The sequence below is a fragment of the Macrobrachium nipponense genome, chromosome 20, assembly GCF_015104395.2.
Source record: "Macrobrachium nipponense isolate FS-2020 chromosome 20, ASM1510439v2, whole genome shotgun sequence".
In the NCBI taxonomy this organism is placed as follows: Eukaryota; Metazoa; Arthropoda; class Malacostraca; order Decapoda; family Palaemonidae; genus Macrobrachium; species Macrobrachium nipponense.
In genome coordinates, this window is record NC_061089.1 from 14160991 (window position 1) to 14233079 (window position 72089).

The 72089-nt window shown below is 37.5% G+C and overlaps 3 protein-coding genes and 1 long non-coding RNA gene across 5 annotated transcripts in view; 2 read left to right on the forward strand and 2 right to left on the reverse strand.

Moving 5' to 3' along the window:
* The window catches only part of LOC135222009 (zinc finger protein 91-like), a 12630-nt gene extending 11123 nt beyond the window's left edge, over positions 1-1507 (reverse strand). Inside the window, exon 1 of one of the 2 annotated variants that reach the window (XM_064260146.1) lies at positions 1323-1507. The gene's annotated coding sequence lies outside the window, so the exon portion shown is untranslated. Of the gene's footprint in view, positions 1-1294 lie in introns of both variants that reach the window. The other variant, XM_064260139.1, reaches the window with a different exon arrangement.
* Positions 1508-7012: 5505 nt separating this feature from the next.
* Positions 7013-14656, reverse strand: LOC135222028 (protein starmaker-like). Its single transcript, XM_064260156.1, has 4 exons — positions 14500-14656; positions 8424-9045; positions 8260-8317; positions 7013-7877 (listed from the first exon to the last, which is right to left on the reverse strand). Exons 1-4 carry the CDS (start codon positions 14523-14525, stop codon positions 7777-7779), a joined length of 807 nt encoding a protein of 268 aa, XP_064116226.1. The 5' UTR covers positions 14526-14656; the 3' UTR covers positions 7013-7776.
* A 12800-nt stretch (positions 14657-27456) lies between these two features.
* Positions 27457-55969, forward strand: LOC135220734 (uncharacterized). The gene is made up of 5 exons (XR_010315779.1): positions 27457-27685; positions 27853-28114; positions 32188-32328; positions 33004-33202; positions 54921-55969. It is a non-coding gene; the product is annotated as an uncharacterized LOC135220734 (long non-coding RNA).
* Positions 55970-66241: 10272 nt separating this feature from the next.
* The window catches only part of LOC135222042 (uncharacterized), a 7613-nt gene continuing 1765 nt past the window's right edge, over positions 66242-72089 (forward strand). The window contains exons 1-4 of the mRNA XM_064260180.1: positions 66242-66266; positions 67160-67249; positions 67762-67810; positions 71995-72089. The exon at positions 71995-72089 is cut by the window's right edge and continues 21 nt beyond it. Coding sequence (XP_064116250.1) covers positions 67169-67249; positions 67762-67810; positions 71995-72089 — 225 coding nt within the window. The 5' untranslated portion in view covers positions 66242-66266; positions 67160-67168. The remainder of the gene's footprint in view (positions 66267-67159; positions 67250-67761; positions 67811-71994) is intronic.

The following is a 72089-nucleotide window of genomic DNA, read 5'->3' on the forward strand; positions in this document are numbered from 1 at the left end:
CTACGTAGTACGTATATACTTCAGTACACAGTCTTTGGATATGTGAGGCGGTAAACAAGGGTTCGCGCATGCACAATTCACTGCCGTACCAATATCTACCGCGATCGGGGTACGGCTGCCGTACCAATATCCAGTTCGTATATTTTAACTTTATCAGATTACATCAAAGATAATTACATCCTTTGTAATGAATTAAAACTCTCTTTCCCAAGTAGAATTAAGGTAAAGTATAGCTAGTCCACTTCCTATTTTGGTGAAAGACATGACAAAATTAAAACTCTAATGCAATGAAAGATACTAGGCTAAAAGGCAGAAAGACATTAGGGTAAAAAACCGCATGGTACAGGGGTGGACCATGTACGACCAATGTGTACAACCCCAAGAAAAGTACATTACCTATAACGCGTCTTGACACAGGAGTAGAGGTCTTTAGCTCCGTTTCTCACCAACAACAAGTCGCGACTGATGCCCGTCTCCAATGTCAGGATGCGTTATAGGTAATGTACTTTTTTTTGGGTTGTACACATTGATCGTACACGGTCCACCCCTGTACCATGCGGTTTTTTACCCTATTGCCTAAAGAAGTTGATCTAGGGTAAAAAACCGCATGGTACAGGGGTGGACCATGTACGATCAATGTGTACAACCCCAAGAAAAGTACATTATAACGTGTCTTGACACCGGAGTAGAGGTCTTTAGCTCCGTTTCTCACCAACAACAAGTCGCGTCTGATGCCAATCTCCAATGTCAGGACACATTATAATGTACTTTTTTTGGGGTTGTACATATTGATCGTACATGGTCCACCCCTGTACCATGCGGTTTTTTACCCTATATACCTACGTAGTCTATGAGGGCAAGTGTACTTAGTACCAACCTTAGTGGCAAAACTGAAAACTACTACCGCGTCCCTCTACATCAGTAAAGCACTACCTAATTACTACTTGGAGGTACTACCTAGCTACCTACCTCCTACTACTACTTTACGTGCAAAATGGGGGTACTAGGTAGCTACTACTAGGTACCTAGTATCATAGTTTACACCCGGTCTGAAATCCCAACAATGAAACCCACATAGGCTAGGTAGGTCGGTATCTACCAAAATAAGAAATAAAAATGTCCTGTTGTGAAAGTGAAACTTCCTCTAGAGATGGATAGGACATCGATACTACCTAGGTACCTAGATAGTAGGTAGTACATAGTACTAAGTACTACCTACTAGCTTGAGTAGCTACTAGGGCTACTAGGTAGATTGCCTTTCGTAATTTGTAAGTCTCTTGGCTCGGCTACTCACATAGTAAAATAATTCATTTGTATCTCACATTCTTTTTCTCCCCTGTCTATGTTGTTGTGTGTATAAAGGTCCTGGTACATGGTTGAACGTTCATGGTTCATCAGCGTACACGGTCTTGGTAAACATTGCTTCTGGTTCCTATGTTTTGATAAAATTACTTATCGCGCCGCCGTTCGCTCGTTTTGTAGCCGCGCCATTCCTTGTTTGAAATTTGACAGTGGTACTGTTTACAGTTAATTGATTCTATAAAAAGAACAAATATATTGAGTTTTCGTTACAAATTTAAATCCAAAGGACCAGTCTAGCCATATTTTCCAAATTCCATTTTGATTAACATCATCTTAGACTTCAGCACATATCTCGTGCTTACTTCTGAAGATGGCATCAACTAGTAGTGTTTCGCTGAGATTACTAAAATTAAGAAATAATAAGGCTAACTTCAGGGGCAAATTTAAGGACGAGGTCTGTGAAATATGTAGAGTGGAGGAGGATACCACCGAACATTTATTCACGTGTAAATTGCTACAAAAAGCAGATAAGGATATAAATTTAGGGACACTGTTATCCCCTAACAGAAAACTGGGAGAATATATAAGGATAGCCCTCAAAATTAAGAATGTTCTTAACCTGGAAAGCGATGATGTCAAAGCTAAGTAACACTGCTCTGCCTCACTTATAAGGAAGAAGAAATGAAGGGGAGGTTGGGTAAGAGTAAATAAAGTTTTGCACCTCATAGTGTAGTGTGCCCGCAACTGTGTTTGTGGAGTGAGCGCCTAGGAACCAGGAACCAGGTACAACAAAATTAAAAATGACAATTAAAAATTGCCAAAGAACGTCATTGTATGGGAAAGCGGATTACAGAAAAGGAGCTGGACTAGTCAAAGCGTAGAATATTGTTTTCTATAAACTTACAGAATGCTTTCTTCCCGAACATAGAATACTGGTCTTTGGCACTGAAACAGGATAAATTTTCTCTGACATAGGTAAATAATATATGAAATGGTAGACGTCCCTGCATTTCTTTTCAATCTTGGGACATACCTATAATGGAGAGGATTTACAAGAGTTGGAAGGTGCAAGATATTTAAGAAGCTCCCAGCGGGAACAGATATATGGTCAGTCTTAGAATTCGGTATACAGTGTGCATGATAATGAAAGCCAGGCTGAATATGATGGACCAGAGCTCTGGTTGGACTTGAAGGCTAACTTCCCGGGTAAATAGAAGAACGAGGTTTGTAATATCTACAGAGTGGAGGAAGACATCACTGAACATCTATTTGTTTGTAAAAACCCTACAGAAAATAAAAGACCAAAGCATTATTTTAAAGATCCTGAAATCCTCTAACAGAAAATTGGGGGGATTCATACGACTAGAAGCGCTGGCTTTGCAGTGACAGGAATAGTGAAATTGAATTAGTATTTGGTAAAAATTAGTTTAGTAGCATCTCAAAGTTTTTGGAGTTGTTGCAGAAAAGGTAATGGTCAAGGAATAAACAGTCTGATGAACTATAAAATTAAGCCGAGATAATTCTAATACATATTACCTGTACATGAATAACTAGAACCTTGTATGCTGAATCTACAGATAAAACTGAGCACCTGTATATATTACATATATAAACCACAGCTCCCTTTCATTGCCAGGTGGAATATAATATGCAAATTCGATTTTCTGCGGTGTGATGTGGTCCCCGAGCAAGCAAATAAAGTATGCATTTCCATCCATCCATATATATATATATATATATATATATATATATATATATATATATATATATATATATATATATAATATACTTGCTTGCCTTCCCACAAATGCTTACAGCTTCATCGCTGTCCCTAGTTGATTCACTGTCTCCCTATAACTTATCTGGACCGTGAATATCAACCTTTCAACTAGAAAGCCCTCAGTTGCCATAAGAATGGGCCCAAAGTGTGAGTTATAATAAAACGATTCCTAATAGCGAGAAAATAATCCTATGATAAAAAAAAAATTGTCCAGATTGCAAAGCTGTTTGGCGACAATCAGTCCTTGATTCGTGAAGTACATACTAAGATTTAAGAAAAATTTTACCTGCCTTTGCTGTTGCACCACGAGTTACTATTATATCAACCGTGCCTAATAAAAACTTAATGGAGGAAAAAGAACTTATCAATTGGGTATAAAATATGAATAACAGAAGAATACCCACTGACAGCACAGTGATATGGCAAAAAGCTGTAATTATTTATGTAGATGGGAAACCAAGCTATAGGTACACAGCAAACGAGGCATGATGTATGAGCATAAGGTTACGTTGGCAAAATCTGATGAAGCTGTGCCACATTCCGGCATCAGAACAGTGACCTGGAAATGATACAAAATTCTAAGGTTAAAGTTCCCTCCTTCATATTTGCCTGTAATCATAATACGCTTTTGTAATAACTGGTAATACTTTACCTGTACGACCAAGATTTGAAAGATCAATTTGTTGTCAGAGCTTCTAACCTCGAATCACTGGCAATAATTGTGGTAAAATAGATTAACGTATTATGTAAATACTAATTAGTACTATCATTTTTTTCTAACTTTGGAAAGCCTATGCAATCTGCTACTAATACCCATTTACCAGACATGTCAAGTTACTTTCCACGTATCTTCTGTTACTTTTACTGAAGAACTATGCTCTAACTCTCCTGTTACGAATTCCGCCTATATAAAGACACTTTTACGGTAATCTTGTATGCCAACCACGGCCCCATTAGGTTTTACTATGAAAATATCCCCTTCTCACTGATGGGTTAAATGTTCCTAATTCTTGATTAAGCTGGTTAAAATAACCTTTTGTTCGTGTCTAGCTGAAATGGCAAAGCTGTTTAATTTATTAGCTTGTCAAGTCGCATTTTGAATGAGTATGACATAAATAGTGTCATTAATTCGACAGTATACATGTCAGGCTTACCTGTAAATGCTGTATCAACAAGGACGACAGCACAACCACCACCACCATCTGACTGATCCAGCTGTATAGATCGTTGTATATAATAAACTTGGGTAACGTCAGGCTCTAAAAATTTTCCCCCGAATCTCCCTCCGTTTTTATTAAAAGATTTCTTACATGCAAATAGTTGGAATAAGCCATTCAGAACTTCCACGACGTCCCACTTCAAGACTTTCTGGTATTTAAAATTATCATTAACATAATTGACATTCAATCGGATGGCTTAGCTCTTGTACCAGAAAAAAATTAGTTTCCTTTAAAACTTTAAAGGAGCTATTTTCCATTTCGTTGTCACAGAATTCAACGTTAACCTTAAGAACTTTTAAAACCTTCGTTTAATTTGGAAAATAGGGTGTATTTCCAACTATTTTTTCCTCTTAATCTCTTAGGCAATCACTTTTAATTCAGATATTACCGTTAACTTACAGTGACCTCCAAGTATGGTGGCGCTTGCCTTGAGAATCAGTTTGCCTTTAATTTGTATCGCAAAATGTTTAGAGTAATTACAGAATAGTTGCCAACATCGGGATTTTGTCTTGTGGTTACATTGAGGAAAAATTTTCAAGGCAACTGCAAAAAACACATTCACAAGGTATAACACTATATTTATTAAACCAATACTATTATTGGACACTGCTGGCAGTAACTTCGTTTGGAGACCATCTACTTCCAAATAGTAACACGGCCTCACGTGTAGGTTATCAAGAGTTGGAAGTTGAGCTATGGTAATTTTCGACAGTAATTAAGACTGAAAAGGGATATATGTTGAGAACTTCTACGGCAAGATAAATTGAAGTTCTGTATTAAAAAAAAAAAAAATACATAGCTTCGTGCTACATTTGAGGGTGAACGGAATACAGTTTTCATCCTGAAAAGTAACTATTTGCGCAGGAAACCCCTGAGGAAACCTAAACGGGTTAGGCCCTTAGGTGTAACAAACAAAATTTGGATGGATGTATGAGTTTTAGGGCAAAAGCCCAGGGTGCCTGGGGCCAAAGAAGCCATTCAGCTCCGTAAAGGAGTAAATAAATTACATTATAAATGAGTTAAGTGTATGAAGAAAATAATTCATATCTAAATTACCATGAGAAATGAATTAATGAAGAAATTATTGCAGAAAATGCTTAATATCTATGACGCGATAGATAAAAAATAATTTAATGTTATTAAAAATGTTTATACTTTAAAAAGGAGATGAGAGCAGAAATATCGGTTTTATCTCCCAAAATATATCACAAAGGGATTTACCCCCAAATATCTGGTTAAAATATTTGGGGCAAGCAACCGGAATGTGCTCCACTGTTAGCGCCACCACAAGCACTCTGGGAGGCTGCCCCTTCTAAAATATACTGATGGGTCAAATTAGTGTGCCCAATCCTCAAGTCTGCTTAAAACTATTTCTGTTCGCCTATCAGACTGGAAAGACGAAGGCCACGGCAATATATTAATATTTCTTTACTTTCTATTATTGGCAAGATGAAAAGTCCATCTTTCTTGCCATTTGCTTAAAATATAAGACCTAAAAGGACCGCTTAGATCTGTATGAGGCACTTTACTAAAGGCTGTTTCTGGTGAGACACTAGCAGCTTCCGCTTCCCTATACGGGCTGCTGTGTGAGCAAGAGCCCGTGCTGGCACAAGGCCAGCTTAATCTTAAACAACTATCTGCCATCTCGTATCCGCAAATCCCCACATGTGAAGGGACTCAACAGACTTATGCAAAAAATAGAAATGGAGGGATTCCTAAACTTTTTGAACAAACTGATGGAAGCTATAGAATTTTTTTGGAATGCGAGTAAATAACAAAATCAAGTGTCGCTACTTTGAACGACTATATCCAGGCCTGAGACTGGCGGTTAATTCTGCTGTGAATATGGATGCAAAGTCAGGTAGTTTAGCTGTACTACCAAGGATAACTGCACAGCCAACAACACTACTTTACTTGATCCATCCGTATATATTTTTGTCACATTAGCAGTTTCTTGCTCCAAGAATTTTCCCCTAATCTCTCCCTCAGGAGTCTTGTTATATGCTCTCTTGCACACGGATGCTTCTGGAATAAGCCATGGAGGATACACAGGGTATTTTACTTCCACGACTTTCTGGAATTTAAGATAACCCCTAACAACTTGGGTAAAACACTACCCAAGATTGAACTTGGCGTAGATGGAGTGAAGTACAGCCTCTCAATACATCCATGCCTATGCTCTTACACCCAAGCTCCTGTACTACGTTGCCAAATTTACATAGTTCTAAACGAAAGCCTTTAGTACCTAACCATTTCCATGCTAACGTTATTTCATGACCAGGAGACAGGGTTCGTGTCATTGCTGTTAAAATAAAACACTATCACCACCCAGTATAATACTTAACAGGTTACATAAAGATCAACCTAAACGACCTCTTCAGTTACCAATTTCTTTTTTTGATCTTGATAGTTTTGCTGAAACTACAGTGGTTTTACTGGGCCAAATAAAGCTCTTCACTATTGCTACCCGTTAGGAATCACTTATCAGTAAAAACCCGTTCAACAAAGATGTAACTCAACTGACTTAGTTAATAGAACTCAGTCGTAAAGTTTAAGAAATCTCCAAGGTTCATGTTCACTAAGTTGAACGTGCACATAACAGTATGTACCTGCCTAAATACAACAGAACAGAAAACTCAGTAGTTTCACAGCACAACAAACTCAAATTTCCAGTATCAATTTACATTGAAAAGGCATCATGAAGAGGCAATTTGTGAAGTCATAATTTATTTGAAAAATAATACGATTCCAGTCACACAAGCACAGGTTACACAGTAACCTATTTATGATTGATAAATTAAACGGAATGTCGACTCGCTTGAAAAAAAAAAAAAAAGTGGGAAAAGTAGATGAGCGTTACTCCTCCTGCAAAGTATACCAGTCAGAACATATCCTACAACGTGGGGACAATGTAGTCTTTACTGAAACAAATCTAACCCCATGACCTTACCCTTGAAAACCTGACACTAACAAACATAAGCAATGACTCCAATAATTATCACTAGCAAAATAAAGGCCAGTGAATACAAAATTTCTGCTGGGAATACGATACAGAATGAGCATTCGCAAAGACCTCATCAGAAATAAGATCATTAAGGTCATAACATTCATACATCTAGCAATATACACGGCACATACATCAAACCATTAACTAATGGTCCAGAAATATTGTTTTTCTTTGTTAAAAAGGTAACATTGAACGTTATTATATACATTCAAGATTACAATACAACCAGTTGTTTGAAAAGGAACATGTTACCATTTTTTTTACAGTAATAAAAACTGTTCCTTGCCTCTTAACGATTATAACCTGACAGGTACTTTAAGTATGAGGGGGAAAAAATTGCTAGCACCTACACAGTGCTTCTATCTAAGAAATGGTACAAAAGGGGAGAAAATAAAGAGCCCATAGGGTTTGATGAGCCACATACGAAAAAAAAAAAAAAAAAATCTGGGTAAACTTGGGGTAAAGGACTAGGCTGTAGCAGTAGCTTCCGCTGGATCTGCAGAAGCTTCTTCAGCAACTTTAGCCTTCTTCCTAGGAGTACCTTCAGTTTCCTCTGCTGGTCGTTTTTCTGTGCAGGGAGATGTCAACATTAGCCAAACCAAAGACAGTGCAAATACAAGGATATGCCATTTTACATTTAAACATCTGAATGGGAAAACTGCTGCATATGCAACCCACATCAAAATCCACTGCCACTAATAATAAAACTAACTGGTTCACTTAAGGTAGATTCTTGGGTGAGCCCTACGCCTGAGAGATGTTCGTTTGGCGGACGCTGATTGGCTGGGAGCTGCCTACCTCCCGATACCAGACAATCAGTGGCCTCCAAACAAACTTCTAGTAAGCATTTGGCTCATCCAAGAATCTACCTTAAGTGAACCAGCTATGGTCAGAATGACTAAGCCACCAATCCTAAGTGCCACAATAAGCTGATACAATCAACTCCTTACCTGACTCTCCATTGGTAGCAGCTTCTGCCTCTGTATGACCATTCATTTCTTCATCGGCCTGTAAAAAAAAAAGTATTTTCATTCAAAGACCAAATTCAAGTATCTCTTCTACACAACTTGAGTCACTAAAACTTTTATGTCTGTTAACAGATGCGACTACTAACCTTGCCATTAGTCTCAGGTGCTGATCCATTAACTTCCATTTCTTCTGCCTTCTCCTCCTTTGCCTCTGTCTTTTCATCTTTTTCTTTGACTTCAGTTTTTTCCTCTTTTTCCTTCTTTTCCTCCTCCTCTTTCTTGGCAGGTTCTTCAACTTTCTCTGCTTTTTCAGTGGTCTTCTTTTCTTCCTCAGTTTCAGCAGTCTTTGTTTCTGCCTCAGGCTCCTTAGTTTCTTCAGAGGTCGACTTTTCCTCAGATTTCTCCAAAGTTTCTTTGGGAGTTACTTCTTTATCTTTAGTGTCTTTATCTTTAGTATCTTTATCTTTAGTATCTTTATCTTTAGTATCTTTATCTTTAGTATCTTTATCTTTAGTATCTTTATCTTCAGTATCTTTATCTTTAGTATCTTTATCCTTAGCATCTTCATCTTTAGCATCCTCATCTTTAGCTTCTTTATCTTTTGTTACTTTATCTTTTGTTTCTGTCTCTGCCTTGTCACTCTCCTTCTCCGTCTCACCCTTAGCTTCTACACCATTTTCCTTTGGCTTTTCAGTTTCTTCAGGAACTTCCTTGGTTTCTTTGGTTTCCTTGGCATCTTTGGTCTCCTTGGTGACCTCAGGAGTTTCCCTAAAAAATTAAAATACAAATTATTCATGGAAAATCATACTTTAGCAAGAAAAAGTTTAAATGAACAGCCCTCAGATTCAAGCCACTAGTAAAATTACTTCATTACAATTAATTGAGCGACACTGCATCTGCTCACAAAGGAAATATGCATTTTTCACTTTTACAAATTTGCATTTTTCATAAATTCATAATTATCTAATTTAAGAAGCCAGGTAAAAAAATTATACAAACCCACATAAAATGTGGCTAATTACCTGCCAACATGCATAGGCAATGGAAAACTCTCCCAGCCACTCCAGGTGGAATGTTTAGAAACAAGGTATCGATCTTCAAAAATAAAAATGCATTTTCTTTCTCTCTACAAGAAAAACCATTACCTTCCATATGTAAAACATGGGGGTGGGGGGACAGTCAAGAAATTGCGACTTACCCTCCACCCAAGTAAGGCAGCATACCTATCATGTGCATCAGCAAGGGAAGGATGACAACCAATGTTATGGTTACCAAGGCCGTGTGTGTACAACTGGCATCTTTTAACCACACTTCAGGAAAACAATGAAATGTAATATAAAACTTAGGGCAGGGGCCAAGCTGGGAACTACTTAAGTCATTCAGCACTCTGGATATTGAGTACGTAAAAAGGGTTTACAGGTGTAACTAGAGGAAAACCTTTCAGTTGCCATTATGAAACAATTGAGAGGAAAGGTACTGTAACAAGAATGGAAGGGTTTGCAGCCAGGGGCTGATACACTTTAGAACTTTAACCTTTAATGGACAGATACCCTTATATGTATAGCAATAACAGGCTTTCAGTGGAGATTCACTTCTGTCAAGTATCAATGTGACGCACCATTGATTAGAAAAAATCGAGAGGGGAGGTTCCAATACTTCTATAGCCCACAAAATTACTAAAGGCAACTTTCAGACTAGTCAAGATCAAGAAAAATAGCAGCTCATGAGTAGTAGTGATTTAGGAGCATGAACTGCCTAGAATATATGTTTAAAAAAATTACTCTTAAATATACACAGGGTTGCTGTTAGTTTTAGTTCAATCTTTTATGATAGTATGTGTCAGTTATAACTGTACTTCTGCAAAGAAATATTAGAAGACTTATAACCCAAAACGTTCTTTACTCTGTAAATTTACGTTAAATTTGCAACAAATGTACTCTTGTTATTCATTTTATTAGTTTTTATATTGTGAGCAGTACTTATCATTTTAAAATAAAATTTGTATAAAAAAAAGTAACTGTAAAATAGGCCCCAGAAGGGTTTGTAAATAGTAATTTTCAACTTCCTGTAGAAAAAATAATTTTATCTTTCTAGATTTTTCCTTTAAACTTTGTGTTCGCATATCTACCTTTCCACTAATAATTTCCCTTAAATTGACAGACCTCAAAGTTTCCCCGGCAGGAAAATAGAACTTACATTACCATAGGATCAGCCAACTGCACAAATTGAAGTACCACAGGGCCCACAAAAGTGCATCTTTCACACAAGTGGTTTGGAGCAAAACACCTGCCCTCTAGTAGTCCTTGCCTAGGATATATAAGGATTCACCTGCCCTCTTGTCAAACTCGCATGCCGAATGGACATCCTCAATAAGCCAGAACAAGACAAATATGTACTTTTAACATAAAGAGATCAACACTTGGACCTATATGGTCACAAAGGGATGGTGTTGTGAACATGACTAAATACTAACAAGAACGACACTTCCTCCCAGTGCCATTATTCAGTCTTAGTGACCATGCAATTTGTCCACTGCTGATAGTAGTAGGAAGTCTGCGCATAGACAGTCCACAAATACCTTCAGAATGAAACTACAGAACTTTTACATCCCACTAAGGAAAACAGCATTCACAGCAGACAAAAACTTTCAAATCCAACAGCATGGAGACAACCATGCCCTATTTTCAGAAAAGGATGAGAGTAACCTTCAACAGGAGATAGTCTTGCCTCCTGAATAATGCTACAATTGTTCCAATAACCTACTCAGGCAACTTAAATGAGCAACACTATCATCTCTGAAACTGGATAGAAGCAAACTGCCCACTCATGAACTGTAAACTGGGAGGGAAACCACCCAATGTTTTTCAACATCTGATCCTGAAATGTATACACTGCCCAAAGTGCTGGGTCTGTAAAGATGTGCAACTCATGTACATGACCTATCTACTTTAATTCTGAAAACTGAAGCACTACCAGTGGGAACTTAATTCCACAAGGCTATTTCTAGAAGCAAAAGATCTTTCACTGTTGTTCAACAGAAATGACAGTGCTGAATGATAGACAGCAGCTCGGCAGTGCTTCAGTCATCACTAAGTACATATGGGTACAAGAATGGACTGCCAAAAAAGAAGCTGGTTGAACCTGTATGGCAAGAACTGCACTCATATCAGTCTTCAAGTGTCTCCATTACTGCCTCAATATTCAGATTCAAGAGATGAATCACAACTGACATGGTCCTAAACTCAAAACCCATTCTTAACCATATCCTATCATAAGGCCTAAAACTCCTTTCAAGGACCAAATTAGCCCACAGGCTGATGTAGAGGAAAGTGAACATCTGACACCACATTCAAAACTTACCCAACCCTGAAGATAAAAGATTCCACACTTACAATACAATGACTACAGCAACCAAAAGAAGACTTGCACATGCATAGTTCACTGCTTAAACGGAAATCATAGCTCAAGTGAAACTATAATAAAAGCAATATATAGAAGTTAAAAATTGTCAAAGCACCAGTGATCAGTTATACTAAAGTTGGAATTATTTCAAATGGGATGTGCCAGGATTTCAGATCACCAGAAATTATCTACATAATCACAAGAGGAAAACCTGTTACAATTTCAAGTATCAATGCTAATAAAGGGAATAACTTAAATGACACTTATCTAAGTTGATTTCCTTTTCATTGTGGACACTTTTGTTTGGGTCTCAACATTGTTCATCTTTCTGGAAGATGAAGACTAGATATTCAAGGACATGAGTTCCAAGGTAAAAAAAAAATATGCGGACCACCACCAAACGCGCCCAACAAGAACTAGTTATAAAACACACACACACACACAAAAAAAGGGGGGGGGGGCGGCAGACAAAGTGAAAACAAGACCTCTGAAACTAAACCTAAAATTGTGCTGTCCTTCCTTCTACTGCAATTAGGGTAAAAAACCACATGGTACATGGGTGGACCATGTACGATCAATGTGTACAACCCCAAGAAAAGTACATTATAACGCGTCCAGACACCGGAGTAGAGGTCTTTAGCTCCGTTTCTCACCAACAAGAAGTCGCGTCTGATGCCAATCTCCGATGTCAGGACGCGTTATAATGTAATTTTTTTGGGGTTGTACACATTGATCGTACATGGTCCACCCCTGTACCATGCGGTTTTTTACCCTACTCAAAAAGGTTAACAAATATTAGACTTAAGTATTAACTCCATTGATATTTTTTGAGGGTCCGCTGTAACACCCCAAGGGGCCAGTACATTTGGCGCCCCAATCCCTGGTGGCTTTCTTTCGTATACGCGGGACAGTTCCTTGCAATCCGTGCAGTTACTGAAACGAATTTGCCCATTAATAGCTTATTGCAAGTCAATAAATCCTAGAGCAGGGTTACACCGCTTACTAAAGCAAGATTTTAACATGTAAAACTACCTAATATTTAATAGAATCATACAGCACCAAATGCAAGAAATGCATGGAGCGCCAATATTAAATTAATCCCTCCATTAACAAATAACACAAACACTAGTTATACCATTCCCTGTAAAAATCTTATCTAGCTAACTGAAAACTACCATTCACAACTTTAAAAGGCAACCAGCAACAAAGAACCTTTAAAAATGGTACATCCACTCCACTCGTACGGCACCCTCCAGCGTCAAATTCAACCAAGGACAAAGGAATGTGGGGATAAAACTTAGGATGTACGTGATGTCTCAAGATCCTTCTATTGACATGGAACACTGGACCGATGTTGGCTTTCATGGCGTTTTTGCGTTGATTTCAGTTTCCTGCGTACATTCATTTTTATCTTTGTAGTTTGTTACCTACTTGACATATTTACTGCACTGAAATACTTAAAAATTCGTGTTACAAATATGTAAACTAACCACTTACATACTTTTCAATCGTTAACCATTGAAAGGTTCCGTTTTCTATTCTGATTTTAATGCGGGCTCGAGGGTGCAAATTCCTTTCAATCCAAATTCAAGTAACCCTGCTGGCGATCTCCCACCTACGAGGTGTACAGCATTTCTACAAATCAATCGAGTAAACCAATATCGACCGCCTTTGGTCGCACACGTTACCGTACTTCCCTCGAAGTGAAAGTAAAAGGCTGGTCCCTTAAACGTTGATAGCATGCCTGATACGCCTATCGTAATCTGCTTCATTTCCAGGAAACGCAGCACAACAGAATGGGGGGGGGGTGGGGGGGGGGGAGAGAGACAGCAAACCCACGTGGCAAAAACAAAAGAATTTTACATGAGCCTTATTCTACTTCAGGAGATCGAGACAAAACAGAATTCCTCCCCAGACACTAAATCATCTCTAAGGCAGCATGACTGCGCCGCAAGCCTAGGCTTATGAAGACCCGGCCAAGACAAAGGAAGGACTCTCCCCCACGTGAACATCGGCCATTATCGTCTAGACAGCAAGGATTCCACCAGTTCAGATTTCCTGTTAACCAAACAAATCAACTGCACCTACGTGAAGAAATTCCTCCATCTGCCGTGTTAAAATAAGCATCGTAGGCTTAAAGAACAAATATGGCAACTCGTGCAAATTATACCCACGCTAGGCCTACCAATCGCAGCCCACGTTAGGCCTAAAATGATGATCGTAACTTCGCAGATTCTATCTGACACGACGTAAAAGCAATATTTATTAAATACTTCAAGAGTAACATCCCGCTTATATTTACATTACAAATGAAATGCCATACAGAAAAATTAAAACATCCCGTCAATAATTTCGCACCGCGAAAATTAATTTCCCGCCAAACCGGCGTCGTCGGGTCATTGGTGACGGGGAAGGAGAGAGGGGGAGGGAAGCGGGTCAAAGGTTGAGGAAGAAACCAGTCTCACTGAATAAAAAAAAATAATCTTTGAGACAACCCTTCCCAACCATTCTCCAAAACAACGGAACACGGAAATGACTATAAAACACGGGCATACTTACAAAAACACGAGGAGCTACAAATTTCCTAATCCACTTTTCGTCATTTCGGTTCAAATCACAAAACTTCACAATCCACACGGCGATAAACGCCATCCGTGAACACTAATTCACGCAAGGATATGTAGACGGAAAAAAAAAGCTCACATTCACCCACACCGGCCTTCCAGCTCAAGCACACGACCGGCAACTCGAAATAAATTCATATAAAATCACTTTTCTGGAAAAACTCCACTTTCTACATAAAAATTGCTTTATACTTACACAGCCTCGGGTGCGGTATCGGCCATTATGACGAATATTCTAAGGAATTAAGGAGGTTAAAAAAGAAAGGAGTGAATGAAGAGCGGCACACCACTGAGGTCTGCTTTACTCCGCGTTTGTCAGGCAAGAGAGAAGATTCCGTTGAATCGCGGCATTTCCCGCGCGCGCTGCGGCTCCCACAATGCACCAGCGCCGACCAATAAAAACGCATCGTTTCCATGACAACACACTCCGCTCCGCCCCCTTAGGAGGAGCCAAGTTGAGATTTACGTGCGCCGTTGCTAGCTTGATAGCGGTGTGAGTATTGTTTTGACAAAAAACGTTTATAAAAAATTATAACTGAATGTAATGAAGTACACTGTAGTATTCAATAATAATTTTGATTAATAATCATGGTAATTTTGAAACTGCAAACCAAAATACTCCAATCCTTTATTTTATATGTGGCATTCCTTAAAAGCGCGGGCCATCTGACAAGACAGCTGCTGTTAAGGGAAGCCAAGAGAGCACCAAACCATGGGCTCGAAATACACTGTAATCTTTTGAAAATAAATGCTCACGCTCTTGTGAGAATTTATACCATAATGAATATGCTCACATTGACTTAGAAAGTTGTTTTTATCGGTATTGATGTCTGTTGATTAACTCCCTTTAGAAAATCTTAATGCAATACCTGTTGCTATTAAACTCCGATAACAATGTATACCTCCTTTTTAAAACTAATGAAGTCAATTTGAGTTGGGATCTGTTGACGGCTACGTACTCATTCCATTAAGTGTATGTAAAGCAAAATACATACTGTAGCTTGTCATTTATACATTATTTGCATTTATTTTAGTGTCTGTTAAAATTTAACCCAAGAGTAACTACCTTTAAGGTTATTGAAGTCAAGAAAATAGTGTGCTGCAGTTTATGGAGAAGGTGGGAGGAACATGCGAGCTAATTTTAGAAATCCATTGACGAGAGCTTGTATATTGGCTGGCGCCTCTCCGTTTCTTCGAGGGAAAATTATCCTAAAAATGTAAACGGTGAGACCAGATTAACATTAACATTGCATGTATAGTCTTAATAGATTGTCCCTGAACCTGAGTGGAGAAATGTTTCTAAATGCCTCGTCTGCCACCTTTGCGTACCATCTCGCTCTTTAATCTCTCTCTCTCTCTCTCTCTGTCGCTCTCTTTTCAACCCCCTTTCATCCTCATCCGCAGCCGTACGCCATTTCCCCGAGGGGTGAGCGGTCGTGAAGGCCAAGGAGAACTTTTGGATGGAGGAGTCATCGAGCTTTCTAGGGGTGATGATTCGCTAGCCTTCTTTGCCTTTGCTTCCTCGGATATCGCCAAAACCAAATTGGCTTTGTACTGTTTACAGACCTTTCTAAGGCCGGCCCTCGCCAAAACGAATCGCACATAATATGCATGATCCCCAGTATCAAAGTACCCGACAAAATAAATTGTTTTTATTTACAAAGTTTTATGAATATTCATTTTTATTCAGACATGCATAAACATGTTTCCTTACCGCATTCACCACAAACTCTGATACTTTGTCTTCCATAACCACGTTTCCTATCAATCTTTTGCCAAGCTACCTATAAGATCGAGACTTGACAAAAGGAAATTCCGGAATAAAGCTGTTCTAGTCCTTAACACTATTTAGGGGCGATCTTTACATTTATAAAGTGTATATCGATTTATCAAGCATGTAAAGTTGAGAATATCAGAGCAACAGGCAGTCTTGACAAAAAGCGCCAGGTAGTATAAAATGCTAAATTATAGTTGTTAGTGTCTGTTGCTTGACAAGTTTAGGTAATGAAAGTAAGATGCAATACACCCATGTTTTGAGTAGTAAAGAGTTGCAAGCACGTCAATTTCCAAACGTGCATACGAAGCTCTAAACAGCTTTGCAGGAAAATGGGATGTTCATCTCTTATCGCTAAATTAGTGCTACAATATAAATGCGAGCTTTCATCGCCTATATTTATTCCGTAAAAGAAAAAGCACTGAAGACACAATACGAAGGCCACTGCTACGTTCCCTTGGTAATGGCATGTTTGTGGGAGCATTTCTGCTACTCGAGAATTCTAGCCTCTCCATAGTCTTAAGAAAACATACAGTACATCCGTTCCACCTATTTATTTGTTTCTTCAATGAAATTGGCATATTTTCTCCCTTACTTTATACACAGGGGATTATGTATTCGCAAAAAATAAAAGAATCGCTGGCCGACAATTTCATTTAATCCATTGAATTTGATCCGTTAACGCGTGAACGAAGTTTTACTCTATAAAGATTGTTATTTTGTTACAAGATAGTCTCATAAATCGTCATGACTTGTTCATTCGAGAGCTGTAGTGCCGATATAACAAATTTAGTTTTCGTTAGTATTTTCTCCTGATGTTGTAAAGACAAACTTCCCATCTACGTCATATCTAGCATCATCTGCAAATATATAAATGAAATATACTTTTTCTCCAGTATTTTACCTTGTCGGGACCTTGGTATTAGTTAAGCACTGGTCAACACAAAGAGATATCACTTAACAGATGTTGCCGATGTTACAACCGTCTGCGGCTATTCTCAAAATTTGGACAAATTTAGCTTTTATTTGAGCTTGCAGAGTACACTTCGGAAAGTACTCTCCGAAAGCTTAAATAAGAAGTTTCAATTTTTCCAAATTTCGGTGGGCTACGTACATCATATTTTAAAAGTGCACGGATAAGCTAGTGTTATAACTTTGCTATATATAGATATATATATATATATATTATATAAGTGTGTGTGTGTAAAAGATGGCCATGACCTTTGTCTATTCCTCTCTGAAGCAGTTATCTCGTTCTCTCTTTCCACCCATACAAATCCCTCCTCCCCCTCCCCGCCCCACCTCTCTTTCTCAGATGATTCAACCAGTGATTTCTCGCGCGCGTTGGCCTGGATTTTGCAAGCCAGCCACCGTACGCATCCGTCATCACATGGAAACCCGATGATGGGATGAAAATGAGTCAGAACATTAACTCCAGCTTGAAGTAGGAACGTTGTGGCTGGCAAGCGGCATTGAAAATAAGTGGTAGCCATCACCGAGAGTCGTTATACCAGGCAAAGAAGGGTTTTCTTTAATTGACTGTGCCTAAAATGAAACACCATGAATATTTTAGGAAATAACACCAAACTGGTGGTTGCCTTGACTTCGAGATAAAGAATTATTTTCTCTAAGTCATTTACCGATGTTTTAACGATATTCCTGAAACTGTTATAATGCCGAGGAAACCGATGCCGTTTCGATATTTTTTTTTTTCTCCTACCCTTTAATAAAAGATAATCGATAAGAGAGGGGATCTGGTAAGGGGAAATCCTCGTCTTTATTGATTCAACCCAACAACAGAAGGGGAGAGACCGGTAACCCATTCCCCACCAAGGAGGGGACGTGAGCTCCCCTCCACACCCAGCAGAAGAAGAAAAAAAAAAACATCGAGAGTAGTATTGAAACGTTCAATTCAAGTATTTCGAATGAGTATCGAGCACCCAGAGAGCAGGAAACGTCATCTTTATGGTTCAATGCGTGTTGGTCAACTTGGGTCACTTTCCTCTTCTTGTACTAGTGAAGTATTGACGGCTAACTGGTACCCTACAGTACGTTGAGATAGCTATCACTCCCCTCAAACAATACCATAGCATTTTCCCCTACCAACCTCCTCTCCGTAAGGACGCCCTTTCTGTTCGCAGTTTTTTTTTTTTTTTTTCCTCTTTTTATGTTGTCCTAACGTTTACGATCATCGGTACTGCTTTGTAATTATCTTGAGGTGAAAATAATACGACTAAGCGCGTTTCAATATAAATATAGTAGTTAGACCTATGTTAAACTATTTTGATATTAGTACCATTTTAATCATTCACTCAGTGGGTTCTTCCCCTCTGTTTTATAACGTCGGAAAACAACAGTCAACAGTTGTTGTTGTTGTTGTTGTTATACACCACTTCTACAGTATTAGGGAAGTTAATCAGTCACCCTTTTCGGTTGCTACTCTGTTTGCAGAATGATTATTTCAGTCGGATTCTCTCTCTCTCTCTCTCTCTCTCTCCTCTCTCTCTCTCTCTCTCTCTCTCTCTGGTAACCTGATTAATGTATTCCATTTTCCCAGCTCACGCTTCAAGTGCCGCTAATAACCTCTCAATCCTAGGTCTAAGTCTACAAATACAAACTTGCTATTGCTTTTCTCTCTTGTTTTATTCATGCTCACTGCCACCTTCTCCCAGTTACGGAACTTTTCCATCTAAGTAATCCGCTTTCTCAAGTCTTGTTTTTACCCATTTTTATAGGCTAGTCACTTGGATATCTAAGCATTCTTCACAGAATCCTATGTTATGTTCGAATTTTCATTTATGCATTGTATTTCAGTTTGCTATTACCATCAAATAGGGAAAATTATTATTATTAATATTATGTCGAAACCGTCACGCTATGGCACTCTATCCCAGTTTTTCCAGAGAGAAAATGAAGTCAAGGAATTACTCTGGCCTTCTTTGCTTCAATCGATAGACCAAACCGGTGTGGAACTTGTGCAACAGGTGTTCCTGCACTTGCAGATCCGCTCACTTGTGTCGATGCATGTTACTTTGACATGGTTAGTGATATTTTAAAATAAATTCGCCTATTCAGCTACATGAACGACACAGAGAATGAGATATAGAGACATCCTACCTAAAGCGCGTTCCTCGACCACAAAAAATGACTTCACCGGTTCACCGCCCATTCTGTTTGAATTTATGCGAACTCAGGCTTGTTGAACTGCTCATTCCCTCCGTTCGAAATGTTCACAAGTTTCTGAGGAAGTAATTCACTTTCCCTGCCTCGCGTACAAAAAAAAAAAAAAAAAAAAAAAAAAATCATATGCAGATGAAAAGGTGTAAGCGGTGGACATAAGTCTAGCTTTGTTCATAAGTAACCTTGTGTGGCGTACACTTGTTACACTCAGCACTAAGTTCTTGGCTAACACTGACTCATCAACGCAATGAATGTAGGAATTGATTTCCATCCACCACTGGTTGCGGGAACTGCGGACGTTCTTATGAGTCTATTAAACAGTGAAACTCAACCGCTCGTTTTCATGGCCCGTCTTACCGTCTGGGCACATCTGGTAATTGCCCTGTCTGTCTGTCCAGTCCTTTGCATGGCTAGTCATTTAAATAACTATTATTTTAATAACAATAACACCAGTAGACTGATGCATCCAAGGGCCAAGGTCACACCTGTAAGTCATACTTCACTTATGAGACACTGAAGTCAATATAATTTTTCCCCTGAGACATTCGTTATTGGTACAGATTCCATTACTTCTTTCTCCTGTGATATTTCATCCTTTTGTATATATAGTTTGTCCTCGTACTTCTGTTTTCCTCAGGTTTATTTTGAGTCCCATCTTTCTACATAGAGGATGCATTCTGTTAAGTAAGCATTGTAAATAAATCCTGTGCTAGGAACTTAGTGTAAAAGAGAGACTGAAAAGGAACAGCTTCAAATTCTAGAGGGATTTGATGTACTGCAGATCAGCCTTCTGTGTAAGTGTGTTAAGCAGGTTAAGGTTGCAGAATTATTATTATTATTTGTTGTTGCAAGGCTGTTCACCCGTAATTTAAGCAGTATGAGAATGAACATGACAGTGATTTGTGTCATGTCATCTGGAGCCACCCCCTTGCCACCCTGTTAACGGATATATATATATATATATATATATATATATATATATATATATATATATATATATATATATATATATAAAGAGAAACTTCTCCTACCATTGATCCCATCCAGTCAGAACCAATCATAGGGACGAAACGTATTGTCGTCGGCTGTGGCTATCAAGACAGGGACGGGAAATCCTGGCTTGATTTTCTATGAATCACTGATAAATTTGTCACATAAAATAGACTTTCGTTTTGTTTTACTCGTCAGTAACTGTCTTTTTGTCTTATGCCATTTGGCGAGTGATTAATCCTGCTCTGTAGTTCTCAGGAGAGAAGGAAAAGCCAAGGCATAGTACTAAAACGATTTCACTTCCGTAGATTCATGTAGTCACTCGTTTTTTACATTTGGAGCTTTTTCTTAGCCTTCATATATATATGTGTATATATATATATATATATATATATATATATATATATATATATATATATATATATACTTAAGGCCAGTTACTTCGGGTAGTTTGGATAGTCCTGATATCATATGAATAATTTAGATAGTTCTCACAGCTGCTTGATTTGGTCACGATCCAAATGCACAGTGTACCAACTTCGGAGTTCTACCGAAGCTCTCAGTTATGAAGTTTCATACATTTTTTACTAATGCTGTATAGATTTAACTTGACTAGGGCAAATTTTGATTAGGCTCACCACAAATGCAGCGAATTGCAAATATTTCTCTCAATGGCATAAATGAAAATCATAGCATCGAAACCAATGTTTTGTATTGGAATTTTTCTAGTCACAAAAACGCTTCCATTATGCAATATATTTTGCCTCGTTGTTATGGCAAATGCATATATTTTCTATTTTTCACTTAAAAATGTATACAATCTACAGTATTGATACCACCATGTAATAATGTTCTATATTTTTCTTTCATGTGCAATACATATAAACCATCTTTAGTCATTCAATTTCGCGTTCATAAAACATTAGGTATCACCATCTGCAAGCTTCTGCATGTAGCTAATCCACATGCAACGTAAATCATTACAAACTTTTTGCTTTTACTTTAACTTTTAATACGCAACACTAATATTCAAATGAACATCAGATTCAGACAACACATGAAACCGGTGACCTTAGCACTTCCTTTTTTTCTCTTTTCTTTTGAGAGAGAGAGAGAGAGAGAGAGAGAGAGAGAGAGAGAGAGAGTTGATTAGACTGGCTACATGCCAGTACGTTTTTTCCTTATTGAGCTGACGGTAAACATCCACGGGCGATATCACCGAAGCTGCAGAGATTTACCAACACTCAAACAGGGACAGAACATAGTTAACAGAGCACTTATCAGCAACAGTGCATTTCGACAAGTTGAGCCATGTTTTGTAGAGCGTGGCTTCTCAAGTGAAAATAACTGAAGGTGTACCGATTAGTACTGGTTCATCTCCTTTCAGTTCACTCGGGAAGTTTTTTTTTTTTTTTTTTTTTTTATCTTTCTCTCTCTTTTGAAGCCTGTTGTTTGCTGAATTTCTAGAAACCAATACGATTATTATTTTATTTACTCATTTCTAACTAATAATAATAATAATAATAATAATAATAATAATACAAGACAGACTAAAGAACTAGCTAGCGATGACACATGGCAATGGCTACAGAGGGGAGGGCTAAAGAAGGAAACTGAAGGAATGATAACAGCGGCACAAGATCAGGCCCTAAGAACCAGATATGTTCAAAGAACGATAGACGGAAATAACATCTCTCCCATATGTAGGAAGTGCAATACGAAAAATGAAACTATAAACCACATAGCAAGCGAATGCCCGGCACTTGCACAGAACCAGTACAAAAAGAGGCATGATTCAGTGGCAAAAGCCCTCCACTGGAGCCTGTGCAAGAAACATCAGCTACCTTGCGGCAATAAGTGGTACGAGCACCAACAACCTGAGGGAGTGATAGAAAACGATCAGGCAAAGATCCTCTGGGACTATGGTATCAGAACAGCTAGGGTGATACGTGCAAAAAGACAAGACGTGACGTTGATTGACAAAGTCAAGAAGAAAGTATCACTCATTGATGTCGCAATACCATGGGACACCAGAGTTGAAGAGAAAGAGAGGGAAAAAATGGATAAGTATCAAGATTTGAAAATAGAAATAAGAAGGATATGGGATATGCCAGTGGAAATTGTACCCATAATCATAGGAACACTAGGCACGATCCCAAGATCCCTGAAAAAGGAATCTAGAAAAACTAGAGGCTGAAGTAGCTCCAGGACTCATGCAGAAGAGTGTGATCCTAGAGACGGCGCATATAGTAAGAAAAGTGATGGACTCCTAAGGAGGCAGGATGCAACCCGGAACCCCACACTATAAATACCACCCAGTCGAATTAGAGGACTGTGACAGAGCAAAAAAAAAAAAAAAAAAAAATAATAATAATAATAAAATTTTCCTCGCGAAAAGTACGTGAAGCTGAAATAAAACTAGGAGAAATGTGCGCTTATAAAACGTCCAGACCAGACATCTGGAAACCCCATGGTCGCGTCCGGTTCTGAACACGGGATCTCCCCAGATGGTCGTCCCGGTGGGGATGTGCGTAAGTAATGGCCTCCAGACTCCAGTTATCAGTATTATATTCCTGAAAAGGTTTTAATTTGATTCTTTTATATCTGCCGTTACAGGAATTGGCTCTATTGGTTCTGGAATCCTCTCATTTCCTTTGTATTTTTCCCTTCTGTTATCTTTTCGTTTATAGATTAAGGAGAGCATACAGAAAAGAACGCTAGCTATGATTTTCATGAGAAGTGTGACGGGCTGATATCGGTGAATAGGCCTAGTGGTATAAGATGTTGCTGAGGGTCGCTGTTTGCTAAAATTAAAGCTAGTCGTAATGAGTCTCTATATAAAATGACTGACATGTAGGTGTCTTACATAGTTGTTTTAAGCTCCCAGATGATCTCTTGGAGAAATTTCAGTGATGTTGATCAATCTCGAGGCACAAGATAATGAGATAGTCCTGAAGTGCTGCGCCATATTGTGAAATGATTTCATTAATGTCTCTTTTTTTTCATGTTGGCGTTGATACATGAATTCGAGAATTTTAGCATCATATACCACTCCCTTTTAGATAATGCCTGTCTTTTTATTGTGATTCCCTTACTACTGTAATCAGACAATGAGTTGTTTTCTTGTTTATGCATTGTTTTAAAGAATAAACGTCATGTTCTTGACATTCTGCTTTTTTTTTTTTTTGGGGGGGGGGTGGGGGTTGATGAGGTAAAGAATGAAAATTTACTATTGAGGCAATGGAAAACAAAGTGAATCAATCAAGGGTACCTAAACCTCAGAATAGTAAAAAAAAAAAAAAAAAAAAGGCAAATCTACATCAACAGAAAAAGATTAATAGAGATTTGTGTTGATAATATGGCACTGAAGACATTAAACTATGTGGTCTTTTTTGAAGCGTTTGAAACTAAACAAGAAGACTCATGCTTCCCAGCCGGAATCTGAACGTTCTGCAACTACATATATTTATATATTAAATTTACGGTAACGGGATATTTCTTGTACTTGGATGAATTATACTCTACTCACGTTTTCGGGAAACGAAACTCACTGCCGCAGAAGTCCCTGACTCATTAAAACATGGTTGTTGTCGCCTAGGCACCCGGATGTTGGTCTATTGTAATCAGCTTGCTACTGTACAATGTTGATGTTCATTACACCCATCCTATTTCTCTCTCTCTCTCTCTGATATATGTCATTCAGATAATTTTGAATTCGAGACTGTACTCTGTGTTTTTCCATCTGTCCACCCGCCTGTGGTGTTTGCGTATGGTAACACTGCGTCCCGGGCTTTAGATAGTTGCGGTATGTGTAAGTTTTAGATAAATAAAAGGATATATGGACGTACATTTGCAACTGAAAAGTGTTTTAATAATTTACTGTATGCGAATTACACCATTAATATTCGAAATAGGATATTATTGTAATTGTTGAATGTAAGCTGAATGTAACTATATAATAGTAACTAAAACCCGGGACGCAGTGTTTACCATACGCAAACACCACAGGCGGGTGGACATATGGAAAAAAAAACGAGTATAGTATAGTCTTGTCCAGCTGATGCATACGTATGAATGGAAGGAGAAGAGCATCTTAAGAGAAAATTGGAGGGAAATAGCTAAGATTGAAGATGCAGGAGTGTAACAGTCAGTAGGGGCATGTCGGCAAGAACTGAAGAGAGGATTATAAGTTGTTCTACGGGGAAAAAAATGCATAACTTAGTCCTAAGTTACAAAGCTTTCTGCTTTATGCTTCCTCTGTTCACTTTGGTTTCTTCTTAACCACTTTAACTTCACCTTGCGACAATGTTATTATCTCATAAAAAAATATCCTTTGGGGGTGACTCTTAGGATTTGTTAATGAAGAAAGTATCTTTAGGAGCTGGAAACCTAATGCCTTTTCCTAGCTTAGATCTAAAGAAAGCACGAGATATGAACTAGGTTGGGCAGGGCTTAACTAAATAAAAACAGTTGATTTACTAAAATTGTATGAAAACTTTCCAGTATCTGAAAGATTCTGTAGAACTATTAGCCTAATTCTAAAGCTCCCGTTGAACGATCATTATCGTTCAAATTACAGGAAGTGTTTAGACTAACGTCACTTCAGAAGATATAGATCTTTTTAGACTCATAGGAAGCCGTATTACTGGTTTTACCTGATAGAAGTACGCAAGACTCCCTGTTGAAGCAGGATTTGTTATAAAATGTCTGGTGGCACTTATAGGAATCGAATTTCGAAAGTCTGGATGTTTACGTAAATTATATTGTGCGTTGTAAATAAAAATAGAAATCTCGTTTTGAGTGGAACCAGGCTCTTCTGCGTTTCGACCTTAGACCAAGGTCCAAAGAAAGACAGACAGCGAGTGGGCCACGATGCCCGTGGATTGACTTGCCCATACTACTATCGTAAATCGTAATCGTACTTTTATAATTATTATCTTAATAAAAAAAACTTCTGTCTACCTTCTAAACAAAGTTAAATAGCTAAATTGCCGTGTATACAAAGAACTTTAAGATTTTGTGGAGAAAATGTGTGCAGAAATAATTTTTACCACTTACTAACGGCTCGAAAGTAATGAATGATTCATTGCATTATTTCACAAGTAGAATGAGTCCCGACTCTTCAAGGTAAACTGCACCAGTCCTATGTATAAGAAACAATGACATCTTAATGTTACTCTGTAAATATAACATCTGTATGTACATTTTGTAGTATGTAGTGTGAGTTGGATATTTAGCATTTTGACGATTACAGTGTATTTGGGTTAAGATCAGTCACACATAGTCCACAACTCGCATTACTTAACACTACAGCATAATATAATGTAGGAGAGGAGAGAGAGAGAGAGAGAGAGAGAGAGAGAGAGAAGTGTCTCGTAAAACCGTCATTAATCATAAGTACATACTGTGTTATCTATAGAATGGCGAGAGGCGAGAATTCCTCATTGTTCCCGTCTTCCGCGAAGGTCCAACAACAACAGAATGTCCGTCAGCCAGTGAGCAATACGTTTACCATAATTACCTATGATTTTTTCCATTGACGACCTATTCACATTAATTCACAAAAGGGGCTTTTGCGAGTGGAAAAAAAAAATGTTCTCGTATCCCCGCCATAACCATTTCCCGCCAAGGCCAAAAACACGCGCAGAAACACACAACACCCACTCTCCCACTCACCTCTCAGGCTCAGCCCTTGCTCTCTCTCTCTCTCTCTCTCTCTCTCTCTTTCTCTCTCTCTCTCACACACACACACACAGCAAAGCTCGACCTGTAAATCGGCCGTGAGGCTCACAGCAAACTATCATTCAGATCTTCTTTCTTTGACTCATAAACCTATCCACTCATATCAGGCCATATTATGGAGATAGGCCTACACATTAGAAATGTATATGACAGAAACTTTGTGGCAATTGCAGGCATGGAGTACCAAAGTATCATTTACTGTATACGTACCTGGCGACCTCCCTTGTCATAGAGATAAATGATTACAAGAAAAACTCCCCGTCCTTCACCAATTTTTGAATTGAAACTACACATGCTCACTTCTTACATGTATGTATATGTGTGTGAAAGAGTGTGTTGTGTATGCGTATGTATAGCTAATCAACATTCTGTGTTCGTTTGCTTTAAGCATTCACCATCCTTATGACTAACGAGCAGAGCACATCGTCTAGCACCTGCTTACGGCTTGCGCCAGACTTTACTCGATTTTTTTTTTTTTCTGTCGGGATATACTAGCCCCTTTGTTCAGGGGGGAAGATTAACGAAAAAAACCCTGCTTAAATTACAAGAGAAACAAGTTGATGCACAAGTTATATAGTAAACGACGACGACGAAGAAACTGCTTAAATTACAAGAGAAACAAGCGGATGCACAAGCTATATAGTAAGAAATGTTCGTAGAACTGAAATTCCTTTTCATGACTTGTCACTGACAGGCAAAGAATGAGGTCTTTTTCCAATGACAATCAAGCTGATGATCATTTGTAAAGAAATTAATGGCATTTCGTGTATGACTTATCAGAATGACAGTACAGTGAAGTTCTTTAAAAAAAATTACTTAGACTATCAGACTAATAAGTACTGGGCTATTAGGCCCTGGTTACAACACATCCCATGGATTCTTCACTACCTTAAGGAAGTTGTTCTTCGATATTAAGATTTTTTATCGGACATGACTACATATGAAGAAAAGCGGCGAAAGATGCAGGTTATATCGTTTGATATTTTTAAAGCCACTTACATCATCAAGTCACAGCGATTTTTGTCCTGTTAAAATTCTGTCTTAGACACAAATAAACAAATACTGTATACAATATTTACCAAACAGTAGAATGTATTATTTTTATTCTATTATTAACTATACTCACTTTCAAGGGATTGCTATCATTTCACTTTCTTCCTGAGTCTAAAGTCTGTTTATACCAGATTGTAAACGTGCCGGTATCAGATCACCAAACCGTCGACCACTTACGAGTCCTGGGCTTGATCTATATAAGGACTGGATCGCAAGAAGTGATAAACATTACTTGGGGATGTGAGTGAGTCAGAGTAGGAAAGTTTCTCCTTTTTGAGCCGCATTGCTTGATCCTAATTACACACACACACAAACACCGACACGTACACACACACAAAATGGGATTTAACAAAACAGACCTGCTTGATAAGACTAACGTAGATCGCACCCTAAATTTCTAGTAGGTGAGGCTTGTCCAAACCACGGTTCTAGACCGTGGTCCAAACCACTGGCCAGCGAGAGAGAGAAAAAAATACAGTCCGGTAGACAGGATATTTTTACGCTATTTTAAAGCTATCGGTTACATCTGATTAATACGAGCCTATCAAACCAGTCTGAATTTTATCCTTGAAATAATGGGAGACAATTTGAAAACCGCAGCTACTGGACCCAATATATACAGCAGGCGCTTAACATCAGCTTGGTAATATGAGATTCGGAATTTTTGTCGGTGAAAGATTTTTCGTAACTAAAACTTTTCATTTTTTTGTGGGGGGTGGGTGGTTGTCACTCGGCCATCAGTTATTTAATTATTTAGTTGTTTACATTCTTTTCTTTCATCTGTGTGCACATGTGTGTTTCATCTTTCAGAAGCGACGTCAAACCTAACGACCATAAAAAGAAAAATTAAAGATGAGTCTAATGGCGACGAGGTTATAGTCTCCTTGGATATGTAGTGTGCCTTAAATCATAAGAAATGGAGCGACAAGTGGCTACACATGTAACTTGAGAGAGAGAGAGAGAGAAAGAGAGAGAAGGCTTCTTTCTCAAAGTGAAAGACCGATAGAACGACGCGCAAAGATAACGATTTCCTTACCATTAATGGATACCAAGAGCGCAGTTACCATAACAGGTGAGCAAGCAGTTACCTAAAATCCAGTGATGTACACTTTTTATTTTTATTCTGGTTTACTGTATCGATAGTTCACTAGGCGCAGGGAACAAGAAATAGATGTGATCGAACTATTCGTACCGTTGGCAGCTTCAGGAACTTATAAAAAGTGTATACATTGAAGTTAGGCTAATATACTCATGTCAGCAAGGCCTTGCGTCAAACTTTATAAGCGAGACATGTAGCCCAGTGTTCTAAATTTACTTTGGTAGTTCCCCCACCATAATGTCTTCGAACGGAACGAGAGGAGAAATTATACTATGAGACTTGAGACATCTCATTTGTTATTTTTGACATAGAGAGAGAGAGAGAGAGGACAGGAGTTATAAGAAGTCTAAAGATACGTTATTGAGACTAGGTAATGTGACATTTATTACTGTTTTGATGGACGCGCGTGCAAAATGCTCTCGGGGTCATTTTAAGGGTGACCAAACATTTATCATAACGAGAATGGAGCTGATCTAAAAATTTTGTTTTCACGTAATATTCAATCTATTATGGAATGTGATAAGATAGATTGGTTGTTTTATTTTTTGTGCACGCTGCTTCCACAGCCTTTCTCACTGATTTTTTTTTTTTTTTTTTTTTATAGTGAGAGATCGTACCGCCATAGACCTAACCTGCGTATTTGATGACACAAGGACCCTCACAATTCCATAATAGTCCGGTGCTGAAGTCTTTTTGTAATTTTTTTTTAAAGCAAACTAATATGTATTTTTATTTAAATGTTTAGGGTGCCATGAAATGTTTTTTTCTCGTGGTAATCGAAGTTAACAGAATGAAAAACTTAAAACAAGCAATTTTGAGAATATTTTTTTTTCACATTTTGAGAACGTAATACGGCACTACACGAAAATACATATACAACGTAATAAGCAAGATAGAAACCCTGCCCCCTCCATACATGTACAGTGCACAAAACACTTGACAAGTTAATTTTTTTTATTGTAAATTTTTACATCCATATATATACATATTTTTACATAGTAATCTCATGTACAGTATACGTATGCTCTATAAAAGACTACAATATGTGGTTAACCCACAACATAAAAAATACATCAGTGGGACAGGTATTGCTCGTTAGTCTTTCAAGCCAAGTTGCAACCCTAGTTGAAAGAGCAGAATGCTGGAAACCCAAGGACCTCAAAGGGAAATGCATTAAAATAGACATGAATTCTTATCTCTTACTGACTGCGATTAACTACGTATATATACATAGACGTACATAAATTCGCTGTCATTTACCAACTACGCAATAACAAAACTGGCAAATAGGCTGCATTCCTAAAGGTCGTGAAACCAGGTCATCAGGTGTAAGGGCTGGGAGCTGAAGGCCGCCAGCGATGAAACAAGACAGATTCTTCTGTCGCGGGAAGGCCGGTTTGACATAGAATGAAACGGGTTTAATTATATGTAATGTCCCCATATCAGATGTTATTTTGATAATGTAAACGTTGTGATACTTGAGCCAAGGTTATCGTTAACTGTTACAACGCAGTTGATGGAACGGCCCTGAAAGATACCTCTCAGCCTAGATCAGCCATTCCTGGCTCTTTGCTGTTCAAAACTTGTCTGCCAACAGCCAGGGGTAATTTTATTTTTCTCTCTCTCTCTCTCAAAGGGAAGAGGGGATAATGTTTCTCGTACCATGCAGTGACAAGGGAAAAGTAACTTTGCTTGTATTTGCAAATGTGTTAACTTCCTTTCACATTAAAAGTCGCCAGTGAAAGGGATTTTACGGTCCTTGCATCTGTCAACAAAACTGATCACTTCTGGATGGCGGTGTTGCTGAGAACAGTGTCTTACACTTAACCCAGAACCCACATGGTCATTCCTAAGGTCCAGAGAAGGTTACTTACTTCACGTGCGACCTGTAGAAAATATTGCTCCAAGTCAGAATTGTCTGTGTATATTTGTCTGCGTGCTTGAAAGATAGTACTCTGTGTGTGTGTGTATGTATGCAGTTTAATGAATAAAATGGTAAAAGGTCGACAAGGCGTAATCGAAGCTACAGACAAGAACCCGTGCCGTCAAGGATTCCAGTACCTTCAGCACCTCCGCCCACCACCTGGGGTATAACCAAGGTCTTCGTCTATTCCCAGGACCTTGGGCAACGTCTCGCCTTGGTCTGTGATATTCCACAACTTTTTTTTCTTTTGTTCTGTATAGGGAACTTTTGGGACGGGAGTAGTTCGTATGTGGGTTGTATTTTCCCCGTTGAAGAACCGGGAAAAAATCCGGGGTTGGTTCAGATTAAGGCGGCAAGGCGTTGAAGCAAAACCACCCCCGGCAGCCTTGGTTGAAGGGGATAAGAGCACATTAATCCGGCCTTATGACAGCTCTGTGTATCCGGATTTTGCAAGATTGTCTCAACTGTACAAATATTTCCCATGTGTGCAGAACCCCGGTTCCTTATCATAATTCACAATCATATTTTACAGCATTTGTCATACTTTTAATTACAATTATTTCAAATATCATCTACCATCCATTAAAGTTTTAAAGAATATTCTCCAGAACAAAAGTTGCCCCCATTCATGCCTGACGTCAAGGTCAGAGAGATAAGCTGGAGATAGCCTCTTCGTATGTAAGTCAAAGGTCAACACCCTTTGTTAACCTTATCTCTGCCTCGCACTCACTTAACACTTGTCTTCGAGTGGGTGGAATAAAGTGCTGTAAGTACTTCTTGGAGGAGACGTGCTCGGTAGTTAGTGACGAGAGATGACTAAAATTCGCGGGGAAAAAAATATGGATACAGACAAGAAATATTGCCATCTTAATTGGCCAGATCACCTCCTCGGAGTGATCCGTCTTTAATTACACACGAAAAAAGCTCGTTTTAGTGACATGAAGCTCTGCCAAAGGTATTATAGTGTACCACACTTTTTATGATCATGTTTTTAAGTACCAATATCCAATTGGTTCCTAGCCACGTAAAAATATCTAATCCTTCGGGCCAGCCCTAGGAGAGCTGTTAATCAGCTCAGTGGTCTGGTAAAACTAAGATATACTTAACTTTTTTTTCTCCTCCGTGAGAGAGAGAGAGAGAGAGAGAGAGAGAGAGAGAGAGAGAGAGAGAGAGAAATGTCCCTGATTTAGGATTATTACTGTACTACATTTATAGTTTACTTATAGGGCATTACATAGATAAAGGATTAAGACATAATAAGAGCTAAACATCACGATTATCCACTTCTCCGTGTGAACTCTGATACAGGAGCAAATAAAATTTACTCCTGTATTTATGCGATAACGGAAGGGTTACCTGACGGCAGTTCGTTATAAAATCAATAGGTTTAAACTAGTTGCAACAGGTTTGTCTTGTGTCGGATTCATTTCAGTCGATCATGTTCAACTGCACATTTACATCGTGTAAAGGATCCTTCCTGTATCCTTATGCAAGAATAATGGTGCATCTCCAAAATTTAAGCTGTATCCCCCTTGGCATTTAGACTAAAAAAATGACTGGAGTTGGGAATGATGCACTCCAAAGTTTCATCAACTTACGTATGCTTCGTTATAAAGTATAAGTTAGTTACGATTTTTTTTTTTTTTTTTTTTTTTTTTTTTGCACTTTTTTTTTTTTTTTTTTTTTGCACAGGCACGATGATGCTGCCTTATTCAATTTACGCCAATTGTTATGCTGGCTTCGGAAAATTAAAAAAATGCTTGTTTTATCACCGCTGAAATTTCAGTCTATCTCGAGAAAAATCTAGCTTTGATATGAAATGCATTTCTCCAACTGAATCACCTTTTCTTGGCCCAAAGAAAGTAAATGAACACTCGATGTTGCTACAGCGATTACGCTGAATGTACTACGAGTATTTTGGATGAGCGAATTGGTGGTGCGTGACCAGTAAGCACGTGGTCAATGGCGAGCAGTGTTCGAGATAGCCCTGAGAACTGTCCCTGTGGAACATGATTCTGTTGTTCCCCTCATACGTCATGTTAACCTAGCAAATTTTTTTTCAAGAAATCACAAAATATCAAATTGGAAGTCTGCTCTTTAGCCATTTCTTCCCTTTTTCCAGATCTGATAACGACCTTCAAATTTCGTGTGTAGGTAGTACCAGGTATAAAATGGTACGCTTACGCAGCCGCCCCAGAATGGACAACTGACCGTTTACGATTTCCTTCTCTACAAAACGAGCATCGCCCTGGAAAGCACAAAGGTATTCCATTCCCTTTCATTATTCTCGATTAGTTTGTACTAGAAAAGCTACAACCGTCATGACAATAGTCATTAACACCAATCTTGTTTTCAGGTCACAGAGTACATTTACTCGGAGAGTAGGGAGTCTAGGCGGGATTTGGCGGTAAGAAAGCACAAAGGACAGATGTACGAGGGAGATGGCCCGCTCGTAGCCTTCCCCCAATCCACATCCACCAAGTAACAGAACAGTCAGACATCTCCCTGCAGTCCCCCCCCCCCCCATCTCTCCCCTTCTCTCTCAATGTGCGCAGTCACCCCTCCCAACGAACCGAGGAAGAGGTGGCGGTGCTTCCACACGAGCGTCATCGAATTTTTAGCCTAACAGTTTCCCGAATACTGACTGGGAATCTTGCCAACAGCGGTAGAATGAAATAATTTACGATGATTTTTTAAACTAACATATACTACACAGGATGTTGTTTGTTGCTGAAAGTTATTTCTTGCAGAATACTTAAATGATTAATGGAAATTAATACTTATACTTGTTTGACTCGCAGCTAATGTATTTTTGTTCAAACTATCCCTATTATTTCTTGGTAATATGTTTTTGCGTTCACTGTTCATATAACGGATATATCGGTTCTTATTTATTTAGCTTAATTGTATTTCTGTATTTGCTTTTCATGGACAACAGCCGAAAATCGACAACAGCAATCGATAAGAGAGGAAAACAGAGGCTGCGAAAATAAGAGAACGAAGAAACCGCCTCCGGAATGAAGAAGTTCAAGCTGATGTCCCGCTTGATTACCTAACTCAAGTGAACAATGTGTATCAGAGCGTCATTCATAAAAATAGAATTAATAAAGATACAACTGCGTTTGATGAGTTCCAAGGTAAGTTTTCAAATTATGTATACACACATTTATGAACATTGGTGCGAACCACAAGCTTAGGCTATGTAAGGAAACGTGCGTTGCTGTGAAGCATACTCAGTAATAAAATTGCATGCCATGATTTTGTATGCGTCATTCACAGAAACATCGAGTATTGGTGAAAACAACGTAATCCAAACTCGAAAAATTTTTAGAACTCGAAGAAAAAGTGGGGAAGCAAAATAAAGTTAACGACAAAGAAAGATATGTTTTTGTTGATGTGGGAACGCAGCTATAGTAAACAACGGAAACCTTGTACTGGTGTTCATGTTTTGGAAATGTTATCAACGGAAATGCTCTTTATAAATTTAATTTTTTGGCGGGGATGAACCGAAGGCTTGGTCCTGTAAATAAAGGACCCAGATATTTGTTAGGAACAGGCTTATTCGGACCTTTATCCAAGCTTATTCGGACTTTCATATGATTGGTCGATTCGGACCTAATATGCAGTGGCGGCTCTTGGCTATCATTCATAGGGGTGCTATTACATAATTTTTTTTCAATTCCTTGATATTAACTGCATAAACACACACATTATATAGTACACACACGCACACACACACACACACACACACACATATATATATATATATATATGACACTATAAACAATGCCGAAAACTTAATTTCTTCAAGTTGACTGATTACTAATGGATGATTACCCTAAATAAAAATTGAAACTGTAAACAAAACTAAAAAAAAAAGTTAAAATACTAAAATTCAAAGCAGTACTCTTTCGGCAGCGGAGAGACTGGCAGACGGGCTGACGGAAAATTGAGAATATGAGGTTACATAAAAATATTACTTTTATGTAAACTAAGCGTAGCAAAATAAAAATCATTAAACAAATAAAAAGAATAAAAACTTGACAACAAAAACATTAAGATAGTACAAAACTGAGTATGACAGTAAAATAAAATAACATAGGTCTATATAAAACAGATGGACTAAAGAACTCCCACCTAAAACACAGACCCATGCATACACATACACTCTCTCTCTCTCTCTCTCTCTCTCTCTCTCTGAGGAAGGCAGCAGAATCGCTGCCGAAAGCTATTTTGAATTCTGGTATGATTGACATTATTGTGGTTATTTTTTCCCCATTTATTGCAACTCGTCACTGAGTTGATTATTCTGCATTACATTACATATCATTAGTATCGTCACTGATTTGATCACTATCACTAATACTACATATTGATTAGGCTATTGATGAATTCCAAATCACACCTTCGCCCGCCAACAGCTAGGCTAACACTGCTCGATTGGGCAGTGCTCCCATCACCCTTACTACGAGCTAGCTGGCTACATTATCGCCCTTCAAGCAAAATAAGAACTGCTGAGCAACAGCAGTTCCACATATTTTTTCAATGATTTTTTTTTTATACAAACAAGAGAATGGTTATCATTTTTGAAGGATTATTGATAATCTATACTTAATTTCTCATATTCATGTATATATTCATAATTTTGTGCCTATGAAATCTATAGGGGGTGCTGCAGTTCCACCGTGCCGTGCCTGCTGACGAACCGCCACTGCTAATATGTATTTACATATGTGACATTGTTTTACAATATCGTTTCAATGTTTGTAATCCATAATCATTCCAAAGTCTATTATGAAAATATATTGGGGAAGCAATGGAAATCCACTCCTTTCACGTTTCTAGGGCCATTTATTTCGTAGTTACATATTGCTCTAATTTTTAAAATAGTTCATGTAAAAATAAACCCCAAATTCACTCAAATTCACCCGAAATAGCCCCTTTATTTACACTGGCGCATAGTATATATGTGCACATTTCTTCAGTAGCTGACCAGTTGTTATTTTCCTTTCATTATAATCCTCCCACAGTTTCATGACGCCCTTGTAGTTCCTTGACCTGCTTTCTCTGATGTCTCTTTAATTTACCCTCTTTAACAAGCTTAATTCACCTGATTCGGTATTTCCTTTGCCTCTAAGTATATTAAAGATATAAGTGAATAAGATGTGAGGTTACTTTTTTGGCTTTTTTGTTCAGCTTATGATCCCACCCCTCCACATGGTTGTTTGACCTAATACTGCGCCCAAACACAGCCCAGTTCTCCACTTTCCACGCCTGACTGCAACCACATTAGGTCAACATAATCCATAAATTCTCTAACTGGCCCAATGACGCCCACCTTGCCTGAAAGTTCATCAAAGGTTTCCCTAATATCATTGTTATAATATAAAATTATTAGTATGGGTCCAAATAGCCCAAAACAAAGGTCCGAAACAGCCGAACAAATGGTCCAAATTAGCCTAAACAATTGTCCGAATCAGCCTAGTAAATGGTCCGAATCAGCCAAGACTTAAGGTCCGATTCTGATCCGAATCAGCCAAGGTCCGAATAAACTTGCTTACATACTTTGTTAAAAATAAAATAAGCCTGCATCCTATTTGTGTATCATGCGATCAGTTAGACCTATGTGTGCCGTGGGTGTTGTCTTGGTTCTGGAATGAACCATGAATTATGGAAAGTATTCCATTCTGGTGGTTGCCTGGTTCAGGGCTTCACAACAAGCTTCCTACTCTCTCACACTTCCACCGTAGGACAAGAGCATTTGCTGGCATAAGACTGGCTTAATGTTAATCAACAAGTAGTACTATAATACCCTTGAAGCCATTGATTCCGCTATTCATGCCTTCCTCGACGTAGCCGCCATATCTGGTGACCTGTTCCTCTACTTCCCAACTCTTATTGTCCCACGCATTCAATCCTGAATAATTCTATTTTTTCCTTAATAAATCTTGGTTATATGAACTAGTGTGTGAATGGTGCTTCCGTGACTTTGTCAGGATAAATTAGTAGCTATGGCTGGTTCTTCCACTAAATCTCGATTCTTTGAGGTGGAAATTTTCATTCAACCCTTGACTTACAATTTTAGATGTTACTGTCCCGGTTGGTTGAAGAGTCTAGGGGTCCCCTCCAGTCCACTTATTCCCTTTAACACGTTACCAAACCTTGTGGTCCGCCTTTGAACAAGAACACTTGATAGCAAAAGCTAAGTCTGTCCACCAGACGCAGCCAATCTGAGTGTTCATTATCATTTCTAACTTTTTTTTGGAGACATCGCATCGTGCAAATTGCTAAAAGTGCTTCTGAAGAAACTATTTTCGAGGTTTCGTAAGTTTTTTTGTAATTCCATTAGAGAAATCTTTGTGCAATGTTCTCAAATACCAGGTACTTCCTCTTATAATTTCCTCATCGATACGATTGAGAAAGGTAGTAGTGAAATAAACATACAACGGAAGTAACACGGATTAATATGTTGTTATTATCGGCGTGACAGTTGCAAGGTCAACTCCAAACACTTTATGATACCTGTTTATTTTTAGCAGGTCAGTATAAAGGTTATAGTGCAATATTTTCCTTTTTTTTGGCCACAGGCTTACTAGACTGATACCCGTCTATCTTGTAACATTTTCACTGTTGCAAAGAGACACGACTGTAACGATAAACGAACAACGTTCAACATCCTCTCTGCAACCTCGCCCCAATAGTTAGAGACCGGAAATCGATTCCATGAGGAGGGAACACCGAATAATGTTCTAGAACCAGTCAACTGCGTAGGGTTGTAAACAAGGTGAAAAAAAAAAAAGCGCTGAGCCTGTAGTCTCCTCCCAAAGAAAGGCGTTAAAAACCAGAAGGTTAACACGTGCATGTGTGTGTGTACATTGTCAATTCTGGGAAGTAAAATAGCACAACAACCTCTAACACTTTATTTCTGTCGTACTGCGTATTTTAAAAGGATATTCACTTTTGGCCTTGGACATGCTATCAGCCACAAAACCAAAATGAACAGATTCTACCCCTCATAAACTATTAAGCCTTTTATCATTGTAATCACATGATACAACTTCCCTTGGCAAACGCACCAGAGAGAGAGAGAGAGAGAGAGGACTCCCAAAGGGAGCATCTTGGCTCCGTGTGCTTTACGTTTCTTGTAAAATGGCCTGTTTAATAATATTGAATTTGTTTTCAGCCTATAGCCATGTACAATTTTTTTCTCTTTTATTTAAAAAAAATACACTTTGAAGGTAATTTTACAATACAATACATATACAAAATATGTAATTTATGTACAACAAATATAGCTGTATTTTTTATAGCTCAACATACCTGAATTAACTATGTATAAACATAAATATACCCATACCATATACAAGTAGAGAAAAATGCATACGACAATATGTCAAGTAAACGACTATGTCCTGTAACAACTCTGCACGGATATATAAAATACATAGGAGTAGCAGTAATTATGAAAGGAAGTTAATCCTGTACTGCTGTTGGCAGTTATTTATATCAATGATGTTAATCTTAGCGGTAAAGATTGTTGCAAGCTGTTTTAAAGGACAAATGTGAAATTCACAAGATTAGATATGAAGCAAAGGTAAAAGATCCTTTTCCTCCGTTTTTAGTTTTTGTGATACGAGTATCTTTTTTTTATATTTTATTAGAGAAAATATACAATGTTTTACAACTAACAGTATTGCATGCAGAATTTGATGAACGTTGATTTACATTTGCAAGAATTTAACGAAAATGATCACGTGTACATTTTACAATTAATCTATGTATTTAAATGTTAATACTATTTACCAAGTTCTACCGAGTATAACTTGGGTGTGTGTTGGTGCGTGTATACTTGAAATGTAGCATTATTATCGCACTACCAAAGTTATCCCAGAGAATAAAGAATAATTATGGTTCCTTTTTAGAAAAATTAGTTTTTTGAAAGATCAGAACGTTATTTTAATTATATTAATTATATTTTTTCTGAAAAAATGAATAGTTTATAAAATTTTCTAATTGTAAATAATTTTCACTTTTTTATGTACAACTTTCACTATGTAAATGTACTCCTATGCACCTCATGATAATAATAAAAAGTTTTCCGTTGCTTTGCCCCTTGCCTTTTCAGCGGAAACTCCAGACTTCCTGACGTACGCTGTCTCCCAAGGGGCTAAGCCAGCCACCTTTTGATCACGCAGGTGTTCATTCCCCTTCTGAAAGAGATAGACCCGCGCGGTGAAATTGATGTACAGGGGTGGTGTTAGAAGTTGGAAAAGCTTAACAATTATTCAGCGTAAGATTAAATTGGCAAAAACGAAATATAGTATATTTTCTCTAATAAAAGATAAGAAAAAAAGTAGGCTGCTTGGAAATGTACACTCTAAAAATATTTAAATGTCAATCCGAAACGGTAGGATAAAATTATGTTCGTTATTTTTTGAAAATCAAGTCGAATTTGATAAAATTCTGTCTGTAATATTATTCAAATTGTGAAAATATTGTATATTTTCTCTTATAAAAGATAAAAAAAGAAAATTTGGTGGTAGATGATTGGGTAATCGATACTTACTGATGTGATGTGCAACTTACCTTTTTGATAACTACTTAAATATGTAATGTTCTGTTTATAAAAAGTGAGAGGTTCTGGTAAGAAGAAAAGTTAGTTAAATATATGAATAACTGTAAAACTGCTTTAATGTACTTTTCTAATAAAGAAATAAAAAATGTAATCGATTATGCAGTGAGGTGAGAGAAATGCTGTCAATGTCTGGCACAGTAAAGAAAGCAGACAGATTCCGTAATTCAGTGAAATTCTTGTAACGCGAGACACTAAGTGATGTAAACCGTTGAAGCAGTTAACAGGCCTCATGTGGCCCCTGGGGCTTCTCCATCCAGGCAGCAGAAATGATTTGTGGATGATAATATCTCTTGGCAATGATAATAGAAACTGCATGGACCGTTGCAAGTTTGCAAGAGGTTGAAGTGATGAATTTTAATATGAATGGAACTGTGAAATATTTAAAACGTGGCAGACTCGCCTAGGTATTTTGGAATCACATATGAGAGACGATAGAGTTAACAGAACCTCTGTTGAAAGATCGAATGAGATAAATGTTCGAAGGAACAGGGAAGAAATGTAGAACTAATCCTTTATATAAAGGGGGAACATTTCATATGATTGATTTATGTAGGGTACCGTGGAGAGAGAGAGAGAGAATGTATTTCAAAGACCAGTATGAGGGTAGTATGAAGGAGAGGGAAAATTTTGTGATAACGGGGTGACTCAGGATGTCTTCAGTATCTACCAATTCAGGAAGCGTGAGTGTATGTAGGCCTATAGGTGGTGATAGGCAGTGTCTGTGCGCAGGTGGATTGATCCTGAACGGATACTGTGACATTTCTATAGGAAAAGATCTTTTACACACATATATATGTATGTATGTATGCATGAACGTCCATTGGAAAGACGGATTTCATACCAGATCAAACCATCGAGCTGAAGAGAATACGATGTGTTTTTTTCCTGATGGCTGTCCAATATTCCTTTAGGACAGCACCATCCTTAAATTTACCGCGACTATTATGCGTATCTGACCTGTTGTAAATGGAGTCGGATTTGAGAGCCTGAAATCCACGTACCTACACACCTCCCTGCAATGCAGTTTTCTGTTGGCGTTTGAATTCCTGTAACGGAAAAGGGGCGAGGGCTTTCATTCCCGCCAGGTGCAACCATAGCAAGAAAAAAAAAAAAAACATGAAATACTCATCTGGACACGAACAGCGAAAGAAAATTGGACGCAAGGAAAAAAATGGCAAGCAGTGAGGGAGAAGGAGGGGTATGTACAGCTAATTAAGTTATATTTTCACCCTTTCATGCTCCACGTAAGAAAACAAAGACTAGCAAGAAATCATCCTACCGATTAATGGTGGACGTCATCGGTTGTCATAATAATGTCCTTTTAAACGCCGTAAATATAACAGCTGAAAAAAGTCCCAGTTCTTGGAAAGTGTTCGATTCAAAGCAAGGCAAAGCGAGAACGATGACTTGTATCGTCGGGAAAGACTCAAGTCGAGACGATTGTGAGCTCTCAAGGCCAGAGGGGCTAAGCCCGCCAAAGCGGCGCCTCCTGGAAAGAGGTATACCGGCAGCCATTGTCCTCTTCCTCCGAGAGTTGAATGATCGCTCCATCGGTTCATAGTTCAGAACCGGAAATGCCACCTGAGAGTAACTATGGTTCTACTGGAGGGTATCTTTCTTTTATCAATGGGCAGATAAGATAACTAAACAATAACAGCTATCTTAATGAGATAACGTATATTTTAAAAACATTCGAGATGGGAAATCGTAGTTTTCCCTGTCAAAGAAAAGCTGTTGGAAAGTGGAAAAGAATGGTTTAATTTTCCCGCTGCTTTTTTATTCCCAGACTTAAATACTCAGTACTCATGTCATAAAGCAGGCAATAGTTCATTTTTCATGGTGATTTATAAGTTAAAAGCGTGATATTTAGGGAGGATGTGTCAAAAGTGAAATACTTTGTTTCGTAAAGAATAAAAGGAAGACTGAAATGCGATCAAACTGCATTCATGAAAGCAGATTAAGAACGTCCACTTTTTATTCTCTTGAATGTTTTTCAGAAATGTTCATTTAACCTATTACGTCAAAAAGTTATTTAATGTATTATCATTTACAGAGCCACAATGAAAAACATCGATTCTATGACTCGGTCTGCTAAGGAAAATTAAAGAACAATAACAGATTATATTGCTACGATTCCGCGTAACTGAGCAACTGTTCAGGGACTCCGGATATTGTCACACGTACAACAAGAGGTCGAAGAAACCATTTCCTAACAACGCCCAGGATGCGACCCCATGGACAAAAAGTACAGCCATGCATGTGTCACAGACCAACTGCCTAAGTGGCTGCATCGAATATAATTAAATATCTGGCAACAAATGGGTCAATGCAGGCAGAACATCAGAATGGAAATAGGCCGACCTCCCGTATAGTAGATCGTATCTCACCTATATACTTTATTATTTACTCTTATTATTATTAATGTAGTTGAACGAAGAAACTGATTCACACGTCTATATACTCACGGGGGCTTCCCGAATCAATAAAGTTTAGCGAGAGGTTCATCTTGCAGCTTTATGATCGCTCCAAGAGCTTTCAAACGTCCTATGTGAAAAAGAAATCGTATTGGTGATGCACCATCCAGCCCTCTCGGCCCAGACCCGTTTCAAACCTCGATGAGAGCTCCTGTTCCTGCAGTTCTCCCTCCCTCCATCTTGTTACCATCAGCCCTCCCCGTTTCCCTAACTTTCCCTGTGGCGTTTCCGTCAGGTAGTTTTCCCACAGTAGTGAGCATCGCCCTTTAGAGGTGCCGAGTCAATACGTAACGTTCCAGAGGGAGAACCAGCGTCGGTTTTTCTTTTTTTAGCCGTTTCAAAGCAACCTCTGAACTCTCCCGGAGAGCAATTTGCAATTGCAGTTCACAGCAATAGGTAGAGTTGATGTTAGACTACATGCGTACGTAGGCTTACGTGATTCTTAGTACACAAAACACACACACACACACACACACACACACACACACATATATATATATATATATATATATATATATATATATATATATATTATATATATATATATATATATATATATATATCTATATATATAATAGATATATATTATATCTAAATTATATATATATATTATATATTATATATATATAGATTATATATATATATATACACATATATATAATCGGCCGTGAGAACCAGCATCAAGTGAGGTCTGCCTCCTCTTTTTAGCTCCATGGCAGGAAATCGTTCCGTGTAGTAAAGTCACGTCATGGATGCAGGTGCTGTGAATGCCATGACGCTATCACGCACGGACGTATATACGCACATGAGACTCATTTATCACCTTCATGTGCACCTGCGTATGATACTAGCACGCTCACGAGTTTCTCCTACAGATTTCGGAAAGACTAGGTAATATTTGGAAGGCTAATTAGTACCGTAAGTGACGATATTCCTTATTGCTTATAGGTAGCAATGGTAGGTTATTCTGAAACGTGTTTCCCCTATACATAATTTCTCAAGGGGCGGTGTACCGCTTACGGTCTGCACTGCGTGTCGCATCGTACACAAAGAATCCGGTGATTCAGATGTATTGCTAAAATTATATTAAACTCTGCGCTCTTGGGAAACTCATGTTTACTTCTTCAGTTGGAATGGGATTAAAAAAAGGACGAAATGTCACTAAGAATCATTAAAACACAGTGACATACCGGTAACCTGCTAACTAAGGATATCTGGTATCATGAGGTTGATGATGATAGATTAAGCCAGCCTATGTTGGCAAGGGCTCTTGCTCTTCAGCAGTACGTAATATCATGAGGTTTACACCAAAGGTAAACAACATAGCCATCAGATGCTCAGTCCCTCAAAGTAATTCGGACTCACGGTCTAAAGGTGATCGACAAAAGGAAACTTCTTGGTAACTGATGGATTGCCGGTCGACCACCTGCTCGTCCCTTGCCAAGAATTTCACTTGAATAGAAATAACGTATTTTCTCCCCTGGATGACTACTACTCTTCTACTTATAGTACTAGGATGAAATGTAAAGTAAATGGCGTATACTGTAAATAGATGTAATGTGTGAATATTTTATAAATACTATAAAAATAATAAATATTAAATGGCCCCCCCCCAAAAAAAAATAGTACTATGGGTTTACCGAGCACGACTATGCTGATGGCATTAGTGCAACTCTTGTTACGGGCTGCTCTATGACCAAGCGCCCGTGCTGGCATAAGGCCAGCTTAATCAATAACAACAACCGAGTCCAACATATGTCCTTCGATTCTTATTTTTTTTCTTTATCTTTTATTACAAAAATACAATTATACACCAATAATTTACATTATTTGGATAATTCTGTTATACAAAAATTATAAATATAAACTTAAATAACATTTTGTTTCAAAATCAATATAAATCAAAATCAAAACATATAGTTTAAAAATTCTTTGGTTACATACTTGTAAATATTGCTTGTATATCTATATTTAATATACATCCTTTGTGCTTTTAATTTATTTTTTAAAAGAACAATTACATTTTGGCAGCTATTGTTGTGTTTATAACACATCCACAAACAATACAAATAGCCGGTGATCAACAAAATGGCAGTGTTTTTATCAACAATTGATTTTGCTTCTATATCATAGAATAATAATTTCAAGAAACTATAATCATTTAGTTTACAGCATTTCTTAAGAACAGAATTAAACCATTTCACTATATTTTTCTTTTCTCTACAGAAGTAAAAAATATGCATTTGATACTCGTTTTCACCACATTGGTCACATTTTGAGTCTTCTTTTAATTTCAACATATGGAGCCTTTGTTTTGTTGCTAGTGACTCATGAATAGTATACCTAAACACATATTCCCTTTCCTCCACTTTAATGAATGTGCTATTAACATTTCCCCAAATATTTTTCCATTTAAGTGTGGGATAATTATTTTCCACCACTGGGGCTTCTTTCCTCTAAATGATTGAATACATTTCTTTGTTATTTATATATGGAAAGAGTTTGTTGTGATACGCTTTCCTAATATCATCTACTGCCAAAGAATAGTACTCAGGGGTAAAATATGCTATTTCTGATAAGTTATCTAGTTGTAACATACCATTCAGTCTTACAGAACAATAATACCTGGTTATCCCATTACAGTTTATTAGACTTTTTAAACAAGTTACACTGAATATTGATCTTGCCTTTTCTTCAATACTTATTATCCCTAAACCTCCTTCTAATTTTGACAAATGCAGGGTACTACGTTTCGAGTTTATTCATCTCACTGGAATTTAGTTATAATTAAATCAAATCAGTTCAGTGGTTTAACTTAAAGCGGCCTTGTGCCAGCATAGCCCTCGGCCAAAGGCAGCCTGTAAGTGCAGCAAGGTGTGAAAGTGAATAAGAGACGTTGTATGGACTTATAGATTTATTTTATAGGTCTATCAAACGAGACGGTCACATCTCGGTCTTCGGCCAGGGAGATAACGCAACCGGTGAGAGAAATCTGCGGGTGAATCTTTGTAGGTGTAGTTTGGCTTTTAAACAGCTCTTACTAAATCGGGCCAGCGTCATGGCAACCGGTGGAATTCCTCCTACGCTGAAGTACGCTGAGAGAACCAGACCTTGAAGTTAGGTTGTGCGATAGCATGGAGAGAGAGAGAGAGAGAGAGAGTACCTTCTGGATTATCCAGGTTTCTAAGATAAATACACAAAAGAGTGAGAGAGAAACTGCTGACGTTTGAAATGTTTATATCTTGATTTTAAGACAACTTCCAAAGTTCAAAAATACATTTCTTGGGATTCTATAACAAAGGTTTGCAGACGACAGCTTCATAAGTTCAAAAATACATTTGGGATTCTATAACAAAGGTGAGGTTACGATTAGATCCTAATACCTGCTTTAGTAAAGCTGTGTATACACTGTTTTGTAAGATGCATTTGAACACAAATTCCGAGCAACGAAAGCGAGTAGGGTAGATGCAAAGGGCCTAATACCAACATTCTACGAAACAACCGGGAGAAAAATAAGACTACAGCAATGGTTATTTCATATCAGTCTACAAGACTTATGGCCTAGATCACATCTGTCTTTTATTTACCCTTTCTGTAAAAACATGCAATGGTTCAGTCCATCCCAAACAAAAGTGGTTACTACAATCATTCAAAGTATGCATTATGGCTTTAATTTTCATGTTTGTTACCGTATTGTTTTTCAGACGCCTTAAGCTTAACTATCCCGTTTGAGTTATCATGGTGGCTTCCCCAAGGCTATTTCGACTGCTGGCATAAGGGTACCGAAATCTCTTAATAACAAATCATATAAGGTTAGGCGCACCCACGTGGATACCATCCTGCTTAATAAATTAGAATATCCACGCGCCTGCTCTGGAATAGCTAAAATCGGACGAACATAAAGGGTTTTCATGCATGGGGTATCATTTGTTGTGCCACTGGCTTACTTGAAGGCAGGTGGCAGTTGGTCGAGATGAAGCTGCCCTTATGACAGCGCAGACCCACACTTTATATGAGGCTTGGTGCGGATATGTACTAGGCTCTGTCCAACCAACAAAGAAACCAAGACGTCAAGGCCAGATGCTTTGTTCCTTGAGAATGCCAGTCAAGTCTTTCCAGATATGCAGCTATCTGGAATGTGTATCAGCTGAAGAAATACCGAAGTTTCTGGAGTCTGGAGACTGAAGAAAAGATGAATCTCAGTCATATATTAATTGAAAATAATAGAGAACTGTTAGGTCTATCAACATGAATATCATTCTAAAATGAACGCTGAAAAATACTATATTATAAGAAGATAAAGTGACTATTTTATGAGTCGGTCTACGGTTCGATAATAATCCGACATATGTTAACAGCCGATGGATAATCAATAGAATAGCCGATGGAGAATCAATAAACATATGCCATTTTGAGCCTCATGTTTATACACACTTTCGAAGTACGTAATAAACTAGCTAAAATGAATGTTGCCGAGCAAAATTGAGAGGACAATTGAAAGTCAAGATGTATTGGAGATGCTTGCTTTCAATTTACATGAAATAACAGTATTGTTTCTGGATTTACCAATATACTAATGTTCGTAGGCGTGTTATATACAAAAGCACCAGGCATTATATATACATATACATGGTAGATGTGTCGCACTGTTGAGCTGGAAGATTTGAGTAATAACATCCGGAACTATCAGAACTATCACACCCATTGCGGTCATTCCTTGGTGGTTTTATGCATAATAAGCTTATAATGCATGTAAAAGTACTGCATAGACAATAGAACGGCAAAAGGCTGAGGGACATTTTTCAGTTGAGTAGACCGAAGTCGATTCAAAGTTGCAAAAAGAGAAATATGAAATACATTTCTGAAGAATGGACTAATGGGTAATAATAAACTAAAGACTAAGCAAATAATCACAGTAAACCATGAGCTACCCGGATGGAGGAGGGGGGCGGAGGAGGAGGAAGAGGAAGGGAGGCGACTGTTTCCCCAAGTCAAACCCACGAGCCGAAAACGTTCGTGCGTAGACGTGTCTTCGTTCACGGATTTGCCCGCGTAATGGCAGCGGACTCAACCTCGATATTAAAGAGCTGACCGATTTGTTACTGATGTATAGCAACTAAATCAAACTTATTGGCGGGAGATTTGAGATATATCATGGTGGTGTAAAATGCACATTACTAAATTTTCTTAAATGGAAATACTCCATATTACTAAAGATCGCTTGCCGACATCAAGGCCATCCTCAGGACCTATCACCGCGCAGCTGTGGAGAGAGAGAGAGAGAATATTGTGTATAAAGAGCAGCCGGAGATGCTGGTACAGTATTGCCCTTTTCATCTCGATTTCCATAATAAAAGTTTCAGGCTTCCCATTAAAGGTAACAGAATCAGACTGGCAATATTTTTTAGGCCAAATTGAATCATGTCACTCGAGAGCGGGAAACTCGACGAGAGGATGTATTTTATATGACTTAATTTATGAACCAGGATAAATGCTGCCTGGCAACTTCTCAACGAGGACGACTCTTCAGTCCATGGTCTTCTTTGGAACATTGTTACGGACACGTAAATTTCACTCTTTTTGAGATCACAGACATTATGGTTTACGAGAGTACAATTGAATTATCTGGATGTCGAATGTTACTTAGATACCTAGATTTGCGAAACTAGATGGCCAAATGTTAAACAAATATATTTTTGTTGTGTGTGTATTTAACATTAGGCCGTTTTCTCGACAACTGAGCAAGAGAATCTGAACTTATGAAGATGAAAGTTTATTGTCTTTACGATTAAATGTGGTGCCAAGGCGTTATTCCATAGACCGAACTTATTAACATTTAAATTAACGGGATTATGTTAAAATTCAACTTCATTCTAATAGTCTATGTCTGGACGTGTGGAAAATTCAATATCTTAGGTTCGCTGCATATTGGATGTCGTATTCTATTAATCTAGTTAATGGGACCAATAGAATTCCCGTAAACGTGAATCAAGAGTTTCAATTGTTCTATTTATGCTTGAATGAGAAACCTCTGTTCTTAGAAGGCGAGGAACATGTTGGAAGTAAGAGAATTATATTGCAGTTTCAAAAATCGCTAAAACGCGGGACATGAGTCTATCGTCGAACGCTTAACCTTCCTTCCTGACTTTATAAGAGACACCGGGAATGTGCATCCGTTTGTGCAAGAACGGGCACATTTATAGGTCTTTGTTTCAGTTCTGTTTGTGATAGTTTGGAGTCTTCCTGGTATTGTAAGCCTAACAGACTTCGTTATTCGAGCGTTCTCGTGTCTAAAAAGCCAGGTATTGCCTGATCCTGTGCTTGATATAGTTACTACATCGGTTAAGACCACGCAGTTGAACTGGCTGCGAGGCAAACTTTTTTCTTTTATTAGAAAAATACATTAATGCAGATTTACAGTTATTTCATAGTATTTACATAATTTTACAATGGTCATTTTCTTCCTACCAGGACTTACTTTCATAAAAGGAATATTGCATATTTAAGCAGTTATCAGGAAAGTAACTTTTACATTTACATCTGTAAGTTTTCATATATATATATATATATATATATATATATATATATATATATATATATATATATATGTTACTGAACACTAGGCTTTTAATTATTATTTTTCAAAACACCATACTAACTGTACTATTACTTACGAATTTACACTGGCTACTCAAAACCAGAAATTGTGCACTCTTTTGTGGGAATGTTATCTACTCTTTCTTTCCATTTGTTTTCTAATAGCATCTGTCGTAACAAAATTTTACTCTTAACAAAGGCATCTGTTTCCTCTTTTGTGTAATGTTTCTTGTTGCTGACCCAAAGAGCTTATACCCTACATCAATTTGCAGCCCTGTAGCCCCAGTAGTTTTTAAGATCTGGGGACGGGCGGACAAAGCCGAACAATAGGTAGTTTTCTTTCACAGAAAACTAAAGGCATCGATAGTGTAAGAAAAGTACACCTTATCTTCTGAAATTTCCCATATTCGAGAAAAACAAACTTAGCGTATAGTATTATATATCGAATCAAACCAGTTTATTTTTTTCAGTGATTTAACCTAGTTTGTTTTTTTAATGACACCTGACGTTGGCATGACTGTGAGACTCATATTTAGATCAGAGGACAGTGAGTCAGGTCAGGTGGAGGAGGGAGTGACAAATGGATGATTACGTTATCGACATTCCTGTAAAAGCCAAAAAGATGAGAAGCGACACATTAAAAAAAAAAGTGGCGTTAGTTTAAAAGGTCAGGTGCTGATCACTTCTTTGAGGATGAAAGACTTCTGCCCACGTGATGTTTGCAACTGCCGAATATGGTTTTTGTTGAGCAATTAAAATCAAAGTCGTATTATAATGAAAAGAATACGAACAGATTAATTAAAAGAAATAACAATGCCATCCAGCAGACAAAAGAAGAAAGTCACTATGGGAGAATTTCTGATATGAGTCTAAACTGGTGAAAGATACAATGTTTGGAAGGAATGTGTGGTGAATTTCTAGACCGATACTGCAGGAAAGTTGCGCACATATTCTGAAGCTGTGCTAGGTCACGGCGCGGCGTCCTCGGTTAAGGTTCGTTAAAGAGGTATCCAAGTTGAACTTTGTCTTTGATCTGCTTTTAAGCTGGCATCGACCGGCGGTAGCTGTAGCTTGCGCCACTCCTCTGCGCCATTCAGGAGCGTAGTCATTTGCTATGACTGAGTGGGTGTTGGTTATAATACCCCGATTTCCCCCACAACTCTCCTCTTTCCTAAGCCTTCGGATGCTTTCAACGCAAACAAACCTGGCAAGCCTCTCGCTAAAGACCGAAATACAATTTACCGAAATGTTCCCCGAGGGCTTGCTGCTCGCCTGATCCGCTGACTTATTAATTGAATGTTATACCTCGATCGAGGCATTTTAGCGCCTCAGTGGCGTGATCGGTATGGTCTTGGCCTGCCACCTCGCTGGCCGCGAGTTCGATTCTCGGGCAATCCACTGAGGGGTTAGATATGTGTATTTATGGTGATAGAAGTTCACTCTCGACGTGGTTCGGAAGTCACGTAAAGCGGTTAAGGTCCCGTTGCTGAATTACCACTGGTTCCATGCAACGTAAAAACGCCGTACAAACAAACAATCGATCAAGGCTTTTCGCCGCGATTTGATTTAAATAAGGCGTTAAAATATCAAAGGTCAGCTACTCCATTATTCTCAACAGCTGCGAAGGAAATTATAACTTTAGAAAAAAAAATAAATGTATGTGTACAATCACCTAGTTAATTTTCATAGTCAACACTGGGCAAACTAAAGTCCCGGTTGCCATGACAGCACGCTACAAGGCGCCGTCCTGTTTATGAAACCGCTTGGAAATTAATCTACTAAGGCGACTGAATGTTTCTTCCAACCCTTTTGTAAAGGCCGGTAAACATAGAAAGAGTCATGCCATGTGGATGTAATCTTCTAGACCTATTCAGAAGCATACCATTTTCAGAGAGTTAAATCGATCACATCCTTTAGACTTTGAGGCACTCTTCTCAGAAAAAAATGAAATTGTTTGAATAGCTTAAAGTAATTTAAGTCTTGGAATATGGTAAAAGAAAGAAAACAAATAAAAATGAAGTATAAAGAGAAGATGAATAACCAACCGTCTGGATTTTCCAAGCGTCCCTGATAAAAAAAAATATACATTCGCATTTGTTCTCAGCTTGTGACGTTAGTTCATGAAAAAAATGTGAGAAATAAGTTGATTCCTTTCAACAAAATGCGCTTTCATAGATTAGTCCACGCGTTCATCCTCCCACGTGCGTCGAACAGCTGTCGTTGGATTTTTTTTTCTTTTTTAATCTCCACAACGCTCTGAATAGTGTGGGTTATGGAAGGCGAGAATCAGCTGTTAGTGATTTAGGGAAAACAAATCTTGTGCTCTGAGACAATATTTAACTGGTATTTTTACTGTCTTCAGTGTTTCTCGCAGGAGTTTTTTTTTTCTTTTACTTAAAAAATATACATTTTTAAGTTAATTTTGCAATTCAATACATATATATGTAATGTATGTACAAAATCAACAAATATAGTCATAATAATTTCTATTTGTTTTTTTTTTTCTCTAATTGGGGTATTCTTGAAGTGTTCAGCTCTCTAGATTGAGGAAAGAGACTTATGACAAATTTCAGTGAATACTGAAAAGGTCAAACCTTTGTCGTCCATTCTGAAATGGAATATATATATATATATATATATATATATATATATATATATATATATATATATATATATGCGCGTGTGTGTGCATTTTGGCCTACAGTAAGCCTAAAGGAAAACAATAATTCACCACAGCCTGATCTTCTTCCTGCATGAGTACATAAGTGAAATGATGCCAAATTAGGCGTGCTTTCAGAATTTAGAAGAAACTATACACACAATAGCCGATTAGGATGAATGTTTCTCCCTATTCTGGGATTTTTATTTTCTTTTACACGTAGCAGAAATGGCGTAGGCTCAGACCTTCTTTTTCTTCTGTGTAGTACCATAATTTGTCCCTTTCCTTTCCGTGTTATTAACCTCTCTAAAACGGGCAATTGACAGGCAACGAATATTCAGGTGTCTGTGATAGGTCTATTATCTTCGGTTACTTTGAAATAATGTTTTTATAGCTACTGTTACCAAGCTACAACAATTTTACCGACTTGTTAAGACGTATCGTTTAAGTCGTTAACATCTGGTTCTTGAGAAAAGTACTACTCAGTGGGAAGAGAAAGGAACTGAATAAAAAGCTCAACTTCTTTTTGTCAATTAGCGAAGATTGATTATAATAAAATCTGTCTTCATGATCAGTTACACACTGAAATAAAGTATTGTTCACTTTCATTTTCTTGTTGATAGTACTACTTTCCGGCTGCAAGTTACAGCAAAATTTTACTAAATGCTTTCTCAGCCATTCATTGACCACTGACATTTGTAAAACTCATACAGCCACGTTTATGTCTTTATGGATATGACTAAACAAATTAAACAAGCACGCTTGTTTGTTTTCATTGGTCTTTCTATTTGAGCGTTATCAGTTTGTCTCTGGTTATTATGGCGTTGCGTTCATCCATGGATCACGACATATTTTCTTTTCTTTTCATCAAGTTTGAAATGAAGGTCAGTCATGAGGTCGAGGAATTCAAAACGTTAACTTGCCGTTAAAAGAAAATCTCTGGAACACTACAACTGACAGTCCGCATGAAGCGTCTCTACGTGTTGCTTCTCAAGTATTTGTTTGTTTTTCTGATAAAGAAACATGGCCCGCATCACATTCGGTAACTTACGCTACATCAAACAAAAGTTAGCCTATCATTACAATGTACAGCCTCGCAAAATGGCTATCAATTTGTTTATTTAAGGTGTCTTGAATAGGCAAACGATGTTACCTCCATTTCATATCAGTTGCTTTAATGAGAAAGGCGTCTGTCTATACAGAACAATACAGCTGCGTGATCAAGACGGTTTTCATATCAATTTATAATTATGACTCCTGTACAAGTTTCATAAACAGAATAAAAAAAAAAAACTAGAATAAATCATGGCTATAGTCTCCTCTGCCACCATAACAACATTCAAATGAGCGCTGTCGACGTCGACACAAGGCCTGTTTGGTGAAGAAATCGTATTTTGCTTGACTACAAGAGCCGTTAGGCTTATTTTTCAGGGCTGCGAACTACGTGGTCGTGGGTCCACAGCGTGATGTATGAGGTTTTCTGTATCCAAGGTGATATTGATAAAGTTTGCTTTATTAAATGAACACCTTTTGTTATAGCTGTTTCAGAGAGACTTCATTCGTGGAAATACGCAAGTTGTTTGTCTTTTATTCGCGATGTTCAATTTTCTTCGATACTCAAAATGGACATCTTGCCTGTTCAGGAAACCACATCAAACAGCACAAAACATCACCTCCATCATCGCATGTCCGTCACAGATACGTGAACGTAAATTTATTTGTCTCATCAGGTATTAAAATGTGCGTTCATTTCAGCAAGTTCAAATTTAGCGGAAGAGGGAAGCAGTACTAGTTAGTGGAATACGGATGTGAGTTACAGATAATGGCAGAAGGGGGGATTTGTATCAGTGAAGGAAGGTGAGGGAGGGGTTATACGGTATCGGTGATGGCGGGTCTGGAGGCCAAGAACAGCTTGAGGGTGTTGACCGCCCCACCACCATTATCCACCCCACGCCCCAACCCCATCGAATCCGCTCACATCACCCTCTCTAAACTTTGGAGACTATGCTGTTTGGACCTTTCCCAGGACCATTCCGATCACAAGGACAAACCTTATACTCGATTATCATCCATGCAAATATTAAATAATGTCACGTTGAGGCATATTTATATTTATATGAAAGGCTAATTTTCTCAATGGTAATAACATTCTTTTGAAGTGCATTAGCCGATACAGCTAAAAATGTTCTTGAAATGTATATATTTATTGCTAAACAACTGAGATGAATACCTGGTCAAAAACGTGATTATATGATTGCCGAATTCCTAAATTTCATTCGACATGAATAAAATGAGAGCATCCCATGGCCAGACGAGACGCCGTTGGATGATCTACCAACTGCGTGGCATGTGTAACGGACAGTTTTCAGATGAATTTGTGTTATTAAAGACTACATTTCACCTCACCCTTTCACTTCCTTGAAGGCATTTGACTCTTATTTCGCATGTTTAATGATGCAGATGTGAAAATTGAAATTATTATACATCCTCGAACTTGAGAGGCGGACAAAATCGGTAACAGTCAAAGAAGAAAATTATTCTCGTTTAGGCTCGGTCGGCAATGGCGAAGGTAAATCATTTGTACAGAAGTACCTTGTGATTCCAAGGTACTTTCACCTACAGTTTTGGGCGTCTGTTCTCACAACACTAAACGCTTCGTGTATGCGAAATATTTTTGAATTAACACGTTCAGCGTACACTTGAATGGGTATATATTTCAATTGTATGTTACAAGTTGCTTTTGCATGGGTTGGCACATGTCCTGTGAATGTTTTGCGTTGGGTGTGTGTGTGTGTGTTTTTTTTTGTTTTTTGTATACGTCTGGGTCTGCTTCAAGATTATTTTATATTTTGAAAAAGTTTCGTATATATATATATATATATATATATATATATATATATATATATATATATATAGTATATATAACAAACAACGGATGATCAGTCGATTAGGCTAAGACTTTTGTGATCTTATCTAATGACTGACAGATTGAGACAACAGAGCCAGCGGTAAAATTGTGAAAATGGGTATCTTTAAAATATTGGTTGTAGGTTTCAAGGAACGGTCACGAAGATTGTGTAGTTTTACTCATCACATCTATTAAGGTGTTGTTCTTCTAAAAAAGGCATCGTGTAATTTAATCTATTCTTGAAATCGTGATACCTACATTCAGAAGTTTTCAGAAAGAGCGTATTTCCTTGCAGCGCAAGTATGTTTCCTCTTCAGGCTAAAGTACACCTTTTCTTTTTATGCAAATGACCTGTTCTACTTTTTTTTTTTCCTAGATACGCTTTCAGTAAGCTTAACTATCTTCGGAACACAAGGAGAGACACGTGCGTCTGAAGTAGCCAGAAATGTCCTGGGGCTTTCGATTGAGATATATTTGAAGTAAGTTGTAATTAACTTTCATTAGATTGATCCTAGGCTTGCGTTTTAGTCACTGCAGATGCATACATAAGCATTTTCCGGCTAAATAATTATTGTTTCTTCCATGGGGACATGAGAATATATAACATGCTATGACCGGGATCGAGAAACATGTGGCACCAGTTTGTAGCAGCAAAGAAGCTGGCGACACCATAACGGTTTGACGAGGGAACCTGCCAAGCACATGGCTACCATCTTTCCTGGTTCTCACGATTGAATAGCGTCGGTCTGCATTGTAGATCACCATTCGTTTCTTAGTAACAGTGTTACTAATAAGTTACACTCACCATAAGTTAATTCCGAAGGATGATTTATGGGTATTGAGGCGTTAGCGAATCCCTACAATGTATTTTTACGTGTTCTATTTTAGTTTGTCAGGTCCTTTCTGGGTAACTAAAAATTCTTGTAGTGAGTCGTGCAGTTTGTTATCAGTTGAAATTCAGTCCAAAAATTCTGTTATAGTACTTTTTTTTTTATAAACCACTATTAAATACATTTGAAAATATATTTTCGTATATCATTTGCTGCTTTGTCTTCGTAGTGTCTTCAGTCTAAAATAGCTATTTCGTTTCACCTTCATTAGCAGGCCATGCTCATCATCGAGCCAACTTGTATTTTAACTCGACTATGTTTACGAAATAAAGACAATAATACTAACTCGCATGTTTGTGGATTGTATTTTATGTTAAGGCAAGCGTGTATTTCGTTCAATACATCTTTGAATATTTGAATGACTGAAGTGTATTTTAAGCATTTAACCACATGAATGAAGCAAACGTTATTGTGATCTGATCCCACTTTAGTATAAATTTTTTCAACGGAGCTTCGTCCACGAGTGTGGTTTCGTCTCCAGTTAACGGCATTTTAGGCCTACACCACCACCTACGCCAGCTTTCCCCTAGGCAAGCTACTCACAGGATAAGATGTCTTATATGCCCCGTACGCAGAGAAAAATCTTTCCCGTGTTGTCAAGAAAACGTGTAATGTTTGCGGGATTATTGAATGGGCTCACAAGACGTATTACTTATCCCTCTCTAACCGTTAAACTGCTTTTTCATCTTCAGGTCAGTCTGCCTTACCCAAGCTGGTCGACATTTCAATAACAGCAGCTCTTGGACCACATGGTACTACAGATTTACAGTCGACGACGGACAATGGGATGTAGCTATGAAATCTGAAGCGGCGTTCATTTAATTTTGTTTGTTTCACGGAAGTTAAATGGAAACGATGAACTGTTCATCCATTAGATGCAAAGGTTTCGTATTGGAGATGTATTCAGCCTATATGACTGCTGCAATTAAATGAAGTCTATAGCTCTAGTCAACGTCACCTGTGGAATGTGATGAAGTACCTCCGGTATTTCGATAGTGGAATGCCAAGCCTGCTTAGCACTGGAACATCTATGTAGTAGTACTACTGAAACTTTGTAATGCTGCTGAAGATGCTGGCAAACCAATGTTCTCGTAAATTTTTCATTTAATAAAATGGTTAAAAAAAATGAACAGAAAGATGATCTCTAGTATTAAGAAATGTGTTGGATTTTAAATACCATGAAATCACCATTAAATTCATTTTACCCTCCCCGTTCCATCCCCGGTACCATAGGGGGCCCACCATCTTCCACCTTTACAGCAGCTGCACGAGAGGTTTCTTCCTTCCCAATCCGATCCTGAGGGCGACATGTAACCGCAAGCAGCATCAGTAACGAACCGACTTTCTTTCCCGCCAAAAGTTTGCTTCTTCATCGATTCCTTTTCAATTCCAGTTAACTTTAAGCCACTTACGTTTATTTAAGATTACTTTCTCTCTCTCTCTCTCTCTCTCTCTCTCTCTCTCTCTCTCTCTCGGCATTCTTTCCTTCTTCCTTAGTCTCCCTCTCTCACCGTTATATGTTCGTGTCGTCTATCCCGTACTTGGCCTCCCATTCATGAGCATCCTGTGAACACGTGGTCCTAGTTTTTCCTTCTTTTTTTTCAGATCACTGGGCAGATAGAGATTGAAGACACACACACACACACACACACACACACACACACACACACACACACACACATATATATATATATATATATATATATATATATATATATATATAATAGAGAGAGAGATCTGTCGTACTTGTATATAGCTGAGAAAAGATTGCAAGTAATTACATTCATAGAGTTCAAGTGGCAGTTATATTGCGTCTACATTTATAAATGTTAAGGTGTAATCATTTGCTCGATGTTAAAACGAATTTCAACCATGGGTAAGATGAAATACATTTCGTTGAACCAAACGTTAGTGAGAGTTCTTTCGTAACTGACAACTTCCTCAGTAAAAAAAAAAAAATAAATAAAAAAGTTAGGCCTCGAAACAGAGCCGGCAAATCAGTGCAGCATTTTCTTATATTTCATTTAAAATATCTAATGTACTCAATATATTTTTTATTACACATGTTAAGGAACAATATTCATTTTATTTTTCATATACAGCCAGCACTTAATGAATTAAATAGCATTTTTTTGTATAATTGTACAAACATTCACCGTACAATATTTCATCACATTTTTCAACAGTAGTCTTCAACCGAGTCACACAATACTAATTAATATCCTTCTTGAACAGAATTCGAGCTAACAGACAGTAGTGTTACGGGGAATAGCATCGTACAAAATTGAGGCAGCCTTTTCTAAAAAATACGTTCCATATATTTCCTTGAGAAAACCTTACAAAAGTTCTTTTTATATGAATTCCGCAAAACCCATCTATCATAATTAAGTTTACCCTTAAGATACATTATTGAATCGGACAACGACATCTTTTTCACTTTACCCACCATTCTAGAAGAAACTTAAGGTTGCAGTTTGCTTTGATAATTTGTAAATACAGCAATGGTAATAATAGCAGATTTTATTTCAAGTATATGGATGGCGAGATATTTGGGAATAAGTACTGACCAGCAAATTATTAAATGTATAAAGAATAGACTGTTAAATACATTTAATGTAAATATTATAGGATTTAAGTCTGTTAACAAAATTTTCACGAATCAGTATGTTTCTAATTTAAAAGCATATTTAGAAAAATAATAAAATTGTAATATTTTTATATTATACATAGATCTTATAATTATATACAAAATTGTAAAATATAATTTTGTAAAGTAATATTTCTTAATAAAAGAAAAAAATCATTTGTTATACGATTTTGTAAAGCTAGGCGTGTGGGTTTAGATATTAAGTAAAAGAAAAAAAGTATTTGAAGATTGTTTCATCACACGAAGAATAGAAATGTGATGGTTGACTTACTGGTCATATTGGTGTACCATTGATAATAACAGATTTCTTTTTAACGAATGTTGAGATCCAAGGTCAACTGGTAAGAATTAAAATAATAATAATAATGTTTAGACGTGGTTTAGAAACCCCGATTTCCCGCACTGAGTTTAGTTCAGCTCTGATTCTCATTTTCAGTCGTTAGTTATTAAAAAAAGAAAATGCAATTTCATGGGGGACAGTAGGAAATTCCAGTCAAGTGGTTGCCGAATATATACACCCCACCTTCTCCTTCTAATATGCTATATAAAAAAGCTACCTACTTATTTATTTTGGTAGCAAAAAGTAATAGTAGAATACAAAGAACTGGGGCATTCTTTTAATACTGTTGATGTCTGAAGCTCTGAACGTGGGGGTTTAAGTTTACTTTCCTAGTCTGCCTAGTCATAAACGTACCGTTGTATATTTTCCTCCGTTAGGAATGCAGATACGTTTAGGGATTAAATTGATCATTTTTATTTCGTTAGCGTTGTCCCATGTGAAAATGGTTTCTTTAATTGCGATATTTCGTACGATTTCTTATAATGCGATTTCCTTATATTTCCCAGTGTTTGTTGAAGCATTTCTAAGTGAACAAGAACAACGTGACGCTCACTGTAGGAAGTAATAGCATTAGAGAAGTGTTTCTCATTAGTTAAGAGAACATGTCTCGCTCTTTTGAACAGATATTAAAAAAATTAGCTGGAGATGTAACTGAAGTATCAAAAGATACAGGAAGAATCATTTAACTTGAACGAACTTGCATATCTATGAGGATGTGAATAAAAAAAAAAAAAAAAAAAAAAAAAAAAAAAAAAAAAAAAAAAAAAAAAAAAAACGGTGCATAAAGACAACAATTAAGTCGTCTTTACACTAAAGTTATTTAAAAAGTTCCAAAGAATATCACCATACTTCGAAAATAATATCAAGATAATATGTATAATATATATACGAGTATATATAGTAACTATCGAATGATATATACAATTTTGTCCTTGACAGCCTTCACAAATTGGCGTTGTTTTGTGTCGTTCTTGACACCTGGACCACTGGAAGAATCCCCTTGAAAGGAATTTAACAGTAATGCTCAGGCGTAGAGACTAATCATTAATAGGTCCTCCAGTCTTTCAAACTTATACTACGTCTCTCTCTTTCTCCTTCGAACCAGATTTCCATAAGTGAACACTCAAGAGGGTTCTAATGGGATTCTAGCCTTCAAAATTACCAGAGGACCATCAATACACCTTGGAAATGACATTCTGGTTGTTAGAACACCGACCACTTGTAGATCTCACTCCTATGACTGGGCTACGGCCATGCAGATGACTCTTAACCTGCTTTAGCTTAGGTTCTCCACCTGAAGTGCCTATTAAAAGCGGAAGACAACCACCTTTATTCAGTGGTTTTACAAGGCCTGGAGAATACCTTCACTCAAGACCGCCGATACAGACAATAGTGCCAGCCTCGTAATGTCTGTCACACGCACCTGTATATCTCTCTCGTAGTAGCCATCTTGCTTGGTGAGACGTACCCGCGTGAAGTCACAATAATCAACAGATATCACAAGTTTAACATACGACTAGAATTTGAGAAATATCTAGAAGTGTTCGTGAACTATCGGTGATAAGATTAGTGTGAAAATAGTAGGATAAAGCGTCTTCTAAGTTAGTTTATCAAGTGTAATACTATAAATCAGAACAAGATGGCAGTGAAGTTCCAACTGCGGGAAAAGGTGGCGTAATTTGGCGTGTCTAGCAGATTCGCAATACGATGAGGTAGCAGGAAGGGAACTGGCATTTCTCATCTATGAAATCAGCAACAGTCCTAACCAAACCAAAAAAAGGATACAAAAAGCATTTCATAGATATATTAGAAGGATATAATCCTTCAAACTGGAACAAATCTAATGAAAACATCTTGAAAATAATTGAAGAAGTTCCAAATAAAATCCAAGTGGTCAAGAGACTCATAAAGAAAATATACATAAACCAACATATTCCGACAAAGAAAATGAATAAGGTGAATCTTGTGAATATACTAATTGATGCATTAGGAAAAAGAATGCCAAAAGCATGCAAACTGTGTAAGGTTTGGTATAGCATAGTCAATCCACAAAACCTAATCAGAAAATGTGCTGCATGCAACATTCCGACCCATCCACAGTGTGCTGAGGTAATACAAGATTTGAGAAAAGATACAAGAATTTTTTGTTCAACATGTCTATCATGGATAGACAATGTTATTAAATCAAGATTGAATGTACAAATAGTTGAGGATGAAGACAGAGAGGAAGAAGAAGAATAGAAGAAGAGAAGAAGAAGAAGAAAAAAAAGAAGAGGAAAATGGAAGAGAAGTAAACAAAAATGAAATGACAGAAAAAAAATAAGGAAAACAAAGAACAAGATAAAAGTATGGATGCAGAGATACTCATTGATACTACATATGAGGCAATAAAGCAGCATACCTACGAAAGAAATAAATTACGATATGACAACAGAAAAGCAAATCCCGAAGAGGCTCTACCCAGATCTATACAATGACGGGAAAGAGGAAAAAATAGACAAGAAAGACAAAAATCTGCAACCTTTTGAAAAGAGGGAATTGCAGATTTGGAGAAAGATGTTACTACAAACATCCTAAGATATGTCAAAACTATGAAATATATGGTAAATGTGCATACTTAGATGGATATGGGGATGATTGCAGAGATCTGCATCCAAAAATATGTAAAAACCTAAAAGAAGGAAAAGGATGTAAGTTCGACAAAAAATGCAAATATATGCACCCTGTAGCCATGAATCATAATCAAATAAATAACCAACCAAGTAATAAAATCCAAAATAAGAAAGAAACAAATAAAGAGAGAAATCAAGAATATCAGGTAAAAGAGAAAAGCAAACCACCAATGAGATATGCAGAGGTGTCAGCAAAGAATTTCAAAGCATCAGCTCCGAAATTCTACTCAAGAGATAATAACTGTATTTATTATGCAAGAGGATATTGCAGAAACGGAGAAAATTGCAGATTCAGACACAAAATGAATAATTATGATGAAGGAAGATCAAATATTATGGAAAAGTTGGATTTTTTAATGTCAGAATTTCTGGAAATGAAAAAAAGAACAACATACCAGAACAGGAAAGAGACATGGGAAATCCTTATTACTATCAGTATTAAATGAAGGAGAAAACACGCAAACCATCATAGTGATGAATGAGCAGGGTTTAGTTACGAGTAACTCAAAAAGAAAAATAGAGTACTTAGAAGAACTAACCCCAAAATGAAAAGAAAATAGATATAATGAATATAAGTGAAACCTGGTATTCCAAGAGACTGGGAATGATGATCAAATAAAAGGGTTCCAAACTTATAGATCAGATAGAAAAAATAGGAATCAAGGGGGAACCGCAATATATGGGAAAGACAAAAAACAAGGAAAAATCTATGAGAAATATAGTAACTCAGAATGTGAACTAATAGCGGTAGAATTTGAATCTGAAAAATTATGATGAACATAGTAATATATAGACCTCCTAATACTAAAGAGTTTGACTTAATAATTGAAAAAATTGGATGATATATGTAGAAATCACAAGGACTGGACTATTCTCCTATCTGGTGACTTCAACTTTCCTTTCGTAGAATGGAAAGAAAGAATAGGAGATTGTGGTTGTACTTATACATATAAAAAAGAGAGTAATAGTAGTGCAGAAGATAAGAGGCAATTTGAAAAGCTATTAGATATGCTACTAGAATACAACATTCAACAAATAAATCACCTGCCAACAAGAAAGGAAAAATACTTTAGACCTAGTATTTGTGAACGAGATGAATTATGTTAAAGAAATAATAGTTTATAATGCGAGTATTTCAGACCATAATGTCATAGAATTAACAGTTCATTCCAAAGCAAGTGAAAATAGAGATAAGCAAGAAATGAAAAAGTGGGAAGGATATGGAAAATACAACTTCTACAGTAAAAATATAAAATGGTCAGAAATTAATGAAGAATTAAACAAAGATTGGGATAACATTTTCGTAAGTGATGACATAAGGGTAAATACGGAGATATTATATAAAATATTGGAGATAATAGTGGAAAAATATATACCGAAGAAGAAAAGTAAACATCATTCATGCATACCAAGAGACAGAAGAATCTTGTTCCAGAAAATCAGAAAGTGGAAAAAAGGTCTTGCAAAAGAAAAAAATGCATGGAAAGTTATAGAACTAAAAAGTAAGATAGAAAATGCAGAAAAAAAGATTATACAATCAAAAGAAAATGAAAAACGGGACTTGGAAGAAAAAACCCTATTAAATATCAAGCAAAACCCCAAACTATTATACTCATATGCGAAGAAGATGAATAAAAGAAGAATAGAAATAGGCCCTCTGAGAATTGAAGGGAGATTAACGAATGAAAAAAAGGAAATTTGCAACATACTGGCAGAACGATATAAGAGAGAATTCACCCCTAGAATAGATAATGAAGATAATGATATAGAAGTAAGGGATGAAAATAGTGAATATTTAGCTGACATAGATATTAATGAAGCTGATATTGTGCAGGCTATTAATGAAATTAAAAATGGAGCTGCTGCAGGGCCTGATGGAATTCCTGCTATTTTGTTAAAGAAAGTAGTTCATTCTATCGCAAAGCCACTTGCAATATTATTAAGACAAAGTGTAGATACAGGCAAGATATATGATGAGCACAAATTAGCGTATATTACCCCTACTTTCAAAAGTGGATCAAAGACTAGAGGCAAGTAATTATAGGCCTGTGAGTCTAACATCACATATAATGAAAGTGTATGAAAGGGTAATGAAGAAAAATATTATGAAACATTTAATAAAAATAATTTGTTTAATAAAGGACAACATGGTTTCGTACCCGGAAAAAGTACACAAACCCAACTGTTAGTCCACCGTGAAAACATATTCAAAAATATGAAAAGCGAAATGAAACAGATGTGGTTTATTTAGACTTTGCAAAAGCTTTTGATAAAGTAGACCATAATATATTAGCGAAGAAAATTAGAAAACACAATATCGTGGATAAAGTAGGAAGATGGTTAAAAGAATTTTTACACAACAGAAAACAGATAGTTATTGCAAACGACGAGAAATCGGATGAAGCCAAGGTAATATCCGGTGTGCCGCAAGGTACGGTGTTAGCTGCAATACTGTTTGTTATTATGATTTGAAGACATAGACAATAATGTTAAGGATTCGGTAGTGAGTAGTTTCGCAGATGACACAAGAATAAGTAGAGAAATTACTTGTGATGAAGATAGGAACGCTCTACAAAGAGACCTTAACAAAGTATATGATTGGGCAGAGGTAAATAGGATGGTATTTAACTCTGATAAATTTGAATCAATAAATTATGGAGACAGAGAAAGAAAGCTATATGCATATAAGGGACCTAATAAGAGACCTCACAAATAAGGAAGCAGTTAAAGACCTTGGTGTGATGATGAATAGGAACATGTTATGCAATGATCAAATAGCAACTCTGTTGGCAAAATGTAAAGCAAAAATGGGAATGTTGTTACGGCACTTCAAAACAAGAAAAGCTGAACACATGATTATGCTTTATAAAACATATGTTCGTAGTCCCACTTGAATATTGCAATATGATATGGTACCCACATTAATCACAAAAGGATTTATTGCACAAAATAGAGAAGTGTCACAAAGGTCCTTTACAGCTAGAATAGAAGAAGTTAAGGACCTAGACTACTGGGAAAGACTACAATTCTTAAAATTATATAGTCTGGAAAGGAGAAGAGAACGCTACATGATAATTCAGGCATGGAAACAGATAGAAGGAATAGCAGAAAATATCATGGAACTAAAAATATCAGAAAGAGCAAGCAGAGGTAGATTAATAGTGCCCAAAAATATACCAGGAAAAATAAGGAAAGCACACAGGACATTAATCCACTACGCACCAGCATCGATAATGCAGCGTCTATTCAATGCGTTGCCAGCTCATCTGAGGAATATATCAGGAGTGAGCGTAGATGTGTTTAAGAATAAGCTCGACAAATATCTAAACTGCATCCCAGACCATCCAAGATTGGAAGATGCAAAATATACCGGAAGATGTACTAGCAACTCTCTGGTAGACATTAGAGGTGCCTCACACTGAGGGACCTGGGGCAACCCGAACAAGATGTAAGGTCTGTAAGGTAAGATCACGGTTCTCGGTAAGTTGCTAAGGAAAGTGGTTCGTAACTCCCATGCCCCTTTTTCTTGACAACACCTGACGCTAGTAGCTACCCATTCATATTTTGGCTGACTGCTTTGCCACTGTGTTGCAGCACAACACAGATATATACACGCATATATGTGTGTGTGTGTGCATGTATGTATATGGACAAAGCAGATTTGCATTCTAGAGCAGTGGTTCCCAAAATTGACCATACCAAGGAACCCCAGATATTATGAGTCCCAGCCGAGGAACCCAGTCAATTTAAAGTTATTACCATACCGTGATACCCAGTACAACAATAAATTTAATATTTGCATATTCCTGCACAAAGTAAGTATAAGTAAATATATAAGATATTTTCGACATTTTTTATTGTATTAAATTGAACACAGTAAAATTGGTGAAAACAGCCACAATTTTTTTTTTTCTGAACCCTAATTTGGGGACCACTGTTCTAGAGCACCAGAACTACAATACAGAAAACTGCTTCATCAGCGCGACGTTGGTAACACCTGCATGATCAACAACCCCCCCCCCCCTCCAAATTCCAGTTGCCATCATCTTGCAAGGCCTGGATAATAGGGCCCTTTCTTCCCAAAATCGTCACACCATCTAGCCAGGTTCTCCTCTTGTCTCCAAGTCTTTCCTTCTACTGCTTCAAAATCATACGCGCATTTTCACCAACCTATTTTTATCTTAAACTTATATGCCCATACTTATGAGTTTTATTTTCGCAGCTTTCATTTTTTCGATCTTTCTTCGTGTATTTGCTTTGCGGTAATAGCTTCTAGAACGGTAGACAATTACCCGCAAATACTAATTATAAAGCATTCATCACAGTGCTACAAATCATCGCATTTTATAAAGCACTATCTTAACCCTCTGCCCTTTATATTATATATTATATATATTATATTTGAACAAAACCTCACCATGACGTTATGTATGTAAAATGGCAACAATGATGATTAATAATTGTCAGTGCGAAACTATCATGTCCTCGTTCGGTATTTTGAGTTCGTTGTCACGATCCTTTGTGTAAATATTGTCGTCCTCCAACGTTTGGTCTCAATTTTAAGCTAGAGCTCAGTCTGTTCAAGCTCCAGAGGGAAGTATTTGTGAATGTTGTGGATAACGCTGTCGGTATTCTCTGTTTGTTGAGGCTTTGCTAGAAGGCTACTTGAGGTTAGTTTTGCAAGATTATTGAATATATGCTAGCTGTGCACATTTTATTCCAAACTTCAATGTTTATGGCGTATATATGGGATGGGCAAGTACCGGTACAAGTACCGGTTTTTCCGGTTACAGGCTTCATGGTACATTACTGGTAAAAATCTCAGTACCGGTAATTTACCGTTATTGCGTTAATTAAGAAATAGTAAAAATGCCTCTCACTATGTGCTGATTGCTGAACCACTATACATCTCACCACACATACAGTACAGTGAACAAAGTAACCAGTTCTTTTAAAACTAATAGTATCTGTATGACACTATTTCTAATTGTGCTGATACGGCAAATGCAACTAGATTCATTTACTTCTTTTTGCTTACTTTTATCAATCGACCTACTGTTCTGCATTAGAATAAGAGTACTACACTAATTTCAACGAGTTGCCTGGTGGAAGACTACTGTATATCTTATGAGGAACAGAGTCGAATATTATTATTATTATATATCTATCTCTCAATATATATATATATATATATATATATATATATATATATATATATATTTAGATATGTGTGTATAGGCTAAACTAGAATATTTATACAGTAGTTATGAATCCTCTTTAAATAAATTATCATAATATGCAGTGTTATGCATAAACTTTTATATAAACTATCTCTGAATTACCATTATCACTAATGAAATAATTGGTGGAATCGCGGAACGCATTAGTAACCACAACACACCATTAACACGACTCGACACCATCTTACCATTTACCTAACTTGCATTGCCGGGATACCATTTTAGCAAACAGTCCAACATACCACTCACGATCGCCTTGCTAGTGAAATACATTTTACCAGTAAAGTACCGGTAATACCGGTAACAGTAAATTTTTTACCGGTTTTACCGGTAACGAAATTAGCGGTACTTGCCCATCCCTAGCGTATAATAGACTTAAGGTGAAGAACCGGTAATGTTTATGGTGCATTACAGACATAAGGCAAATAGCAGCCGACTTTTATTTACTTCAAAATTATTATTGGGTAAATAGGCCCCTTTGGTAGGATTGTAAGAATTACTACCATCGTAGGCAGGTCCTGCGTGTCGTAAAAGGTACGAAAAGGAAAGCTGATGCCTTGCAGTCTTACTTTTTAGGAAAAGGTTAGGCCTACCGCCAATTACTGTGGAAACTGCTGCCTTGCAAGTGTACTTTTTAGTCAAAGGCGAGGTCCGCTGCCAATAACTGGTTGATAACAGCAGGGGCATGCAGTGGTAAAATCCCTTTGCCAAATAATAGGCATAAACCATGCCTGATGCATGCAGTGGAGATGGCGCATCAGGCAACAGTGAACCGACCTCTAATGTATGGATAACGTTGGGCGAGAATTATTATTATTGGGTAAATGTTTCCAATAAAAATTAATTGGAATCTTGGAACGACGGAATAGTAACGGCATTTTATTCAGCCGATTAAATGAAGGCCTTTGAGCGGGAAGGAACTCTTGCCTTGTTAGCCCTCCCCTCCCCCCCCAGTAAAAAAGACAAGTTGCATAAAATGTTGAGAAACCAGTGGGCAAGAAGATAGGTATTGTACCAAACTAAAGGCGGCTAGACTAATAGAGGTAGCTATAACGAGAGTGAACATACAGTGGAAGGGCAGCCTATACTAGCGGAAATTAAGATTAACGTTGCCGTACAGAACGCGACCTTCAAACCCGGTAAGCTTGATCAAGGAGGGTGAAGGCATGATAATCGTAGATTTGCTACAATAATTTTAGGATGTTGAAACTCCTGTGTAATTTTGTCAGTGCCATGGACTATACATAGACTGTTAATTGCTGGAACAAGGAATATGGAAATTTGCTAGGCCCTAATTTGTTCCGGAAAGTTTTTGATTAATTAAACTGAAAACCAATTAAAACATTACATAGTGAAGGCTAGTTAACGTAGGCCATGCAGCCTTAATTTTAAGATAATTTAGGACGTATGTTCGATTGCGAGTGTGTATAGTAACTGGTAAAAAATCTTGCAATAATAACTACTTGGTTATAATGTGAAGTGCATAGGCATAGCCTATCATTGCTTTTAATGTAGGCTATTATCAGGTCGTGATTAATCCTAACAGCTAACTAGGCTATACTGCATTTGACGCAGTCTGAGCGGTAGTGTGATGGTAAAGGATTATTTTAAAAAATCATATACCTATCCGTATTTGGTACGGATACGTCAAAATGTGCCATTATCACAACCCAAGTTGCCTAACTGTCATGTTAATTATTCAGTTCTCTCTTAACTAAAGAGTCCTACACGCATTAAATATTTGTAGGTGTAGTTTATACTTGTGCCATATACATTATATCTAGCAATGAAACCAATACCAAGTCAAAAATTTAGCTATAGTGATTGCTTTATCGTCAGTGAAGCAATATTCAATATAAAAAATGTTTAACCGAAGGTGTCTGCTTTGGATTTCGTAATCGTACCCAAAATCAGGGAGCTGAAGCTGATTTTTGAGTTTTGTATAACACGTTTTTAACACGTTTTTATATAGTATATAGTTGAAGGTAAATTATGATTTCATAGACAATTTGCCCCTTTTAACTTTCTCCAGGAACCAGAAATGTGTTCGTTTACCGTCAAGACATGTTGCTGCTTTTTATCTTTAGGACGAGGCCTGGTCATTTTTGGCATTATTGATTTAGTAAGTATTTAATTTTATTTTAAAAATATCCTTGTGGTAGCTGATGGGGGCTTAGGATATCACCCTACTCGTAGCTTATGACAAAGTAACAAGGTTATTGTATTTTGGAGGAATTTGTCCGCTACTTCTCAGCATAGGATTACTGTGCACATGTGTATCTATACCTACCATGGTGACAAGTGGAAGGTTCACAACTTCACATATTTATTCAAAACTTGCTTACACTGCGTTTGGCTGTAATTTGCTGTAGCATGTGTAGTGAGGTTTATAGAAGCACTCCACCTTTGTTCTTCAAGAGTAGCTTGTATTTTTCACATGAAAGGAGACAGATTAGTTTTAATTCATCAGTTTTTATTTTTCTGTTAAGAGACTTGGCATATATTGATACCAGGTAATGCTTAAAAGTCTTGCCTATAGCGCTAAGTATTAACACTTTAAATTTGATGAAAATTAATTTCAAGGGAACATTGTTTATTTTCTAAGTGTTTCTATTATAATTCGTTTATTTTCAGATTTTTGATTTGCTGGACTTATTTAAAATTGATATCTACCTGAGTGAGGGTGAGTCCTTAATATCTTTTCCTTCAGCTTAACTATACTATTTTAATACTTATAGAAAAAGAATTGCTCAATGATCTCTTGATTTTTTCGTGAAGGTGGTTTGTACTGGGTTTAGTAAATGGAAGTTTTAGCTATGATGATGGTTAAATACAATGTTATGAGCTGTTGATGGAGGTTTTGGACTTACGAGTTTTATTAATGTTGATTGTGCAACAGCTTCGACCGGCCATATGTTAGGGTGTGCTTCATTTTTTGAGTGTCATGGTAACTTCGATCTATTTAGTGTGAACTTTGTTAATTTTATTTACGTTTATGGCGGAATAAAAGTGAATAGATGTGACTGTTGATAGACGCATTAGCTATAACGGTTCAGGACAGATTTTATTTGTTCAAAGGAGACTTGGGAACCAAAGGGGCCAGGGGTCTTAGGTTGGGGGGGAAGGAAAAAAAAAACCTGGTTGAAATTTGAAATTGATGAAATTATAGAATGCCAATTAACATTACTTTATAAGAAAAACCAAGGAAATGCGGAAAGCATCGATGTACATAGGAATAAACTGTGGCTACTTCATGGATTTACACGGTAAAAGAATGGCCCATAGTTTTTTTTATTTCTTTTGTTTTTTAGAATAAATACATGTGGAGATTTATGGGTAATAGGAGTCAAACTGCAATTAATGTGATGTCTGTACCTGAAAAATTTTCATGCCGTGATACATATCGAAAGTAATGTGTAAAGTGCAAGTTAGTATGAGAACGTGACTGTTGCTCAATTAAAAAAATTGAGTATATAGACATGTTTAAAATTTGTATCCAAAATGCTTGAACATGTTATTCTTGAACAGTTACCTACCTGGAAAGGGTAAGTGCTCTCTACAAGATAGTCTTACCAGCTCAGAGGCAGTTATAGTGTAAGGTCTGTTGCAAAATTTCTGTAGGAAATGATGGATAAGTACAGATATGGTATCCTGGTCCCAAGTCTATCTGTGCTGTTCTGCTTGGACATTTAAATAACTGACAGTCCATTGGAACTGCTTGTATGGAGGACTACTTTCAAAACTAAAATTACAGTATACAGATTGGAGTCTCATACATTTTATGAAACCATATGGTATACCCCAGGATAGTGTTTTAAAAGTCCAAATGTAATTTGTATTACAAATGCCTGGATTGTCTAATGTATACTGATACACATAAATGTTAGGTTACGATGTTTCAGATGACATCCAATTTTATTTTTCAATGAAATACATCGATGATGCTAATCAGAAGCTAGATGATATTCCATTGTTAAGGAATAGGTGACGTTAAGCAGTTAAACAAATTCTAATAAAGCTGAAATTACCTTGAAGAAAAATAACTTAGTCGACTCCCAGGTAAGTGATGTGATCTTGCTCTTGGAATTGTTACACGAATGCTGCTTTATGAGATTAGACAGTGGCCAATGGTCGGGTTTGTTTTTGAAGGAATAATAGCTCCCTCCTTAGAGGGCGGAATTTGGGTAGACTGGAACCTTATTATTTATTATATGGTGGTATATGCTGTGGGTAATCTAGGGTACTTATCCGCGGCGGCCTAGACTATGGCAGCTGCGGTTTTTCTATGCAGTTTTACTTGCTGAACAAGAATTTTAAGTAATATTTATTCGGTCGACTGTAATTAACCCCCAGGGGCCAGTACTAAACAAGGCGAAATACATTGGACGGCCCAATCCCTAGTGGATGTTGTATCCGCGGTTACGTTCCTTGCAGTCCGTGGGAGTGCTTCTGTAGAAATACCATGCTGTGTTTTTCTGTAACTTGGTTGTCTGTGAATTTTGGCCAAAAGACATATGGAAATATATCCTACAAGAGGGTATGAAATCCTTTGGGACCAACTGAAGAGAACACCTGTTTGGGCATGTGGGAAGAGAGATTTAGGGATGGTGCACTGCATGGTCCATAAGGCAGTGATGGCCAACATTTACCATCGGGCCGTAGTGTCCAGTTAGTCTGTGACGATTACCCTCCTTTGGTATTTTAAATGGAAGGTGAGGATTCTGGCATTATGTATGTTCTTGCCATTGAAGGCTACTGTTTGGGGCTTGGTTGTCTCCTGTTGATGCAGAGGATCGACCTGTAGGCACCAGAAACTTTGCAGGTGGTGTGTTTGACCATGTAGAACTAGGAGGATTGAGGAGACTTGGGTAGTGGCCTTGCTTATTTTTTTCTGCAGTTACAGCTTAGTGTGAAGTTCTTTTAAGACTTTCTGTCATGGCTTGTTTGCCTTACATGATGTGGGCTCTATAGTAAGGCCTTGGAGGTTACCAGCAACTTGATCTGCCTACAGAGGATGTCCGCCTTTGATAAGCCCTCTTGAGATGTTTGGTGGAAGGCATTGGAATCAAATTTCTCTTAAAAAGTTTCACCTTCTCTGGTTCTTTGTCAACATTGTTTTGAAAGCATTAAAAGGTACTAAAGTTTGATATGGTTTGCCCTTGATTTTGTGTTCCAGCAATAATGAGCAGTTTGAGGGAAGGTGGAAGTTATCAGACTTGTGCAGGCTCGTATATTATCATCTTGCTTATGATCCGAGGTAATCTGTGATTGACTCTAGTACATAATCTGCCTTCTTTGTGGAATGTGTGTTGTAAGGGGAGAATTGTTTGCATTACCTATGGAAGCAGAGATTGTTCTGTTGTTGAGAATGATGGAAAATGATGGCATTTACATTTGGTTGTCTATGGATATCCTGTGTATTTTCCCTTAAAAAATGGGGCATTGTAATTAGTCTGTTAATAGCTTCATTAGTGGTAGATCATAGATGCATCTAGCACGTTTTGAGGGGCATTCATGTAAATATCATGTTGGGTCTACTGGCCTAGTGAAAAAGACCTATATCTGTCAAGGGAAAGCATGGCCAGAACATAAGTGCTGTGTCGAGTCTTGTCATGGTGATTTCGTAAAGGTAGGCATGACCACACTGAGTTCATTAATTGCCTTGGTGAAAACCATGGTCTTCCAGCTTAATGAAGACATTGGGCTCTTAGGGGGCAATGCCAAAAAAGCACTTGATTTAGTCCTTTGAGGCAGCTTTTTAATGAATGGGAAAATGCCATCTACCAGTTGCCAGAGAGTTCAATAGTGTAAGGGAAGCGCCTCATAGGTCTTGGCCTGCCACCTCGGTTGCTGCAAGTTCGATTTTCAGGCATTCCATTAAGGTGTGAGATTTGTATTTCTGGTGATAGTTCACTCTCATGTGGTTCGGAAGTCACGTAAAGCTGTTGGTCCTGTTGCTGAATAACCACTGGTTCTGTGCAATGTTGAAACACCATACAGGTAAAGAAACTAGTGTAAGGGAAAGAGACAGCCATGAGTGTAGAGGGAGACCAATTTTCTTAGAAACTGGCCTGTTTTGACTGGGCAAGGAGACTGAAAACTAGTGACCAGTACACAAGTGACCACTAGGTAACTTTGTGATTAGCTGTCAAAGATGGCAACTACTAAATTAAATTTGGCCAGCAAAGCTTTACAACTAGGTGTGTGCTAGATTGTAATTTGTCTGTAATGAAATAAATTTTGTTGTGAGGGCTACTGGACATCTTTGAATGCAGAGAAAAATTTTAATTTTTTTTCCAACAGAATTTACATACCTGCACTGATAGTGGAGTACAGCAACTTTATCATAATTTACCCTAGTTACAGGAAACTGTTAAATTTACCAGAAAAAGCAGGAAGACTGATAAAGGGTCACACCTTGTATTAACATTCTTGCAATTTCTGAGTTGCACTGGCTGTCTATCAATGTTGAGAAAGTGCATTAAGACTCAGCAGCTTATGAAGACTGGATGTGTAAAATCTATAAGATTTTTTGTGTACTCAAGCCAAAAAATGGATTTGGATGGTTTGTTTGAACCTTCAAATTAGCATCTCCAAAATTGCAATAGTGTACTCCAATTTACTATTGGGAGGACTTTATGGATTAAAAAAAAATCCAGACAACATTTTGAGGAGTATGATAGTGTGAATTTGTAAGTTCATGCTGTGTGATTCTTTGAATGTGTGTGCTAATGTATGAGAGTTCAACATGAATTTGTGGGGTTCCCTAGAGTGCCTTTGTTGGTAGGACCAGACAATGAGCCTGTTTTGTAGGTCAGGAAATATAATTTAAATATAATAATTTACTTACTAATGCAAACTCTGCAGATAATTTTTTAGAAATCAACTTTGCAACTGTTGATTCATTTGGAGAAGACATACAGAATGTTATTGCCTTGGTGGACATAGTGTGCTCCACTATT

What these genes read in the sequence shown, in the direction of transcription:
- LOC135222028 (XM_064260156.1), bottom strand. Translation starts at nt 14,525, where the DNA reads ATGGCCGATACCGCACCCGAGGCTGT. An exon ending in GATACCGCACCCGAGGCTGT is followed by an intron (nt 9,046 to 14,499) that starts GTAAGTATAAAG and finishes TTAATTTTTTAG; the next exon opens with GGAAACTCCTGAGGTCACCA. An exon ending in TGCTACCAATGGAGAGTCAG is followed by an intron (nt 7,878 to 8,259) that starts GTAAGGAGTTGA and finishes CTCCCTGCACAG; the next exon opens with AAAAACGACCAGCAGAGGAA.